This window comes from Musa acuminata, chromosome BXJ3-1 (genome assembly GCF_036884655.1).
Source record: "Musa acuminata AAA Group cultivar baxijiao chromosome BXJ3-1, Cavendish_Baxijiao_AAA, whole genome shotgun sequence".
Classification (NCBI taxonomy): domain Eukaryota; kingdom Viridiplantae; phylum Streptophyta; class Magnoliopsida; order Zingiberales; family Musaceae; genus Musa; species Musa acuminata.
Window position 1 is genome coordinate 33,721,451 of NC_088349.1, and position 72,089 is coordinate 33,793,539.

The 72,089-nt window shown below is 38.2% G+C and overlaps 1 protein-coding gene across 1 annotated transcript; it reads right to left on the bottom strand.

Annotated features, from left to right (window-relative positions):
- Window positions 1-20,033: 20,033 nt before the first annotated feature.
- On the bottom strand, window positions 20,034-53,350 carry LOC135629540 (putative MO25-like protein At5g47540). The gene is made up of 11 exons (XM_065137051.1): window positions 53,029-53,350; window positions 50,462-50,623; window positions 50,174-50,292; window positions 49,065-49,139; window positions 37,819-37,912; window positions 35,330-35,389; window positions 29,416-29,484; window positions 29,108-29,206; window positions 20,699-20,743; window positions 20,506-20,608; window positions 20,034-20,248 (listed from the first exon to the last, which is right to left on the bottom strand). Exons 1-11 carry the CDS (start codon window positions 53,146-53,148, stop codon window positions 20,172-20,174), a joined length of 1,023 nt encoding a protein of 340 aa, XP_064993123.1. The 5' UTR covers window positions 53,149-53,350; the 3' UTR covers window positions 20,034-20,171.
- Window positions 53,351-72,089: the final 18,739 nt, after the last annotated feature.

The window sequence follows — 72,089 nt, forward strand, 5'->3', positions numbered from 1 at the left end:
AAAGTTTAGAATCTATAAGGGTTCTAACACCTGGTATCAGAGCAGCGTTCTTGGTGTCTCACTGCCCTTCCACTGCCATCCATCAACCCTCCACAACCGCTCAAAGCAATTCCCACAATTGCTTAAAAGATCATCACCAAATTCCACCATCATCTCCACCACCGCAGATCATCCTTTGATCTCCCCGTGAATTGCAACAGGTTCTGGTTTCCTTATTACTGTTGCTGCAATTTAGTTATCCCTATTCGAAAATCCAAAAAAAAAAAAAAAATCGTTCCTATATTGCTGCAAATTTTCATCGTAAGTTGCTGAAATTTTTTGACGAGAATTCTGCTATCGCAACTTACACCAATTTTCTTGCTATTACTGCTGAAATTTTCTTAATTAAATTGGACATCCTTGCTGTCATATAAACTGAGATATTACTGTCAATTCCCTCCTCAAATCTCTCAAATTTTTGTGGAGATTTCATCGAGAAACCGCTATTTCTTCGACGATAATTCTGCTCTTACAAGACAACACAATTCTGCAGCAAACTTTCACGGATTTCTATCAAACCTATACATGCCTTTAACCCGTCAACAAAAGAGAGATCTTAATATCACAGATTTGGAGTCATATACTATGGCATCTGAGGAGGCAATCAATGCAAAATTTGAAGCCTTTGAGGCACGAATGGAGGATAAGATTCGGACTCTCCTTACCGAATTCAGTTTGGGCCGACCACCAAGCCCGAAGAAATCACATCAAGGAGAGAGCTCTAACCAATCACATCATGCCCAAAGAGATGACTTCCAAGATAGGGGAGGCTCTATGACCGACCCCAACTATTCGCGCATGAGAGTGGACTTCCCTAGATGGGAAGAAGGAGACCCAATTGGTTGGATCTCGCGCGCGGAGCGATATTTTCGGTACCATAAAACTGCGGATGCATCCATGGTGGAAATTGCAGCTATACATCTTAAAGGGGATGTCATACAATGGTTTGACTGGTTTGAAGGCTGCTCAGATGACACTGCATATTGAAGGTTGCAGCAAGTTCGATATAAAGGTTGCCGATGGCAGAATCCTAAAGTGCGACCAAAGATACCCGCAGGTGAAACTATTACTGCAAGACCAACAAATTATCACCGATTTCTTCCTCCTACCAATCGATGACTATGAGGCAGTGCTTGGTATAGAATGGCTGACTACACTAGGTGATGTCTCTTGGAACTTTTCTAAATTAATTATGAAATTCTACTGTAAGGGCAAACAGATCATCCTACGCGGGAAGCGCGGAAGCAACGTTACCACTATTTCGACCCAACGAATGGAGAAAGTTTTGCACAAGGTAAATAGTGGCTTTTTGATGCATCTCCAGCCACAACAAGAAGAGAAGTAAATAGAAATTGAAGATCAAAATCTTGCCCAATTGCTTACTGAATTTGCCGACATATTTGCTGAACCGCGCGGTCTTCCTCCTTCTTGGCAACATGACCATCGAATTCCAATCCTTCCGGGCAAGCCACCAGCGAACACTCGACCGTACCGATATCCTCACCTCCAGAAAGATGAAATTGAAAAGATCGTAAAGGAGATGCTTGAAACAGGCATGATTCGGCCAAGTTGCAGCCCCTATTCCTCACCGGTGCTACTTGTACGCAAGAAGGACGGAACTTGGCGGATGTGCATCGACTACCGAGCTTTAAATGGCATCACCGTCAAGGACAAGTACCCAATACTAGTGGTGGATGAACTTCTTGATGAATTAAAAGGAGCTCGAGTCTTCACGAAGTTGGACCTCCGATCCGGTTACCACCAAATTCGGGTATGTGACGATGACATTCCAAAAACTGCATTTCGCACACATAATGGCCATTATGAATTCTTGGTAATGCCTTTTGGACTCACTAATGCTCCTTCAACCTTTCAAAGTCTCATGAACGATATTTTTCGAAGCTTTCTTCGTAAATTTGTGCTGGTATTTTTCAATGATATTCTCGTTTACAGCCCTTCTCTTGAGACTCACTTTCAGTATTTATGGATTGTTTTGACGATCCTTCGGGAGAATACTCTTTTTGTAAAGCAACCAAAGTGCAGCTTTCTCCAACAAAAAGTAGAGTACCTTGGGCATATAATATCAGAAGAAGGAGTGGCGGTAGACCCAACAAAAATTGAGGCAATGCAAGGCTGGCCGAAACCTACAAACGTGAAATTACTACGGGGGTTCCTTGGACTAACGGGCTACTACCAAAAATTTGTTAAGGACTATGGGAAGATTAGTGCACCACTCACTTCTTTACTGAAAAAAGATGCTTTCCAATGGTCGGACAATGCCTCTGCTGCCTTCGACAAACTTAAAGCAGCCATGACAACGACGCCGGTGCTTGCGCTACAAGATTTCAATAGACCCTTCATCATTGAGGTCGACGCATCTGGAGTCGGAATTGGAGCCATTCTCATGCAAAATGGTTGACCACTTGCATACACTAGCAAGGCATTATCTCCCTCCTATCAAAACATGTCAGTATATGATAAGGAGATGCTTGCCATTGTACACGCAGTAACGAGGTGGAGACCCTACCTGATCGGCCGACGATTTCAAATTAAAAGTGACCATAAAAGCCTCAAGTACTTTTTGGAGCAAAAGATATCATCCCCTAAGCAGCAAAAATGGGTAACCAAACTTCTTGGATTTGATTATGAAATTAGTTACAAAAAGGGGAAAGAAAACATTGTTGCAGATGCACTCTCACGGCTACCTGAACAAGCTAAGGTTTCAGCCATCTCCCTTCCTACCACCGATCTCCTCGAGGATATTAGGGAAGAATGGAAGAAGGATCCAGAGATCAGCAACATCATAAAAAAAATTGGAGGAGGATCCAAGTACAATAGCCCACTACACCTGGGATTCGAGGGATCTACGCTACAAAGGTCACATTGTGCTTATACCTGACTCCCCTTGCATCACAATCATTTTGCATGAAATGCACTCCATACCTTCCGCAGGGCACTTTGGATTCCTAAGAACCTACGAAAGAGTGAAGCAAAATTTTTATTGGAGAGGGATGAAAAAAATTATTGCTGAATATGTGGCACAATGTGATGTACGTCAACAGCACAAGGGTGAAACTGTGGCAAATCCAGGGAAGCTACAACCACTGCCCATACCAGGCTCAGTGTGGACTGACATCTCCATGGACTTCATTGAAGGGCTGCCATCTTCCAAAGGTAAAAGCACGATTCTCGTGGTGGTTGATCGACTTACGAAATATGCTCATTTTTGTGCTGTGAGAAATCCCTACACTACTGCTAGTATTACCTAGATTTTCATAGAAATTATTGTTAAACTACATGGGATGCCAAGGTCCATCATAAGTGATCATGACAGGATCTTCACTAGTAAATTTTGGACCGAGTTATTTCAGTTATAAGGCACCAAACTCAAGATGAGCACAGCGTATCATCTACAAACTAACGGCCAAACAGAGGTGGTAAATAGGTGCTTAGAGACGTACCTCCGGTGTTTCGCTAGCGACCGACCAAAAGAGTGGGCGAAATGGCTTCCCTGGGCTGAATGGTGGTATAATACTACATATCATTCATCTACAAAATGTGCCCCTTATGAAGCATTGTATGGTCGACCAGCCCCTGTGATTCCAAAGTATGTAATTGGCTCAGCCAAGGTAGATCAGGTTGACCAAGAATTGATTGATAGGGACAAACTCTTACAACTGTTAAAAGATATCTACCGTTCAAGCCAAAATGAAGCAGCAAGCCGACACACGACGAAGTGAAAGAGAATTTTTAGTAGGAGATTGGGTTTATCTTCGCTTACAACCATACAAGTAACTCTCTATCAACACTCAAGCCTCCATGAAGCTATCCCCACATTTTTATGGGCCCTATCATATCACAGAGCGTATTGGAGCCGTGGCGTACAGACTTAAATTACTTGAGGATGCCAAAATTCACCCTGTCTTCCACGTATCATGCCTAAAGCCCAAGTTGGGAGAACACGAGTCACCCCAGATCCAATTGCCCAACACAATTGAGGATGGAGTTATTCAAGCCCAACCACAAGCCATCCTCGATCGCAGGATCGTGATGCGTCGCCGACATCCCTCTACTGAAGTACTAGTACATTGGAATAATCTACCACTTGGAGACGCCACATGGGGACCATATGAGGAACTGAAGACCCGGTTCCCTGAGTTCATGGAATCTCAGCCTTGAGGACAAGGCTGATTTGAAGAGGGCGGGTCTGTTAGGACTCTAGCTAGGAGAGTCCTAATTGAGAGGGACATTATGTTAAGACTCTATTAGAACTCTAGCTAAGAGAGTCCTAATTGAGAGGGACATTCTGTTAGGCGATTTTTTCTTAGAGAAGAATTAGGAGTTATAAGGGAATAGGAGTCTTGAGTAGGAGTCCTATTAGGAGTTAGGGTTTAGAAGCCCTATAAATAGCCATGTATTCCTTCTCTTTCATAGGCAATAGATGAATCTTTTCTACAGCCTTTGAGCAGCAACTTGGAGGGAGGAACCCCTATAGAGTTCCAAGGAGGCCGATCTCCTAAAGAGATCAACCCAAAGTTTAGAATCTGTAAGGGTTCTAACACAAGGCCGATGAAGAAAAGCAAGACCGGCGATGAAGGAAGAGGAGTGGATGAGTAGAGCCAAGACGGTGCTCGTTAGCACTGGCTCTGAATCCGTGTCTTGGTGCTTCTTCAATGACTCCGCTTGAGGCAACGTGTTACTGTGGCCACAAGGCTAACACACGACGATACTGCTGTCGCCAAGGAGGAACTGCTCTGATACCATGTTAGAAAATAAATAGATAAACAAGTTGTAGAAGAAGTTGATTGTTATTAACATATCCCCTTCCTTTTATACAAGTTAGAAGGGAGATTTTTCCTCAACAGGTTAGAGGATTTCCCTCAATAGAGTAGAGAGATTTCCTCAAACAGTTAGGGAAATCTCATCTACTATCACCAATGACCTCGACGGAGGAGGAATCGAAATTGGATATAGATCACAATGACCGAACCACTATAAATTCTTATGTGCTTATTTTCATTCTACTTTCATTACTGTCATTACTTTCTTAGATAACTGCTAGTTCCTTCATTCTAAAATCAAGCACTTTCCGAAATCGATTTTCGACGAATTTTGTATCACTTTTTTTTCCCTAATTTTAGATTTATTAATTATCAAAATAGGAGATTTTTTATGTTGAATTTGTGATCGAACATAATCTAAATGTAACTCAAGTGTAAATAAGAGAATTATCTCTAAACCTATCCAAACGTTTATAAGACTATCATGTTGGGAAGAAACCTGTTAATGCAGAATAATTCTTTTCCCTCTTTGTGTATCAAAATAGGTTCCTCATCAAAATACTAACTTGATATCAAAATGCTAATATCAATCAGCACAACATAAACAATAGAGCAATAAATCAATCACACAGTGAGACCAAATCTTTTTAACGTGGAAAACCCAATGTGGGAAAAACCACGGGACCGCAGTCTACCTCAAACTTCCACTATCAATAATAATGATAACAGGTTTACAGTAGGTCTTCTCTAGAATAACTAGAGGATCAGAATAACATCAAGATCATAGATCTTGGCTCAAGAATAGCATATCTTCATCACATAGGATGGATCTCCTCAAAAGAGAATTCTAGGTCTCACGGAGTGGATATCGTAGGAAAGTACCTTAGAGAGGGTAAACTGTAGATCAACACCATTAGGATTGTAGAGTTTGCTGCAAGGATTCTCCACATAAAATTTGGGCTGAAACTGACAACGTTTGGCCACCGATCGTCAAGCAGAAAACTCAGAAACCTAATCTTTCTCTCTCTATTTCTCTCTCCTCTTTTCTCTGCACGCCGCACGCTGCACGCTGCAGACTGCACGCTGCACGCTCACTGTGCACGCTGCATGCTGCACTATGCACACTGCCCTCTCACTCAATTTTGCCCTTTCTCTCTTGATTTCTTTGATTTGGGTTGATGGCCCAAATTTGTCCAAGCCCACATATGGGCTGGACCCAACAATTTTCCCCCTTCAGCTCATATGGTGGGCTGTACCAAGCCCGCTCTTCGCCTACATGCTTCAAGCTTCTCCTTAGGCAAAGACTTTGTCAACATATCTGAACCATTCTCATTGGTATGCACCTTTTCCAACTGTAATTCTTTCATCTCAAGCACATCACAAATCCAATGATATCTCACATCAATATGCTTGGATCTAGAATGATATGTTGAATTCTTGGAGAGGTGAATGGCGCTCTGACTATCACAGTAAACAGTATATACTTTCTGTTTCAAGCCCAATTCCTATAGAAACTTTTTCATCCATAAAGTTTCCTTACAAGCTTCAGTAACTGCTATGTATTCTGCTTCTGTGGTTGATAGAGCAACACACTTCTGTAACTTAGACTGCCAAGAGACTGCTACTCCTGCAAATGTCATCAAGAATCCTGAAGTGGACTTCTTGGAATCAGTATCACTTGCCATGTCTGCATCTTTGTAGCCTTCTAACACAGGTTCATCACTGCCAAAACATAAACACAACCTGGAAGTACCTCTTAGATATCTTAATATCCATTTCACTGCTGCCCAATGTTCCTTTCCAGGATTAGAGAGAAATCGGCTGACAACTCCAACTGCATGAGCTATATCTGGCCTAGTACAAACCATAGCATACATCAAACTGCCTACTGTAGATGAGTAAGGCACTTTGGACATTTCTTCTTTTTCTTTCTCACTTGTAGGACATTGTTTCGAACTCAGTTTGAAATGACCTGCAAGTGGAGAACAAACTGCTTTGGCTTTACTCATATTGAATCTTTCAAGAACCTTTTCAATGTAAGTCTCCTGAGATAGCCAAATCTTCATTTTCTTCCTATCACGAAGAATCTTCATGCCAAGTATTTGTTTCACCGATCCTAAGTCTTTCATGGAAAAAGACTTACTTAGCTCTCTTTTAAGCTTTCTAATTTCTCCAACATCATGGCCAACAATCAGCATATCATCAACATATAGCAGTAAAATAATAAAATCATCATCTGAAAATTTCTTCATAAACACACAATGATCAGATGTGGTTCTATCATACCCTTGGCTCATCATAAAGGAATCAAACTTCTTGTACCACTGTCTAGGTGCCTGTTTGAGTCCATATAAGCTTTTCCTAAGCTTACATACCAGATTTTCTTTTCCCTTGACTTTGAAACCTTCTGGTTGCTCCATGTAAATTTCTTCTTCTAAGTCACCATGAAGAAATGCTGTTTTTACGTCAAGTTGCTCAACTTCTAAATTTAAGCGGGCAACCAAACCAAGAACAACTCGGATAGAGGACATTTTTACAACCGGAGAAAATATTTCTTCAAAGTCAATACCTTTCTTCTGACTGAATCCTTTCACAACTAGTCGTGCCTTGTATCTTTGTTGTGAGCTATTATTTTCAGTCTTCAATTTATAAACCCACTTATTCTTGAGAGCTTTCTTCTCTTTCGGCAGCTTTACCAAGTCATAGGTGTGGTTCTCAAGCAAGGATCTCATCTCTTCTTGCATGGCTTTAACCCACTCACTCTTATTCTCATGTAGAATAGCTTCTTGGTAAGTTTCTGGCTCTCCCCCGTCAGTAAGCATAACATACTCATGTGGAGGATATCTGGTAGAGGGTTGTCGCTCTCTAGTGGATCTTCTCAATGAAATCTCAACTGGTGGTGGAGGTAGCTGTTCAGTTGGTTCAGAATCATCAACTGTAGGTGTATCATTACTGGTATTCTCACCACAATCTTCTTGTTCATCTCCCCCATGATCATCATGAACTACAGGTGAAGGAACTGGACCCAAACTCTAAGGAATATAAACAGAGGTTTCTGGCTTCTCAACATTATCACCATCATCAAACAATTGGTCTTCAAGAAACACAACATCTCTGCTTCTAATAATCTTCTTGTTCACTGGATCCCATAATCTGTACCCAAACTCTTCATGACCATATCCCAAGAAGATACATACTTTTGCCTTATTATCAAGCTTGGACCTCTCATCTTTGGGAATATGAACAAATGCTTTACACCCAAAGACTCTCAAATGATTATAAGATATATCTTTTCCTCTCCATACTCTCTTTGGAACATCACCTTATAGAGGAACTGATGGAGAAAGATTTATCAGGTCAATTGTAGTTCTCATAGCCTCCCCCCAAAATGACTTTGGTAACTTGGCGTGAGAAAGCATACACCTAATCCTTTCTTCAATGGTTCTGTTCATCCTTTCTGCCACACTGTTCTGCTGAGGAGTTTTAGGAACTGTTTTCTCAAGCCTGATACCATGGAACCTGCAATAATTCTCAAAATGACCCTTGTATTCGCCACCATTATCTGATCGAACACACTTTAGCTTTCTACCAGTTTCTCTTTCAACATTGACATGAAACTCCTTAAAAGCATCGAATACCTGGTCTTTAGATTTCAAAGCAAAAGCCCACACTTTTCTAGAATGGTCATCAATAAAAGTAACAAAATAAAGAGCACCTCCAAGAGTTCTAGTTTGCATAGTACAAACATCAGTATGAACTAAATCAATAACATCAGATCTTCTAGATGATGGATATGTCTGAAATGCAACTCTATGTGTTTTTCCAGCTAAGCAATGATCACAAGATTTAAGAGATGTACCTTGCAACTTTGGTAAGAACTGCTTTCTAGCAAGAGTTTGAAGTCCCTTCTCGCTGATATGTCCAAGCCTCTTATGCCAAAGATCTATACTTTCACCTTTTCGAATTGCATTAATCTCTCCTTTGTGTAGCTTAGCTTCCATGATATAAAAAGAGTTAATCTTCTTTCTTTTTGCCACAATTAGAGAACCTTTAGTGAGTTTCCATTTACTTTCACCAAAATAATGTGCAAAGCCCTCATCATCAAGTCTACCTATAGATATCAAGTTAAGACGAATATCTGGAACATGCCTTACATCTTTGAGTATTAATTTGCTTCCAATACTGGTCTCCAAGCAAATATCTCCAATACCCACAATCTTAGATGTACCATTGTTTCCCATTCTAACATTACCAAAATCACCATGAGAAGTAACATGAAATGAAGCACCAGAGTCAATTACCCAATTACTGTCCTGAGCTACAAGGCTAACACAACCTTCATCACAGACAATAGTGATATTACCTTCAGCAGCAATTGTATTGGTCTCTTTCTCATTTTTCTTCATTTCATTCTGTTCTCGCTTCTAAAACCTACACTCTTTCTTCATGTGACCTGGCATATTACAGTGAAAACATTTGATATCTCTTCTAGACTTGGATCTTCCTCTATAACCATGTGGATTTCTGCTATGACTTCTTCCACGTCTTTCTTGTTTTTCAGTAACAAATGCACCAGAAGAAGATTCACCCTGTTCTTTCCTTCTGGCATCTTCATTTAGCAAACTGTCTTTAACCATATCTATGGTTAGAGTCCCCTCTAGCGTGGAGTTACAAATAGTCACAACATACGTTTCCCAACTTTCTGGTAAAGAGCTGAGAAGTAATAATCCTTGCATCTCATCATCTATATTCATTTTCATAGCAACCAACTTGTTTGCAAGACTCTGAAATAGGCTTATGTGCTCAACAATGTTACCACCATCTTTATACTTCAAATTTACAAGCCTTCTGAGGAGAGAAATTCTATTTCCCACTATCTTTTTCGTAAAGAGATTTTCTAACCTTTGCCAAACAACATCAGCTCTGATTTTATCTGAAATATGCTCATGCAAGTTTATATTCATCCATCTTCTAATATAGGCAATAGCTTTTCTATGTTGAACTTCCCATTCTTCATCGTCTATAGTAGAAGGTTTATCTTTAACCTTGATAGGCTTATATAAATCTTTGCAATAGAGCAAATCTTCCATCAAACGCCTTCAAGTGGAATAATTTGATGAGTTCAATTTAATCATACCATCTGACTCCATTTCAATTACACAAGAAAACTAGCACCAAACAACCTGATGCTCTAATACCACTTATTGGGAAGAAACCTGTTAATGCGGAATAATTCTTTTCCCTCTTTGTATATCAAAATAGGTTCCTCATCAAAATACCAAGTTGATATCAAAATGCTAATATCAATCAGCACAGCATAAACAATAGAGCAATAAATCAATCACATAGTGAGACCAAATCTTTTTAACGTGAAAAACCCAATGTGGAAAAAACCACGGGACCGCAGTCCACCTCAAACTTCCACTATCAATAATAATGATAACAGGTTTACAGTAGGTCTTCTCTAGAATAACTAGAGGATCAGAATAACATCAAGATCATAGATCTTGGCTCAAGAATAGCATATCTTCATCAGGATGGATCTCCTTAAAAGAGAATTCTAGGTCTTACGGAGTGGATATCGTAGGAAAGTACTTTAGAGAGGGTAAACTGTAGATCAACACCGTTAGGATTGTAGAGTTTGCTGCAAGGATTCTCCACATAAAATTTGGGCCGAAACTGACAACGTTTGGCCACCGATTGTCAAGCAGAAAACTCAGAAACCTAATCTTTCTCTCTTTATTTCTCTCTCCTCTTTTCTCACGTCGCACACTGCACGCTGCACGCTCACTGTGCACGCTGCCGTCTCACTCAATTTTATCCTTTCTCTCTTGATTTCTTTGATTTGAGCTGATGGCCCAAATTTATCCAAGCCCACATATGGGCTGGACCAATATATCAGATCCTAACAAATTTAGTATCATTATTTTTATTTTTTTCTAATTTTAGGGTCATTAATGGTTAAAATAAGGGATTTCTATATTGAATCTATGATGAGTATAACACAAGTGTAACCCAAGCATAACTCATGTAAATCATTGAATTATCCCAAACTTATATGTTGATATGATAAAATAATTCTAACGTGTAGTATCACTTTTTTTGTTTGATTTTAGGGTGTTTAATTGTCCAAACAAGGGATGTGTGGCATTGAATTTGTGATTGAGTGTAACGTATATAATTCTAGTAATTTTTTCTAAACCTATCAAAAATTTTCTATAACAATCATAGCATAATTCTAATATATTTAGTATCATTTTTCATAATTTATTTTAAATTTTATTTATTTTTAAAAATTATTTTTTGGAAAAGGGCAATATAGTTTTAGATAGTACTATTGCTTGATCTAGGGTGGTCCCACCACCCCAGGTTAGTAGAGCATTGGTTATAAGTATTACCATCATCACTTATTATTTTCACACTAGCGTCTAGACTGAAATTATGATCAAGTACAACTTAAGTTATAATGAATATAACTAATCGAAATTTTTTTGAAAATTATTATGACATCATTCTAATCAATATAGTCGAGCAGTAGCATTTATAAGAGATATAATCTTTCATATAAATCACTTAATATAGAGTTAGCAAGCAACAAGAGGGAAAAGAAAAAGAAATTAATGACTATAGATCAGCTCAAACTTTCCATGCAAAGAATAATGTAATATTTTGTGTTTGCATGGTGAAAATGGACAATATCCGGTTTAATGTTGAGTGATCGGTCGACGCTTTGACTTGTACCGAGCAGTATATTTTTGCATTTGAAGTATATTCCTCTCACCACGAACACAAATAGATACCCCACATGATGTCACCGGTTGGGATAGGAAGGAAGATAGTATAACTTCTAATCATATGTAGGTTTGAGCCTATTGAGCTCAAATCACTAATTAAAGGCAGAAATTAAAGAGAGAGAGAGAGATAAGGTTTGGTGCAGTGAGCACGTACGGGGGCAATGAACGTGTGCCGCGGTGTGCAGAGAAAAGAGGAGAGAAAGAGAAAATAAGGTTTTTGAGATTTCTACTTGACGATCGGTGACCAAACGTTGTCAGTTTTGGTCCAAATTTTATATGGAGAATTCTTACAATAAATTCTACAATCCTAATGATGTTGATTTATAGTTTAACCTCTCTAAGATACTTTTTTGCTATATCTACTTTGTGAGACCTAGAATTCTCTTATGAGGAGATCCACCGATGAAGATATGTTATTCTTTAGCCAAGATCTATGATCTTGATGTTATTGTAATCCTCTAGTTATTTTAGAGAAGATCGATTGTAAACCTGTTATCATTACTATTGATAGTGGAAGTTTGAGGTGGACTACGGTCCCGTAGTTTTTTCCCACATTGGGTTTTCCATATTAAAAAGATTTAGTCTCACTGTGTGATTAATTATTTGCTCTATTGTTTATGATGTGCTGGTTGATATTTTCATTTGGATATCAAGTTGGTATTTTGATAAGGAACTCATTTTGATACATAAAGAGGGAAAAGAATATTCTACTTTTAATAGGTTTTTTTTCCCAACAAGTGGTATCAGAGCAACAGATTATTTAGTGCTAGTTTTTCTTATGTGATTGAAATTGAACAGTCAGATGGTATGATTAAATTGAACTCATTAAATTATTCCACTTGGAGGTGTCTGATGGAAGATTTACTCTATTGCAAAGATTTGTATAAGCCTATCAAGGTTAAAGATAAACCTTCTACTATGGACGATGAAGAATGAGAAGTTCAACATAGAAAAGTCATTACCTATATTAGAAGATGGATGGATATAAACTTACATGAGCATATTTCAGATGAAACCAGAGCTGATGTTGTTTGGCAAAGGTTAGAAAACCTCTTTGCGAAAAAGATAGTGGGAAATAGAATTTTTCTCCTCAGAAGGCTTATAAATTTGAAGTATAAAGATGGTGGTAACATTATTGAGTATATAAGCCTATTTCAAAGTCTTGCAAATAAGTTGGCTGCTATAAAAATGAATATAGATGATGAGATGCAAGGATTATTACTTCTGAGCTCTTTACCAGAAAGTTAGGAAACGTATGTGGTGACTATTTGTAACTCCACGCCAAAGGAAACTCTAACTATAGATATGGTTAAAGATAGTTTGCTAAATGAAGATGCCAGAAGGAAAGAACAGGGTGAATATTCTTCTGGAGCATTTGTTACTGAAAAACAAGAAAGACGTGGAAGAAGTCATAGCAGAAATCCACATGGATATAGAGGAAATCTAAGTCTAGAAGAAATATCAAATGTTTTCACTGTAACAAGTCAGGTCACATAAAGAAAGAGTGTAGGTTTTGAAAGCGAGAACATAATGAAATGAAGAAAAATGAGAAAGAGACCAATATAGTTGCTGCTGAAGGTAATATCACTATTGTTTGTGATGAAGGTTGTGTTAGTCTTGTAGCTCAGGACAATAATTGAGTAATTGACTCTGGTGCTTCATTTCATGTTACTTCTCATGGTGATTTCTTTAGATCTTACACTATTGGTGATTTTGGTAATGTCAGAATGGGAAACAGTGGTACATCTAAGATTATGGATATTGGAGATATTTGCTTGGAGACCAGTATTGAGAGCAAATTAATACTCAAATATGTAAGACATGTTCCAGATATTTGTCTTAACTTGATATCTACAGGTAGACTTGATGATGAGAGCTTTCCACACTATTTTGGTGAAAGCAAATGGAAACTCACTAAAGGTTCTCTGATTGTGGCAAGAGGAAAGAAACTTAACTCTTTTTATGTCATGGAAGCTAAGCTACACAAAGGAGAGATTAATGCAATTCAAAAAGGTGAAAATATATATCTTTGGCATAAGAGGCTTGGACATATCAGCGAGAAGGGACTTCAAACTCTTGCTAGAAAGCAGTTCTTACCAAAGTTGCAAGGTACATCTCTTAAATCTTGTGATCATTGCTTAGCTGAAAAAACACATAGAGTTGCATTTCATATATATCCATCATCTAGAATATCAAATATTATTGATTTAGTTCATATTGATGTTTGTACTATGCAAACTAGAACTCTTGGAGGTGCTCTTTATTTCATTACTTTTATTGATAGCTATTCTAGAAAAGTGTGGGCTTTTGCTTTGAAATCTAAAGACCAGGTACTCGATGTTTTCAAAGAGTTTCATGTCAGTGTTGAAAGAGAGACTAGCAGAAAACTAAAGTGTATTCGATCAGATAATTGTGGCAAGTACATGGGTCCTTTTGAGAATTATTGTAGGTTCCATGATATCAGGCTTGAGAAAAAAGTTCCTAAAACTCCTCAACAAAACGGTGTGGCAGAAAGGATGAACAGAACAATTGAAGAAAGGATTAGGTGTATGCTTTCCCACGCCAAGTTACCAAAGTCATTTTGGGGGGAGGCTATAAGAACTATAGTTGATCCGATAAATCTTTCTCCATCAATTCCTTTGAAATGTGATGTTCTAGAGAGAGTATGGAGAGAAAAAAATATATCTTATAATTACTTAAGAGTCTTTGGGTATAAAAGCATTTGTTTATATTCCCAAAGATAAGAGATCCAAGCTTGATAGTAAATCAAAAGCATGTATCTTCTTGGGATATGGTCATGAAGAGTTTGGGTACAGATTATGGGATCCAGTGAACAAGAAAATTATTAGAAGCAGAGATGTTGTGTTTCTTGAAGACTAATTGTTTGATGATGGTGATAATGTTGAGAAGCCAAAAACCTCTGTTTATATTCCTTGGAGTTTGGGTCCAGTTCATGATGATCATGGGGGATATGAATAAGAAGATTGTGGTGAGAATACCAGTGATGATACACCTATAGTTGATGATGCTGAACCAACTGAACTAGCACCTCCACCACCAGTTGAGATTCCATTAAGAAGATCCACTAGAGAGCGACAACTATCTACCAGATATTCTCCACATGAGTATGTTATGCTTACTGACGGAGGAGAGCCAGAAACTTACCAAGAAGCTATTCTACATGAGCATAAGAATGAGTAGGTTAAAGCCATGCAAGAAGAGATTGAGATCCTTACTTGAGAATCACACCTATGATTTGGTAAAATTGCCTAAAGAGAAGAAAGCTCTCAAGAATAAGTGGGTTTATAAATTGAAGACTGAAAACAATAGCTCACAACAAAGATACAAGGCACGACTAGTTGTGAAAGGATTCAGTCAGAAGAAAGGTATTGACTTTAAAGAAATATTTTCTCCAGTTGTGAAAATGTCCTCTATTCGAGTTATTCTTGTTTTGGTTGCCCGCTTAAATTTAGAAGTTGAGCAACTTGATGTAAAAACAGCATTTCTTCATGGTGACTTAGAAGAAGAAATTTACATGGAACAACCAGAATGTTTCAAAGTCAAGGGAAAAGAAAATATGATGTGTAAGCTTAGGAAAAGCTTATATGGACTCAAACAGACACCTAAACAATGATATAAAAAATTTGATTCCTTTATGATGAGCCAAGGGTATGATAGAACCACATCTGATCATTGTGTGTTTATGAAGAAATTTTCAGATGATGATTTTATTATTTTACTGCTATATGTTGATGATATGCTGATTGTTGGCCATGATATTGGAAAAATTGGAAAGCTTAAAAGAGAGCTAAATTAGTCTTTTACCATGAAAGACTTGGGATCGGTGAAACAAATACTTGGCATGAAGATTCTCCGTGATAGGAAGAAAAAGAAGACTTGGCTATCTCAAGAGATTTACATTGAAAAGGTTCTTGAAAGATTCAACATGAGTAAAGCCAAAGCAGTTTGTTCTCCACTTGCAAGTCATTTCAAGCTTAGTTCGAAACAATGTCCTACAAGTGAAAAAGAAAAAGAAGAAATATCCAGAGTACCTTACTCATCTGTAGTAGGTAGTTTGATGCATGTTATGGTTTGTACTAAGCCAGATATAGCTCATGCAGTTAGAGTTGTCAGTCGATTTCTCACAAATCCTGGAGAGGAATATTGGGTAGTAGTGAAATGAATATTAAGATATCTAAGAGGTACTTTCAGGTTGTGTTTATGTTTTGGCAAGGATGAACCTATGTTAGAATGTTACACAGATGCAGACATGACAGGTGATACTGATTCCAGGAAGTCCACTTCAGGATTCTTGATGACATTTGCAAGAGGAACAATCTCTTGGCAGTCTAAGTTACAGAAGTGTGTTACTCTATCAAAACCACAGAAGCAGAATACATAGTAATTACTAAAGCCTGCAAGGAAGCTTTATGGATGAAAAAATTTCTATAGGAATTGGGCTTGAAACGGGAAGGATATACTATTTACTGTGATAGTCAGAGTATCGTTCACCTCTCCAAGAATTCAACATACCATTCTAGATCCAAGCATATTGATGTGATATCACTGGATTCGTGATGTGCTTGAGTTGAAAGAATTACAGTTGGAAAAAGTGCATATCAATGAGAATAGTGCAGATATGTTGACAAAGTCTTTACCTAAAGAGAAGCTTGAAGCATGTAGACAAAGAGCGGGCTTGGTACAGCCCATCATATGAGCTGGAGGGGGAGAATTGTTGGGTCCAGTCCATATGTGGGCTTAGACAATTGGGCCTATTGAGCCCAAATCACTAATTAAAGTCAGAAATTAAAAAGAGAGAGAGAGAGAGATAGGTTTGGTGCAATGAGCGCGTGCGGGGGTAGTGAACGTATGCGGCGGCGTGCAGAGAAAAGAGGAGAGAGAAATAAAAAGAGAAAGTAAGGTTTTTGATATTTCTACTTGACGATTGATGGTCAAACGTTGTTAGTTTTGGTCCAAATTTTATGTAGAGAATTATTGTGGCAAACTCTACAATCCTAATGGTGTTGATCTATAGTTTACTCTCTCTAAGATACTTTCCTGTTATATCCACTTTGTGAGACCTAGAATTCTCTTATGAGGAGATCCACCCTATGTGATGAAGATGTGTTATTCTTGAGCCAATATCTATGATCTTGATGTTATTGTGATCCTCTAGTTATTCTAGAGAAGACCGATTGTAAACATGTTATAATTACTATTGATAGTGGAAGTTTGAGGTGGACTACGGTCTCATAGTTTTTCTCACATTGGGTTTTTTACGTTAGAAAAATTTGGACTCACTGTATGGTTGATTATTTGCTCTATTGTTTATGCTGTGTTGATTGATATTTTCATTTGGATATCAAATTGGTATTTTGATAAGGAACCCATTTTGATACATAAAGAAAAAAGAATATTCCAGTTTTTTTTCAACACTCATCGGTGAAGCTGAAGGCGAGAATTTTACGCTCGATGTCGAGGGATTTGTTGGGTCTGCAGTGGCCCTCCATGCAGGACATGACAACCCATGCGGTTGTCGGACGGGCAGAAGTAGCGGACTACTTTGTGCTGGCTAATCCGTGGATCCAACCCGAATCCTAGGTTGTACTCGACAGCGGGGGGATCACAGCAAAGTCCTCCGGCAGGCAAGGCCATGAGCTTTCCGTTTATTGGGTTGCATAAATATGTGCGAGAGCGTGAAAGGGAGAAGAGAAGTAAACCATCAGAATGTATTGGACGAAGATGAAGACGTTGTGTGATTTGTTGTTGGACGTCCTGGAAACACAGAGTAGCCGCGTATGGGTTACGAGCTTCATCGTATCTATACATTCTGATCGTTGGAGAAAAGATACGGCCGCCGCCGTATGAAAACAAATCTTCGCTGCAGATGTCCCCATCCCGCTGGATAGATATATGGTGAAGGAATGGACTCCTCTTGCCTTGAAGTGATAAAGGGCTTGCTGGAGATGATCCGATGCCAATCCCTGGAGACGAACTGAATCGTGCGATAGATTTCATCGGGAGACATAACAAAATCACCGAGACAAGATCATCCGGGATGGATCTTGGAGCCATAAGAGCTAGCACTTTTAGGACGATCCATTGGGGAAAGAAATATCATTTCGGATGATTATATGATATTTCTTCAAGAACAAAGTAATGAAATAATGGAAGATGATCCAATCAACTTATATCAAGTAATTCTAATTCAAATAAGTGCATTGAAGCAATGAATTAAGAATACAAGTCTATGCAATATAATAAAATATATATATATATATATATATATATATGGCTTGAATGCAAGATAAATAAACCTCTTCACAACCCATGTTTGCCATGGAAAAAATCCATAAGACTCTTCACAAACATTATTTGCCTCTTCATAATGTTCCATTGTTTTGTGTTAAAAAATTTAGAAAAATTGGAATAAGTTTGTGAGAAAAAAAAAAAGGAATGAACAAAAAAACAGAAGATTTTTAATTTATACTCCATATTTACATTTTAAAAATTTTATATTATATTTTTAATTTTTAAATTTTTTAGATATGTCACATTAGTGCAGCGTATGTCAGTCTATGAATAAGCCTCTTGGCAGCTGATTTTTTACATAAAAACATTCAGAAAAATCGAAAGAAAATTGTGAGGAAAACATAGAGGAAGAGAAGAAATAAAAGAAAGGAAGAAGATTTCTAATTTGCAATTGTATGGCTTCGAACACATATTCAATCCCATTTTAAATTTTTTTTAGAAATTTCACTTCACGACGATTATTTTGCATGAAAAAAATTCACAAGCTTCTTCACAACCTGTTTTGCTTGAAAATAATTCAAAACAAAAATCAGAAGAAAATTTTGAGAAAAAAATTAAAGAAAGAGAAGAAGAAGAAGAAGAAGAAGAAGAAGAAGGAAGAAGAGAAAGAGGAAAAAAGATTTCTAATTCGCATGAATACATATTTATTATTTTTCTTATTTTTTTATATATGTCATCCTATATAGAGTATACTAAGTTATAAAAAGCCTCTTCCAAAGTATATGTCATAAGTTAATTAGAAGTGAGAGCATAATCTTTATAAGACTATGTTGGAGGCATATGCCCAACAAAACCTCTTTAAGTTGGTAATAGTTTCAGCTGATTCAGTTTAATATTAAATCTAAAGAGAGTCTAATTATATTGAAAATAATTCACCTCTCTAATGATAGCATACTTGAGTTTTTTATATTAAGTTAAATGACCATGAGAATTGGAAGAGTATCCGTCATAATGGAAATTGAAGACTTAGACTGTGTCCTGAATATTTGGGCATTACTATGTGTTTAATTGTGTGCTGAATTTGGATATCTTGGATTCATTAATAATTTCTACATCAATTCAATAGAATCAACAATATAAAAATGAATAGTAACTACACATTTTGCTTCGAGCTCTTTCCCGTCTTTCGTCACTCATCTCATTTGATTTGTCTTCTCATCCTTTCAATATTCTTGTAAGACTTTATTGAACGAAAAAAAATCCTTTGCCCTTCTCTATCAAAAGGTGAAACTATTTCTTCTATAGAATTTTTCTAATATAAAAGCAACAGAAACAACATCGATATCTTTTGAGTTTCGATACCATTTTATTGGGGTGTGAGAGAAAAGCTCAAAACTAAAAAACAAATCCCAAAGATCAACAACCAAATAACATGTAAAAAAAATTCAATGTAAGATTTAATGTAGTATGACAATAACTTATCCATAAAGAAAATAAAATTCTTCAGTAGATGAAAAAAATCAATACAAGAAATCACTCTCCCTTGAGTTAAATTAAACCCAAGCCCGAAACCCTATATACATCCTTTGATATGAACCCAAAGACGACACATTCTTTTCTACTGCCTACTTGTTTTTCCCCACAGTAAACATCTTCACCTGGTTTCTTCTTCATGTGCCCGTCTCATCTAAGAAGCATTAAAGTCTCGTTTGCCACTCCTTACAACTTTGTGTATACACAAGCTAACTGATCTTACAATTCTCCTTGGTCTCCTGTTTGGTACGTACACTTTACCTTTCTATTTTAATGTGACTCTCACAAACCTAACCATGAGTCCAACAGGAGAAACGTGCACTAAATAAACGTCTGAGCATAAAATACATGGAGGCAAACCATTGATTTAAGACTGCAAAAATTAAGCACAGCAAGGTTGCGCAGAGATATTCTCACACTAGAATGGCCAACACTGATCAAGCATCCACCTTAGTCAAATATCTTTTATAATATTCCCTCACATAATCAAATCCTGATCCCAAAACATATTGGGAACCACCATCAAATTATTTTGATACTTTTGTGAGCCTTGCTTGATGTTTGACCGAATAGAATCATTGAGATCTGCTTAACAATGATGGGCATAGAAGGACAAGGAAAGCAACATAAGACGTTCAAAATGCATGTACTTTAAGGCTAGTGTATATTTTCGGTAAATACACAGTCGGTCCATGCATAACATCCAAGACCCCGGAAACAGTGAAATCCCAGATAGGAATTCTAAATTTACAACAACATATAAAAAAGTCCACTATGATGTGTTCTCTTTTTTAAGTGCTTGTATCTCTTTCACAACTTGAGCTTTGTCTGCTTCAAATTGCTCATCCTCTGTTGAAATTGATATGCACAAGTGAGATATTAAATTAGTGCCAAAACCACTAAATCAATTTGAGCTTGCCTTTAAAAAAAAAGCCATTTGATATGAACCAGAAATTATTTGGACATTTGTCATATATAAAAGTAGTTCCACATAATTTGACAAAGAATTCATAGTAATAAATGTCAGGAGGCATATTTTTGTTGGTGTATATCAGAGCTAGAAAAAGTAAAACATAGAGCAAATGCAAATTCAATGGAGATTTTACCTTTGTCTATCTTGAAGTCCTTTAAAAACCGGAGCAGCTTGTCCTTGTTTGTGACTAATATGCTTGTGATCTCAGGTGGCTTATTTTGATTAGCAGCAAATAACTGACATTTGCAATGAACATGCAGTCAATATTTGAAAAACTAAAAATAGATTGGAAGTCTAAATATGCAGAAAAGAAACCTGATTTGTACCTTAAATACATGGAATGCCTCTATTTGGATATTCTTACTTGATTCCTGGACCAGAACAAATAAGCTGATAATGCATAATAATGATCTAATGTACATAAGCATTTAAGACAAAATAAAACCAGTGTATGATGTATAATTATACATTTCATACCAACGAAGACAGCATTATTTACATGTTTTGGTGTTTTAGCGTCACAAACTCCAATAAATTATGAATGAAGAGTCTTTCCCTTTGAACAAAATTAATAAAAATCTTTATGACATACCTTCGAACTTGATAAATCTACACAACTGATAACGAACACTTGTAGTGACATCAGCCAAGTAATCGAGTCTTACCAAATGTGACAAGTTACTAATGGAATTAGAAATCAATGTACAATCATCAATTTCTACAAACTGTAGTATTTAAGGCTTCTACCAATAGGAGCACAAAGCTAAAAGAAACTCAAGACTGCAGAATGTTAGATAAGTATTTAGGGCATATGAAACAGGCACCAACATAGTTGCGCTATTATAGAAGTTCACAATGGTACTACACATCATGGACATGACAATTTAATATCTCACTTTGTCTTTGAACATTCAGAAGCCTATTATAAATGTATATATGAATTATAAGAGGCTTAACAATTACTTATACAAATAGCATATATTCACAAAGGAAAATCAAATGCATACAGGACTAAATTAAAAAGTCTGAATTACATGTGCTTGCCACTAGTCTACATGGCTTAAAGTCTTATACAGAAGATACAAGATATAAGTTACTTCTACATACATACAGCTAATTAGAATATACAAAAGTAAATTTTTAGTACGTCACTGTAGACAGGATACTTGTTGGGAATATCCATCAAGTGTCAGTACCCACTATGAAGAAAACAAGCATTTTGAAGTGTTTCTGTTTCAAAGCTCAAGGTAGAGATTTCCTTTTCCCTCTTTTCCCTTGTCCTCCTAACGAGGACCAACACCCTGCTGTAGAGGCCTGAAGCAAGCAACAATTAGGAATGCTGCTATCACAAATGCTGGTATTGTTAATGGTGAGGAACTTTATTCTCCTCCAGGAAAGGTAGATAAATAAGACCCAGAAATTAAATGAATCAAACCAGCCCCAAAGTCATTGTTTACATTAAACAAGAAGTTCATGTGGATGTTGGAGCAACTCCAGTATGGTGTCCAAAAAATGAATATTGTAGGTTGCCAACATGGTTGAAAGAGGTGACGAGGAATGAAAGGGGAGAATAAAGTGGAATGTCATATCATTATCTTGCTAAGAAAAAGAAAAGGACAAAGGTTTTTCATTACCTTCTATCTTTTCCACAAAGAATGCCATCTAAAGTAGAATAAATCTCAAAATCATGTATACGACACTGATTACAATATCAACTTTTGTTAGCCAAGGCTTCTAAGATACAGCTGCAGGTGGAGTATTAGCTGGTGTTGGAAATTTATGTGCTACCGGCATGGTACAACAAACTGCCAATGCCATCAGCGAGTAAAAAGATATCACAAAACTAATGAAAAAGTGAAGAAAATTAAACAAAACTCAGAACTCTCCTATGCCTTCTTTCCGGCCTTTCCCTGCAAAGCCAATGAGGCATATCAACAAAATGCAAACATTGCTCACATTCCAGATGACTCCTAGAAAGCCATCATTAAATTCTAGCTCATGTTCAGACAACCAATCCAATTCAGCATCAAAACAGGCCAATTGCATTCAGACTATGTTATATCGGGCTATGACTCCCAACAAAAGACCCAAATTGTTTCTTATATCCTTACCAGAATGGTAAGCACAGGCCATCCCTTTAATCCATGTAACATTTTCATAGAATATAATTATGCTATTAAACTTCAATTCAGCCTCTAAGAACGAACAAGATATATAAAAAAAAGAAGATATTACTACAATTCACCATGATTTAATTGCAAATTAAAAAGATAAAAATCTCAAGCATAGTCTCTGGGGATTAGAATCTCATATATCTATGGTAGTACTAAGTAGGGTTTTAAATACCGGTCCATACCACTGAGCTATGCTCAATACGATGCGTACTGATATGTACTGTTGGTATGCTAGGACATACCGACGGGAAACCCTAAAACCTTAAAAATATCTCCACCTACCACGCCAAGGCATACCGACCGATATGCCTTGGTAACAGTCGAAATCTGGGATGGTACTGGTCGGTATGCCTCGGTACCCATCAAAACACTAGTACCGCCCGGTAGAGAACAATCCGCGTACCAATATCCTCTTGGACCGGTACGTACCACCCATACCGAATGGTACACATTGAAATTGAGAACCCTGGTACTAAGTGGCTTAGTAAGAGAAGATTCCATTCTCAAGGAAATTGTCACTCCATGAAATCTCATCACTTAGAACTTCTATAAAACAATCATTATTGGCTTGAGGACTTATCCAACCTATGTCTGTATCAAAAATGTGAACGGAAATAACTAAAAGGTACAAATATAGCAGGAAAGTTGTTGTCTCTAGATGACTAAGGCAGGGCCATTGCGTGAGGTGGTTTGAAGCATGGTTTGCAATACCGGTCCGACAGGCTTCCGGTACGTGGACCGCCTGTTACCGGTCTGGTACTGTAGCAGTACTGTAGCACTGTAGTACTGCTACAGTGCTCGGCACGCTTGAATATACCACTCTGTCACGGACAAACTTTGAAACAAGATGTTTGATGTAATGCTTATATCTGTCCGTGTCTGTTGGCATGTTCATGCCTTGTACAGCATGTAAAGGGGCGGCCGAAGGCTTAATAGTCCCACTTTAGTTGGGTTGGTAGCCTCTTTAGGCTTGTAAATAAAGGTTGTGTCATGTGGACACGTGCGAGAGCTTTTCGGTCTGTAATGGACCATTTTACCCTTTGTTGTGCCACTGTTCAGAGCTTGTAAAGTCTGTTTGTAATTTGCATTGTCTATGAAGTGTTTTTCGGAGATGTTTGTTTGTGGATCCCGATTGAGGCGTTCTCTCTTGCCCGTTCTCTCTTTTGTTGGTCCTAAGGGACAATGGGAGTCTTCGGAGAGGCTGACCTTTGCGGATGGACACGCAAGGGTGCCGCACGACTTAGGCAAAACCAGCTAAGTCCGTGTCATATGGTATCAGAGCGGGACAAGCACTCGTAGAAACACTTAGCATGCAAACATGGGGGACCTAGCGGGGCTGCGTCGAGGGCAGTCAGCACACGCGCGACCGTTTGAGGGAAAACGGGCATGAAGATGTAGGGAAAAGAGTCGCTCAAAGGAGCGGGCATCTGAGATTGGCATTCAGAGGAATGGCCAACCCTTCGCGCAAGAGGCACCACGAGAACAGGCAAGCTTGGAAAAATTTGGAGCGCACAAAGGTTGGGATGGCTGAGTTTGAGCTACGGCTCAACGTTGACAACTATATTTGATGGTGCTCTAGGCAAGCGAGGCGCTTGGTAAGAATGAGACCATGCAAAGTGGAATTAGTTGCTCAGCGACCGAAAGAGTTGTGCAAAGCTCACAGAGGTGAGGGGAATTGCCAACTCGAAGAATTCGGTACTCATGCATGGGCTTGTATGCGGACGATGGAATGTTCGTGGCCATCCCAAGGCGGTCGAGACTCAGCACCATGGAGCATTGAAACTTTCTCTTCGGCATGTCAAGGATACGTCCGTAGGAGGCTGAAGTGTGCAATGAGTTCAGCATGTTGCTAGGCCTTGAGAGGTGCAGTGGGGGCTGTATTGACGGGGAGTCGCAATCTAGCAAGTGTGTTTGCAAGAGGCAGAACAATGCACAGTTTGTTCAGCAGATCGGAGTAGTCCAAGGGGATAGTGGTCTCCCAAACGAAGAGAGATGTTGCTCCAACGGGATAGTTATCTAGGAGGGATAAGTCCCGGCTCTCCAGAGGGAGAATCATGTGAGACGGACCTCACATGTTGAGGAGGAGTACCTCAACAATCAACAACTCCACGAAGCTCGATGGACTGAGCAAGCGGCGAGGAGTCGTCGCATGATCTCGCTTGAGTGAATGCATTGGTGGATGCATTGCGAGATCAAGTGGGGGAGCGACCTAAAGCAACTTAAATGAAGGCACACTTGGAGTCGATGTGGAGATCGAACTCAAGGGAGGGCTGACCCGTGGAATGGTGGGCGCGAGGGCCACCATCGACTCAATGCAGAAACGAGGAGCGGAGCAACTTGAGTGTAACTTGGTGAAGTTCCCAAGCCACATGAAGGGAGCCAGCAGAGAAGTTGGAACATGGAGTAGAGGCACAGTGCTTTTCTTAGACAGAGGTCAAGGACATGAGCTCTTACAGAGGCAAGAGCAGGATCATGTTGTTCCATGGGTCCATTCTGACGGAGTGGACTCATCTTGCATGGTGCCAAAGACGAAGGGAGCTTCTGGGCACATGCACCTTATCTCGGTGGAGCATTTGATGGAGGAACTAAGGCGACTCAATTTGCGGAGGCGAAGTTGGGTTCAGAAGGCCTTAGCACGGGGCAAGAGGACGTAGAGGCGAGTACTCTTGAAGAATATGCCACAGTGTTGCCATTCGAGTTGCTAGGAAGGAAGCGGTGCGCAGCGGAGATTGTGCTGGTAGGGGCAGAGGCCCAGGATCCAGACAATGATGCACAAATTACAGTGAAGTCGGTGGACTTCGGGAGCTACTAGGCGACGGACTGTCCTAGAGCGGTGCTTCATCTAGGTGTGACCCAAGAGTGGGTGGATGAAGGTCGATTGCCAAAGGAGCGAACAAAATCGAAGGTGGAGTCCCTGCGATGTATTGGCAGAGGCCACACACATGGAGGGTTCACAATTCGAGTTTATTCCACAAGGATCAGAATGCAATGGAGATGTCACCAGGAGGCAACGTGGTGCAGCGGATCATGGTGGAACAGTTCGTGGCAATGCGATACACACAAGTTAGTCCCGTGAGGGATGAGATCATATAGAGGTATGATCGGGAGCTACTGGGAGCTCCGCTTTGGTGAACAACACGACGGCAAGAAAGGCTATGGATTCAAGGAGTGAAGGCCATGGTACCGCAGAGTCGGGTCTTCCGGGCGTGCACCGAATTTTGCATCGGATGAAAACCTTGGTCATCAGCATATGGGGGCTGGGTTCCACCAAGGGAAAAGTTCGAATGCAAGTACTAGTGAGTCCCATGGGAGGGACTTGATCATGCAGTGGTATGATCGAAGCAGCTGGAGAGTTGGACTGCTCCAGAGCTCATATTCGCTTAAGGGAGCCCGACAAGTCAGAGGACAAGGTCGAGTAAGCGAACGTTGCTACCAAGGAAGCTAAGGAGAACAGAATTGGTGCAAACCCTACAACGCGATGGCAGAGGCCATGCATGGGAGTTGCAGTCTGTCTTTCCATCGACCAAACAGACTGCTTGGAGAACACAGAGGTGTTGAAGCAGGGAGTCGAAAGGGGCGAGGAAGCAACGACGAGTCCAGAGGGACTTAGCTACCCAAAGTCAAGCAATCAGTTAGAATGGAGGTGAACTCGAAAGAGTGTCACGGAGACATATCTATTGATTGTGAAGAAAAGGGATGCAGATGCGAGGCGACGGATAGTAGGGCCATGGGCATGGCAGCGCCATGGTACCGCAGAGGCGGGACTTCCGTGAAAGTCATTGATCCCTTGCCCTCATGAGGGAGAGCGCTTGGTCGTGAAAGGGGCCGAGGAGGTGGAGCATGCAGAGGCAATCTCCAAGTACCGAGACAAGGCTGAAGGGCAGAGGCCGAGGAACTTCGTAAGACCGGTGTCAACAAGTTTCTCATCAAGATAGCCGTAAGTGAAGGACTTCGGGTCATGCAAGAGTGCACGACCAAGGAACGAAGCAAGCAGTACACGGTGCTGTACCTTTGCTACTCAGTGGAGTAGGCGGCAGGGTTGATGGAGAAGACGGTACAATCCCAGAGGCGACCTCATCTATCAGAGAATTACTCCAAGTTGGGGTGAAAACTTCCCGCATTCCAGAAGTTCGATGGCATTGAGAAGGTGAATCACAGTAGCTAACTCAACGCAAGGAGTGCAAACACTTCAAGTGCTTCAGAAGTGTGAGCAAAGAGCAGGCGAAGGCCAGTAACCAGCTCGATGCATGAAGTACAACCTCGAGGAGGCGGGCGAAGTCAAGTACCTTTGCCTTCTCAACTCTTAAGAGAATGGGCGAAACCGAGTACCCCAATTCTCTTATCTATCCAGCAGAGGAGCTCTGCACAAGTTCAAAGACCCTTCGAAGATAATGGAAGACAATAGTTGTCAAATCCTCACCAACGGTGATCAGTGCTACTGAGAGTAGATTGTCCGCTTCATTTCCCAACGAAATGCCAATCGAAAGCGGAAGTGATGCGAACCTACTTGGATGTGACAACTAACTGAAAGAAGAGTCAATGAGCAGATTTTGTGGAGGAAGGACCCAAAACTTCAGAAGTTTACGAGGCGATGCTCGTTAAAGCTCCAACAAGCATCCACCCAGTTCAAGCAGCATGTGGAAATTTTGAGAGACTGGCGTAGTAAGGATGGTCTTTTCCTTCATTTGGTGGATCCGCAGGAATCAACGAGGATCAACACAACTCAGCCAACCTCACACCAGAGTCAGAGTACTTGGCGAGTTGAAGCAGCATGGCGGATCAAAGGTTCGACTACTCAAAAACAACAGCGGAGAGCAACTGGGAGCCAGGAGGCGCATTGCAGCTGGAGCGGAAGATTGAAGACTCAGCAAAGGCGAAGAGTTGCAGTGTTCACAAAGGCTTCGACGAGGACGTCGAAGGGATAAGTGGGGGAGAATGTCACGGACAAACTTTGAAACAGGATGTTTGATGTAATGCTTATATCTATCCGTGTCTGTTGGCATGTTCATGCCTTGTACAGCATGTAAAGGGGTGGCCGAAGGCTTAATAGTCCCACTTTAGTTGGGTTGGTGGCCTCTTTAGGCTTGTAAATAAAGGTTGTGTCATGTGGACACGTGCGAGAGCTTTTCGGTCTGTAATGGACCATTTTACCCTTTGTTGTGCCACTGTTCAGAGCTTGTAAAGTCTGTTTGTAATTTGCATTGTCTATGAAGTGTTTTTCGGAGATGTTTGCTTGTGGATCCCGATTGAGGCGTTCTCTCTTGCCCGTTCTCTCTTTTGTTGGTCCTAAGGGACAATGGGAGTCTTCGAGGAGGCTGACCTTTGCGGACGGACACGCAAGGGTGCCGCACGACTTAGGCAAAACCAGCTAAGTCCGTGTCAGCTCGGTACACCTGGGTGTACCGAGCGGTATACCGTACCGTACCGGTACCGAGCCCAGGTCGAAACTCCGGTACGGTACGGCATTGCGAACCTTGGTTTGAAGTTCATATGCTACATAACATGTATAGAACGTTTGGTTGCATCAATAATTTGATGGAAGACTAAAGTTATTTTTTAATGTTTGATTAAAAGAGGTAAAAATCTGGAAATTTCTTTTTGAGATTTCCATGGGAGTTTTTCATCTTCCAGAACATTCTCTGTGGAAAGCCAAAAGCTGCTCCAATTCTCCATATGACTTTCCATCATCCAAACAGAGTATGTTTTACTTTTTGGAACATTCCAAAACAAGAAAAGGAAAAGGAAAGGTGATTTTCAATTCTTTTATGTTCATTCCAATCAACTTGTAAAAAAATTATCAACTTGTATATAGTTTCAAATCCATTTCCATTTTTTTCCTTGCAACTGGATCGACCCTCAGCTAATTCTTGATACCAGATATATCAAACAAAAATGAAAGATCATGATTGACTAACATCAACCTGATTCACTAGACATACTCTCTGGTTCTCAGCTAAATAAAAACAACCAGAAGGAACGTATAAGCCAATATGTTGCAAAGTTTTTAATCTAAGGGAAATATTGATGAATTCACAAAGGCAAAAGAAAACTTTTAGGACCACAAAGGTTGGAAAGAAGCTAAAAACAAAGAATGGAAGAAGCTAAAAACAGTCAGATTGGAAAGGTTGTATTATGTCGACAAAAATCACACCAATAGTGATGTATGAAGACCATTTATCTCCTGCTCAATGTTTACTTTTTTGAAACAGTTTCCTCGAGTTAACAAGGAACAGGAATGGAAAAAACAAGATTTTACAAAAAAGTAAATTAATAAATAGAAGCAAATGGCATCTCTAACTGGGATGATACTCTGTTTAAAATTAAATTTGAGGCATCTCCACTTTCCAGAAGTCATAAAACCATAACCTTCATGGGACAGTAAAATGGTTCTTGGTTATACAGTCACATATTCAAATCATCCATGATAAATTTAGAATAAAAAACAAAAAAATTGCAGAAAAATAACTTCAGTTAAAATTAATTTGAATATTTGAAACCAACAAATGGTAAAATTATAAAGACATTAACTTTTTGAAAAACAGAGGACAAAATTTAACATACCCTGAGAAGATTCATTAGAATCATAAGATTATCCTTTGAGCTAACATAGCGTATCATAACTGCAGAATTTGACCTGTCTAGCAACATATCTCCCAGAAGCTGTGAAAAAGAGAACTTATGTAACAAATATGAAGCTGGAGGATGTTCCAAATTATAGATAAGGAAAAAAAAACCACTACTTCCACAGATGAATCAGATAGCTGTTTCCAGGGCTCTCAAGCTATTAAAGGATTATAACCCTAAAATTCATGAAGTGATCCAGCAGGTTTATTTCTCCAAAATAATCTGTTACATCAAAGTTGCATTACCTTGATAGCTTGCCTTCTTGTGATGTAATTGGGGGATGACAGCAGCCTTGAGTTGAATTCAGTGAAAAACTGTAACCAAAGGTAGTTGCAAGAGTAAGATAAACTCATAAAAGCATATAAAACAAATGTTCAATATTTTTTAAAAGTTGTTTTTCCTCAAATCCTAGGAGTACTTTTCTCGAATTAATTAACAAAATATAGATGTACCACCACCAATCAAAGATTTAAATCTCAGTCCAAAATCAGTTTTGGAAACCTAGTAGACAGATACAATATCAGTATTCCAAGTGGTATTCCAACCTATATCACATAATATTAGTTAATAAGTAATAAACTATAAAATTGAATGGCATTATAACATTATTGAGCTATATGTTTCAATATACACAATTGATCACACTGGTAAATATCAGTCCGTACTGTTCGGTAAGGTCAAGATTTGAAACCTTGGTATCAATGTTGAAATTATGGCCCAACTAGAAGTCAAGGATAGGTTAACAATTGAGCTGCTAATGTAGAGACTAGCAATTAAAAATAAAGCCAAAACTAGCTAGTATGGATGAACAGTTAATGTGCAGGCTACATATTAAGACCAGTGATTTAAAAAGGCGCTCAGGTGCTCGCCTAGGCGCTCGGGCAAGTTGAGGCGAGGGCCGAGCGCCTCGTTTAATGGCCAAGCGGTGCGCTTCAAAGAGGCGCCACCTAGGCGCTCGCCCGAGCCCAAGCGACGGGCGCTTTGGGCGAGCGCCCGATTTAAACCAAGCGGCTGACCGTAGTAGCGACAACGGAGAGAGGCAGCGAGTGCTCGATTAGTTGGTTCGATTGAACCAACTAATGCACACATATTAGCCTCCCCCTCCTCACAACTTCCCCTAACTCTACACCCGATTCCGCTGCCTCTCTCTGCTGTTGCTGCTGCCTCTCTTTGTTACGGCTGCTGCTGTCATTGCCTCTCTCCACTATCGCTGCCTCTCTCCGCTACCGCTGTTGCTGCCACTATCGCTATCGCTGCTCTCCGCTACCGTTGCTGCTGCTCTCCGCTACCACTGTTGCTACCTCTCTCCACTATCGTCCGCTGCCTCTACTCTCCGCTACCATTGCTGCGACTCTCAAATAGTAGCCTCCTGTTCGCGACTCAATTCTCACCTCGGTATCTTTCTCACACTCTACTCTTCTCTACTATTGTTAACAGTAGAGAATATTTTAAAATATCAAAGTATATTTTTTATATTTTAATATTTTAGAGCGCCTCGTTTTGCTCGGGCAAGCGCCTAGCGCCTCGCGCATTTTGGTACCTTGGCGCCTAACGCTTTTTAAATCACTGATTAAGACTAAGGCCCAATACAGTCAGGTTTGTGGTTAGACAAATGACAACATCAGTAAAACAGCATAGGAATTCAGGATCGCAATCCGACAGAAACATTATAATGAGGTTTATGTTACACAACATGTAGACTCTCTTGGGTTAAGAATTATTAAGTGCCTCCACTTCAACTCCTTACTTTTGGATTGAGTGACAAGATAAACAATTGGAACGAGAAATATGACATATTGGCAATTTGTTACTCTCTTTAACCCCTCTCTTTTCGAGAACCTGTAATACTATTTATAATGAACAACCACGATCTACTATTAGCTATAATTCCTATTGTCCTCTGTACATTAGAATAGTCTAAATGGGATAAGAACTTTAAATCTCAATTATATTTGAAAAAAAAATCTCTTTCTACATCAGTGTATTGGTTAAGTCACTTTCCTCGATAAACAATTTTGGGTTTCAAGTATGAATCATTTTTTTAGGACTGAATCAGTTCTTTCAGGAATAAGAGATAACTAAGGTCTAAAATGGATGAACAGGAAGTATTAAATGTAAAAATAGGTGGCTTCAATATTCAATGGTAAGAAGATATTGATAAAAAAAAACTGTTCATTAGAATAAAACCAGGTAACCAAAATGAGGAAAGTGTTGAATTTTTATGTGATCATCAAAAGTTCCATACATCAAAAGGAAAATTGTATAAGATCAAACATGTTTTATGGATATGCACCACAACAACAACAACAACAACAACGAAGCCATTGATCCAACTATGTTTTATGGATATGACTGTTGTATAATTAAGAAAAATGTACATAAGGTGTATATGGTCGAGATAAGAAACTTTAGGTGGTTTTGCAGGGTTGCTCCAAAAAAGGAAAAGAAGAGTCGTTAGCAAACAAGTAAGTGTAATCTGGTAGAGGATAAAATGAGAGACCATTTAAGATGGCAGGGATATGTACAAAATAGACTTATAGATATTGTGATTATACAAGGTAAGTCCATTTAATAATGCAAGAGGAGGCAAAGAAAGGCATACTAAAACCTTTGTAGAACCAATAAAAAAATTTGAATTCTCTTGATTTAACAAGTGATATTACTCTAAATAAACTCAACGGCAGGAAACGATTTGTGATGCCAGTCCCATCTTTTATGACTCAAATGTTTGTCATTGTAGGAATGGAACATCTTTTTTGCAATTGGTTATAATTGTTTCAGTATGGTTTAGGGTTTAATCACAACAAACCAAAAATCACCTCAACAAGTGCATGAGAACTTGGAAGACTAACATGAAGAAATAGAATCAAATGCTGGTAATTGAAGAAACAAGAAAGAAAGTTAAAGGGAAGAACTACCTAAGTCAGACAAGAGGTTTAGAATCTACCATCATACAAAATCCATGATTTAGCCATGAAACTAGCAGCAACAATTATTTATCTGAAAATTTCATATTAAAATATGAGGTCTTAAAATGATTTCAAGAAAGCATTTTCATATAATTACAAAAGGTCCAAAATTTCAACATGTTTGCCCTGCCAGATAGCTAATGATAGCCCAGGCAAAACTGAAAGCAGATATGCCCACAACCATACCCAATTAATTACCCCCCATTCCCCTTTTATCAATCATGTCACACACCAAACATGCTTGTGAAAGCAAATAATGACATACTAGCATGGAACAAACACAGGGCTCTGAGCCTGTAGAGGATCTGCTGACACATAATTTGTCAAACACATAGATTATGCCAGTGAACAAAAGACCGATCTCATACAGTAAACATATATTATGCCCCATGCCAACAAAATTCAAACCCTCACTATCACCAAGGGCAGCACCAAAAGCAAGACAACTTCATAAGATCTACTTATTTTGGTGCAATTCATGCTAACATCACATAATTATGGAATAAATATCCAATTATCAAATAAATGTCAAAAAGAACATCTGATCAAGTCTCATGAAAAAGATAAACTAAATTTAGAACACATTCTGGTGAATTTTAAGAACCATAACCAAAATTATATATGAATTCAGATTAATGGATACTAATGCATATCAAGAATTTACAGGAACTACAAACAAAATATTTACTCTGTATTTACTGCAACAAACAAACAAAAATTATCCAAACTACTCAGTGTCCTATAAAACCATAAAAGAGTATGAACTTCAATAACATGAAAACAAAAGAAATTGGTGCTTTGAACAGAATAATCCTTTACAATGAGACCTAAAGATCTTAATTCAGTCAAATACCATGCAGATGCAATTAGGTTGTAAAAATATAAGTACCCCTTAAGTTACATAGTAAGGTTCTAGTCAAAGAGAAAAGACACATCAAAGCAATAGCATACAGCTTCCTTTAATTTCCCTTATGCAATTTAAAGGTTTCCATACTGGCATCGAGTAGAAACACCTTGCAGTTTACTAGGCATGCGAAGCACAGAAATTACTTGGCCTGCCTTAAACAATTTTCAAAGTTAGATGTTCTTGCATTTGTTCCTAACTATTAATATGTCTATATGTAATTTTTTGATTTCTCCACATTTTATCTAGAGCATCAAGGTTCGCCTTACCAACCCGTACCGATGTACCAACCGACCAATAGTACGATATGTACCACTCCGAACCGACATATCATGTGTCAGTACAACAAGACATACCGATGGTATGAAAAAATGATTGAAAATAACTCTAAAATTTTTGAAAAATAGATAAAAAAATTAGATTAGGGTTTTAAAGTTGAATATATATATAAATTTAGTATAATTTTAGCAAAAAATAATCTAAATTAGGAAAGAATAACGGCTCATATCTTTTTCGAGATTTGAAGAGTAGCTTTATGGTACGTTCTGAATAGTTCTTTCGTTGATATTAAATTATCTTATAAAGAAATGATTCAGATTGTTAGATTATTGTTAAACAACTTAAACTTTAAGATTCAAATGAATCAAGTAATCGATCTATGGATATACTTGGGTCTACCATCAAAAAGAAATTATGGAACTCCAAGGGTGGTGGATCGACGTCCTCGATCCTATGTATCTGTATATCAACTTAGGTGTCAATCCTCTCTAATTAGCCTCCCAAGCTTGATCCAATCCATAAATTATACTTTTGTGGAGTTCAAGAGAGTGCAAGTGAGAGAAATATGCAAGTTATTGAGATAGTTGATGAGTTAAAGACAGTGAAAGGGGAGAGAATGACAAAGTAGAAAGGGTTTAAAAACCCTTAGATCTGGTTTAAATGGTCAAATGGACTATTTGAATTCAACAAATCCCAGCCATTGATCGATATTGATCAAAATCCAATGGTTACTAACCAAAACAAGTTGGTAACAATCAGATTTCGATTGTTTCGATCAATACAAACCATGTATCAGGAGATATAGGGTCCCCTGTTACAGACCATGCGATACAAGGTCGTCTGCATGCTGGTCCCTTATCAGACCAATACATACCGCTCGGTATAAGTCAGCACGACAAACCATGCATAGCATTAATAATATAATTTATTGACAATTGTAACAAAAACTTTATATTCTTTTATTTTATTGGACTTTTTATTGTCTTCCTACATTTCATGTTAAAGTTAAAAGCAATGATCGAAATATCATATCGTACCGAAGTTTTGAGATGCTCGGTACGGTACGATACTGTATATCGGGCGGTATATTTCAGTATACCGTTCGGTATATATATAGTAAAAAAAATCTTATATATATATATATATATATATATATATATATAAGTAAAATAAAAAATCTGCGACGTCGCCTCTCTTCTCCCCAATCGGGGCGACGTCGCCCTTTATATATATATGTATATATATATATATATGTATATATGTATATATGTATATATGTATATATATATATGTATATATGTATATATATATATATATGTATATATGTATATATATATATGTATATATGTGTATATATATACCGCACGATAGTGGGCAGTCCGTGTACCGGTCTACTGGCGGACTAGTACGTACCATCTGGTATGGACGGTATTATTCGAAATTGAAAACCTTGACTAAAAGCACCACATGGTACGCCATGTGAAAGGATTGTATACAACTATACATCCATGATACACTATACCTTTCTACTTCACTGAGAAAAATGTTCTAAAAGCTGGTCCTAGTAGCAAGCACTCTATAAAGATGGATAGTGAAAATGGACAACAAATAATTATCTTATTTATTTAAAAAGCTAAATCGAAGTCTGACAAACTAAAATAACTATGAATTATGATGAATAAGAAGATATCAAAGTCACCAATAGGTAAATAAACAGAACTGGATATCTATTCTAGGCTATATATTAGTATAATATTAAAATTCAACTTATAAATTGACTTCTGCAACAGATTATTCATCAACAAAATTTAATCACCAAGATTATGCCTAGAAGTTCAAGCTGGTTAATAAGAGCCAAGTAAATTTATCAAGGGATCAAATAAGCCCAGCTTTTAGCTATCATGAGTTTCAATTCCTGGATCATATCAAACATCATAGACTCTCTAGTTCATCACTACAAAAGAATAAAGCTGCAGCAATAAACTCATGCAGAAAGTGATCACTTACCCAATCATAATTCTTAGCAAGAAATTCAGCTACAGTTGATTTATGCCGCGTCAAAAGCTCCTGAATTACAATTACAAATTACCTTCACTGCTTATAATAATTAAATATACAAATGTATAAGAAATTTTCAAAAAATCAAATAAAGACATTGAACATCTGCCAGCAAAGTCAAAAGGCTAGGATCAGCATGCAAAGACTATCATAAACAAATTTACTACAAAATGCAGAGTGAGAGTGTGTGAGAGATTTTAGCAGATAAAGCCACACAAACCCAGTAATGATTTCCATAGGTTTTAAACTGAAGCAAATTTAAGGTATAGAAGTGATGGCCCACACAAAATGCATTATGAAGGCGTTAGAAAGATTGGCTCAGACAAGGAGGGGTTTGATTGTTCTGTTGCTAAGACTAGAACCCATTCCTCAAAAGTATTGCACTTAAGATGATGACCGCTAACTAGAAGCCACATCAGTGATGTAGGTCATTAACTTTGATACCAAATCTGATGTAGAACAAGATACTCCATACCAAATCTGATGCACGACATGCATACAGAACAAAGAAAATATTTTTTTAATCCAGGATTTGAGAATGCGATTAGAAAGAGAAGGATGAAAAAATAGCTTCAAAGTTATTCTGATTTTTAATCATCAAACCTAAGGCTCTATTTCTCATGCCAGACATGCCTCATGCAAGGACAATGGAATCATACCATGGAGGGGATTTATACACCAAAATCACTCTGGCTCATTCATACAAATGTAGTCAGTCTCACATAACTTATATATATTAGAAGGTCATGCCCAGTGCACAAGACTTCCACCAATGCGAGGTCCTCAAATGTATGCAACCACAGAGAGGTTATATTTGCAACTCAAACCCTTGTCTATCAAGTTACAAAAAAGACACCTTACCGATGTACCAACTACCAAGGTCTGCCAATATATATGCGTGTATATATACATACAAACATATATACATACATATATATATATATACATACATATATATATATACATACATATATATATATATATATATATATATGTATATGTATATATATTGTGAGAAAAAGAATATATTCTTTCAAACATATGTTTTATACAAATTTTTGAAGAAAATTACATTCACTAAATCAAGACTTATCAATCATTCTATGTTATATTTAATGGTAAATGTACTCCAAGTTTATTTTGGTGGACAATCTACCTTTTTACAGAATAATTTATTGATATTAACTGCTTTCTTTTCATATTCTTTGAGATTATTTATAAGGTCAAGAAACTTAAACAAGCCTCAAAATCTTCAACCAAGACCAAGAATTGTTTCCCAACTTTTTGTTCAGCATCCTTTTTTTTCCTGAGAAATCTAAGTAAATAATATAAAGACATCAAAGATGTTTCCATAAAGGTAGAGCCTTGGTACAACGAAGGTTGCTTCTTTATGAATTAGACAATCTAGGTTCTCCCTACATGTAAGGGTAAGATTTAGTATTGGTGGGAGCCCCAAGCATTGGGTTCATCATGTCAAATATGTTGCAAAGAATCAATTTATAATATTTACATAATTTTCCTAAAAGGGGGTACTCAACGCACAAAGCTCCCTTACCTTTAAATATTTAAAGAGATTATTTCTGTGACTTGAACCCAATGTACTGTGGAGGTTTTATTTACATAATTTTCCGAATATACTAAATTTATTCCATAGACGAAATAGCTTTTTCATCACAAAAGACAACAAAATTAACAAAACATGGCTGCACTCCCACCCAAGAGCAACAGTGCCCATGCCTTTAAAACTCTCTGCTTGAGTATGTGCATGGTTTCTTGGTTCACTTGCCCCAAGCAACGGTGCAGTTCCACCCTAAGAGCAACTACCTACTTTGACAACAATGCTTTTGCAATGCATAAGAAATTTCGCAGCTGCAGCTTTCACATGAAGAACGGATATTGCGCTAGGCATATAGGTTTTATACTTGCTGTGAATCCCTTGCTTATATTTATGTTGTCCATCAAAAATCCACACCAGCTTTAGAGTTGACACCAAGTGGAAAGCATGTAAAATGGCATTATAAGTCTCACAGAAGATTCTTGATTATAGGATTTGACCTATGCTCTATACCATTGACAGCAAAAAGGCCTGGATGGTGACAGTGATGGCAGTCATGGTGATGTAGTGACAAGAAGGATGATGATTTATCAAGTATGACATGTATGCTTAAATGTGCATAGTTATATAGATGCAACCTAATAGAAAGGGCTTTATTGAGTCAGTAGTCTCAAGATCATATCAACTGTGTAAATCTTTCCCCTATCTTGCATCTTTGGTTACATTTATCATATTTAGTAATTTTTGTTGTATCAAACTTCTCCCCTATTATTTTTAGAAGAGAATAGTGCTTAAATCAGATTACTACACTTCCATACTGTGAATAATGCAACAAACAATTAATATTATAACGTAAAACTCACAAATGGAAATAGTAATTCACCTTAAATGTTGCAGAGGCATCCGATGCAATGTCAAAATTTGGAAGTTGAATATAATCAAAGAACTTCTTCATGTGTTCTGACTCTAGAACATACCTGTATATGGAAACTTTGATAATGAAAAAAGTATATCCCAATAACTGGCACTTAATTTGATACTATCTAACAGATCAAAAATAAAAGTAAACCATATGAACTAGAAATAGCATTACAAATATAATACATAAATTCCTCTATCTTTTTCATGATTAAAAGTTAAAACTACTTGGTACTTTACGACATGCAATATTAGCCCCAGAAAAGGTAACATATAAAAGAAGCAGCCTGGATCATTTATGTACAATGCCCACACATGAAATTTATAAGAGATCAGAATCTCTGTTTTCTAGATCACTTGATCTGCTAAAAAATTCCTGCTCTTTAGGAACTTGCAAAGTAGTTCATAAGCACCCTAGATTTTTATGTACTACGCCTAAACATGAAGCCTGTAGTTGTTAGATCAGGATCACTATTTGCTAGACCAGGTGTTCTGATCATAAGCTTCTACTCTATAAGAACATGAGCAGTAGTTCACAGGAAAACAGAAAATAGGGTCCATGAAACTGATACAAATATTTTGAAGGAAAAATCAGTGCTCCTATTGGAAAAATTAAAAGAAAGGCAAAGGTACTCAGAGCATAAGTGCAAAATAAACATGTATATGATTGCAAAAATAGGTCTATTGTTTTTCATGGACTTTACGACGGATGGATTTGCCACATATTCCATCATGCCTTTCCACCTAAGGTCTTCAAAATTGGGCAAAGTAACTTCGCACTCTCCTTACACTTTAGCTCTACAAATTACAAAAGACATATCCAAGACCTCTCCTTCCAGGAGGTACATCCACCTGCTGATCCCTTTTAGTAATTGTTCCATCTTAAATTTAAGCTTTTGATCATACAAGAGAGCAAGAAATCCTTGTACCAAGGTACAATCTTATGAGTATGGTTTTTCATACATCAAATAACTAAGACATCATGCACATCTAACAAATATATTAATGAATTATATTCTATATTACAGGGGAAACTAGATAAATCCAGACATTGGGAAGCAAAAGGCAACCCATCATACATAATAATTTGAAATGATTTGAAGAATACAAACATGGAACACAATCATTGTCAAAATATATCAAATAAAAGAAATTTACTCTCTACTTCTCTCCCTTTGACTGAGGGATCTCAACAAAAACGAGATGGGATCTATTCTTGTCTGACACGCCAGATGAAAATTATGTCAGATGCCTCAATTGAAGAGCCCAAACTCATTCAACCTTTTTAAGTTCAAAAAAAAGAAATGCTTAAGAAAATATATTATAATTTCTAACCTCATCTTTTTCAAATAAAGAACATGATATACTCACTTGACTGGTCTAATTAAAAAACCAGACATGCCTATATCCAAGGCTGATAAAGAACATGTGCTACGTTGGCTTCACATATAAACACTTAACTCAATAGATAAAATGATTCTGTTTAGGAATGTTTCATGAGAGACAATGATCCTTGGGAAAGAAAAGATAGGTTTTTTGGAATAATGGCAATTTATTGAAAGAGGTGCAAAAAAGGTATTATAAAACAGACAATAGTTCAAAACGGTCAATGTTGAAGTTCGATCAAATTTAGAGTTGAATGGAAAGGTAAAGTATTCAAATGCATATGCGAAGATACTGGTTAATATACAAGGAATTCCACAACACAAGATTTCAAAACCTTCAAGAATAACATAACACAAGTCAAAACATTGGTTTCAAACAAGGATTTTAATTTCGAATAATACCGCCCATACCAAGCGGTACGTACCGGTCTATCAGGAGACCAATACGTAGACCGCTCGCTACCGGACGGTACCGTCATTGATTGAGGCTGCTTCCACCCCGTTACCACCCTAAATCGGTCAGTGACGGTCGATTTCAACCATCTGTCACGGCCTTAGCTGGAATTGCCTAAGGCGTGAGGCACCCTTGCGGCCAAAACGCGAACTTAGCTTGCGTTGCCTAAGTCGCGAGGCACCCTTACAGCAAACACGCGAACTTAGCTTGCGTTGCCTAAGTCGCGCTTCGCCCTTGAGATATTGCTCCGCAAAGATCAACCCACTTGCAACCTCTCGCAGGTCCCGAAGGACCTGTAAAAGAGAAAGTTGATTAGTTCGAAAGAACAAGCGACGGACAAGTCCCGACGTCTGGCGAAAAGAGGGGAAGCTTTACAAGCAATTCAGCGAGCACATTGCGTGCACAAGAGAAAAGAGGGAGAGGGGGAAAACAAGGACTTTAGGGGGTTGAACGAACAGCTGCAAGTCCACAAACAGCTGCTCACCGGGTGCCGGGCGCGACAACAAGTTCCCGTCAAGGTAACGTGCGAACTTGCGAAAGGTTGTTCAATGCCCGATACTATACCGAAGCCCCATCCAGCCCTGTGCCACCCGGGGGTTTCAAAGGGGCTGAGATGGCTGACGTTTTGGTGAGCGAAGGCGGGCTGCAGAAAACAGCCCGCAACACATGAAAACGGAGCTGTTTTGGGCTGTTTTGGGGCTGTTTTGCTCGGTTCAGTGAGCGGTCGCTTTGTAGCGCGGCAACTTGTTCGAACTTACATTTCTACAAGCAAAATGACTCAAAACCAAGGCAAAACAAGCTGCCAAGTAGCTATACATGTAGATGAGAGCGACGAACGGTTTGTTGAATGGAGTTGTTGTGGGTGCGCGACGACCGTTCGTGACATTCTCCCCCACTTCAACTGTCGACGCCCTCGTCGACGCTTGTTTGTAGTTGTTGATGATTGCTTCTTTATGTCGTAGGGCGTCTTCAGACTCCCAACTGGCTTCGGTTCGGGGAAGCTTTCGCCACTTCACCAAGTACTCTGTCTGCTCAGCTCTATTGGGCAGCTTTATCTTGCGGTCCGCCAGAATGGTTTCAACTCGCTTCTCGTAGGAGGCTGTGATGGGAGATAGCCGAGTTGGAACACTTCGAGAAGCATCTTGCGGATCCGAATGGTAGGCTTTTAGGTTGCTAGCGTGAAGAACGTTGTGAATTTTAAACCATGCCTGCAGCTGCAACTTGTAAGAGACGTTGCCTACCCTGCTGATAATTGGGAAGGGTCCTTCATACTTGCGCACCAATCCTTTGTGAACTTTGTTCCTAAAGAATTGGAGTGATGCTGGTTGGAGCTTTACCAACACCAAATCGCCAACTTTGAACTCTTGCAGTCGCCTTCCCAAGTCTACCCACTTCTTCATCCTTTTTGCCGCCTCTCCAAGTAAGCCCGCACAATATCTGCATTTCGGTGCCGCTCCTTTGCGAAGTGGTAGGCTGACGGACTACTCCCAGTATACCCAATTGCCATGGTGTACGGAGTCGATGGTTGTTGTCCTGTAATGATCTCGAAGGGGCTCTTGTTGGATACAGAGCTCCGCTGCAAGTTGTAGGAGAATTGGGCAATGTCCAACAGCTTCACCCAATCTCGTTGGTTGGCACTCACGTAGTGCCGAAGATATTGCTCCAGGAGCGAGTTTATCCTTTCAGTCTGGCCATCCGTCTGGGGGTGGAGGCTTGTGGAGAAGTATAACTTTGACCCCAACAATTTGAATAGCTCAGACCAGAATCGTCCCAGGAACCGAGCGTCTCGATCACTAATGATATTATGCGGGACTCCCCAATACTTCACCACATCCTTCATCATCAGCTTGGCCGCCTCTTCTGCTGAGCAGTGTAGGGGAGCAGCAATGAAAGTTGCATATTTTGAAAATCGATCGACCACCACGAGTATCGATCCGAGTCTCCCTACAAGTGGCAAGCTTGATATGAAGTCCAAGGAAATGCTCTCCCACGGCCTTTCTGGTACGGGCAACGGCTCCAAAAGTCCCACCGGCTTCCACTGCTCCACCTTGTCTTGTTGGCAAGTAAGGCATGTTCGAACATATTCCTTCACATAAGTCCCCATCTTCGGCCAGTAGAAGGCCCTTTCCACGAGAGCCAACATTCTGTGAATGCCTGGGTGTCCAGCCCAAAGGGAATCGTGACACTCTCTTAAGAGTTCACACCTCAAATTATCCACTCGGGGAACATAAACCCTATTCCTTTTTGTGTAAACGAGTCCTTCCTGGACCTAAAATCGTCGTGCCTTGCCTTCTTTGATGAGCTGCATCAGGATAACTGCCTGGGGGTCACTATACAGTCCATCCCTGATCCTGGAAAGGAAGTTGGAGTGCAATTGACTTGCTTGGCCTCCGCTCTCCAATTGTGCGACATTCACGCGCTCCACTTTTCGACTCAATGCATCGGCCACGACATTTGCCTTCCCAGGCTTATACTCCATTGTCATATCAAATTCAGCCAAGAAGTCCTACCATCGTGCTTGTTTTGGGGAAAGTTTCTTCTGTGTTTAGAAATAGCTCAGAGCGATATTGTTTGTCCTCAGCACAAATCGTGATCCGAGAAGGTAGTGTCACCAAACTCGTAGACAGTGGATCACCACTGTCATCTCCTTCTCATGCACTGGATACTGCTGCTCGGTCTCATTGAGCTTACGGCTCTCGTAGGCCACCAGATGACCTTCCTGCATGAGTACTCCCCCAATGGTGAAGTCCAAAGCATCTGTATGGACTTCAAAAGGCTCCCCCATAGTCTGGCAATTTGAGCACTAGTTCTTCCATAACAGTAGCCTTCAGATCTTGGAATGTTATTTCACATTTGTCCAACCACTTCCAAGGCTGCTCCTTCAGTAACTCCGTCAGTGGAGTTGCACGCTTCGGATACCCCGCTATGAAGCGTCGATAGTAGTTGACGAAACCAAGGATCTCAACTTTGGCACCTTCTTTGGAGTTCACCATTCCGCAACCGCTTGCACTTTTGATTTGTCCATGCGAATGGAACCATCACCGATTCGATGCCCCAAGAATAAGATCTCCGTTTGGGCGAAGTAGCATTTCTCCTTTTTTACGAACAAAGTGTTCTCCCTGAGAACCTTGAAAATTGTCCGAAGGTGCTGAACATGCTCCTCGAGCGTTTGGCTATATACGACGATATCGTCTAAGTGACCACGAACTTGTCCAAATACTCCTTGAATAGTTGGTTCATGAGAGTGCAGAACGTGGCCAGAGCGTTAGTTAAGCTGAAAGACATCACCAAGAACTCAAACGCTCCATACCTGGTCACACAGGTAGTCTTCGCTTCGTCGCCTTCAGCAATGCGTACCTGTCAATACCCCGACCGAAGGTCGAGTTTCGAGAAATACTTAGCTTTGCCCAACTAGTCGAACAAGTCTGCGATGAGTAGGATGGGATACTTGTTCTTCACTGTCACTTTGTTAAGGGCTCGGTAATTGATGCAAAGTCGGAGGCTCCCATCTTGTTTCTTCTGGAAGAGAACTGGAGCTCCGAAAGGTGCTTTAGAGCTGCGGATGAGACCACCGCTTAGTAGCTCACCTAACTGCTTTCTGAGTTCTGCCAACTCTGGTGGGGGCATGCGGTAGGGTGGTCTCGCTGGAGGCTTCACTCCTGGCTCCGGCTCGATGTTGTGATCCACGCCTCTGCGTGGTGGAAGAGTCTTCGGCAACTCGGGTGGCATAACATCAATGAATTCTTTCAGGACGTTCGCCACCACAGCAGGTTCTTGAATGGCCTTTTCGTCGAGTGGCTCTAGCTTCATAGCAGCCACGAAGGTTAATTCACCTTTTCGCACCCCTTTCTTCAGTTGCAATGCCGATATATGTTAGGGTTCCTTGGTTCCTCTCCGAGAGACGGGAACCACGTAGGGGTCGTCACCTCCCATCATACACAAGGAGTTTAGGAACGACATAGGCACCAACTTCACCGCGTGCATAAACTTCATTCCAAGAATCACTTGGAAGTCATCTAATGACACTGACATCATGTTGGTGTTCCCGCTCCATGTTCCGATCTTGATGGGAACTCCCTTTGCCAACCCGAAGATTCGCCTGGCCTCCGAGTTCACCGCCTTCATTCGACTTGGGCTCTTCTCCAAGATCAACCCAAGTCGCTTTGCTTCTCGATCGACTATGAAGTTGTGGGTAGCACCCGTGTCCACCATTGCACGAGTTGTTTGTCCATTGAGCTTAGTGTCTACATACATCAGCTCGCCACTTCCTGCTTTTTGTTGCCTTGTCTTTGGGTTCTCCCCCACTTGACCCCGCATGGCGTTCAACAAACGCATGGCTCCCATCCGGGATTCTTGCGACTCCTCATCGTCGCTGATGGCTTCAGAACTACTCAAGCTAAGAGCGACAGCCTTGCCCTTGTCCGATTTGGAAGGGTGGATGGAAGCTGTTAAAGCATTGAGTGCCTGTTTTTGTGAGCACTCCCTCACCATGTGCGGGCCCTCCGCACAAGAAGCATCCGCCAGGTTTCGAGGCCTTGCCTTTCGGGCTTGGCCCTTTGTGGGAACTCTTCTTCTTTTGTTTGCCCCCGAGCTCCTTCCCTCGAGAATATTTTGGAGGGCGACTGCCTGAAGATTGTTTCCTTCTTCCCGGGTCTTCAGAGGAAACAAAGTCGGTGAGCCTTTCTGCAGCAGCAATTGCCCCGACCACATCGGTGACATTCCTTCGATTTAGTTCTTGTTGAGCCAATGGCTTCAAACCATCGAGGAAGCTGAACAGCTTGTCCTTCTCGAACATGTCTTGTATGTCCAGCATTAGCGCAGAAAATTGTTTCACGTAGTCTCGGATGGAAGTACTCTGGCGGAGTTGTCTCAACTTCCTTCTTGCGACGAACTCTGTGTTCTCCGGTAGGAACTGAGTTCTCAACTCCCGCTTCAAGTCCTTCCAAGTGTCAACTCGACACCAACCTTGTTGGATCTCCTCCCAACAGGTTCGCCACCAAAGTTTCGCATCTCCATTCAAATACATCGTTGCTATCGAAACTTTGGTATCTTCATAATCGGGCCTCGTAGCTCGAAAGTATTGTTCCATGTCGAACAGAAAATTCTCGAGCTCTTTGGCATCTCTGGCCCCTCCATAACCATGAGGCTCGGGTGCCCTCAAGTTTTGTGGTGGTGCAACGCGAGTGTTGCTTCCTCCCGCATTTAGTGCTCTTGTGAGCATAGCCACCTTTGAAGTGAGTTCCGCCACAACATCCTGTAAGTGTTGCACGGAGTCTTTGGTGTCGTCAGACAGTCGGTCGACTAGGGCCTCGACCTTGTCGATCCTGGACTCCGCTTCCTCTTGCGAGCTCTTTACCCCAACAAGCCTTTGTTGGCCATGGTAGAGTTCCTCCATGCTCGCTTCAAGAACATCCAAGCGGGTTTCCGCCGTTGTGAGTCTCTCCTTGTGACTCTTTTTCCCCGTTGGCGCTCTAGATTGCGCCTCCTCCGCTCGCGAAGAGTAGCAAACTTCTCGCTCGTCATGTTCGCTGCCGCACTCCTCTTGAGCGGCTCCAACAGCATGAGAGCGAGTATGCACATGCAGCCCACCTGCGACTGCTTGGGGCAAGGGTCCGGCTCGCCTCGTCTTGCTTGATTCGCCACGATACTTTGCCATGGCGAAGTTGCGAAGTTCCTTCGCTGCTCGCTCGAAGTGTTTGCCCGCTCTGATACCACAATGTCACGGCCTTAGCTGGAATTGCCTAAGGCGTGAGGCACCCTTGCGGCCAAGACACGAACTTAGCTTGCGTTGCCTAAGTCGCGATGCACCCTTGCGGCAAAGACGCGAACTTAGCTTGCGTTGCCTAAGTCGCGCTTCGCCCTTGAGATATTGCTCCGCAAAGATCAGCCCACTTGCAACCTCTCGCAGGTCACGAAAGACCTGTAAAAGAGAAAGTTGATTAGTTCAAAAAAACGAGCGACGGACAACTCCCGACGTCTCGCGAAAAGAGGGGAAGCTTTACAAGCAATTCAGCGAGCACCTTGCGTGCACAAGAGAAAAGAGGGAGCGGGGGAAAACAAGGACTTTAGAGGGTTGAACGAACAGCTGCAAATCCACAAACAGCTGCTCACCGGGTGCCGGGCGCGATAACAAGTTCCCGTCAAGGTAACGTGTGAACTTACAAAAGGTTGTTCAACGCCCGACACTATATTGAAGCCCCATCCAGCCCTGTGTCACCCAGAGGGTTCAAAGGGGCTGAGATGGCTGACATTTTTGTGAGAGGAGGCGGGCTGCAGAAAACAGCCAGCGGCACACGAAAATAGAGCTGTTTTGGGCTGTTTTGGGGTTGTTTGGCTCGGTTCGATGAGCAGTCGTCAGAGTTGTTGCGGGTACGCGACGACCGTTAGTGACACAAGTCAAAACATTGGTTTCAAACAAGGATTTTAATTTTGAATAATACCACCCGTACCAAGCGGTACGTACCGATCTGTCAGGAGACCAATACGTAGACTGCTCGTTACCGGACAGTACCGTCGTTGATTGGGGCTGCTTCCACCCCGTTACCACCCTAAATCGGTCAGTGACGGTCGATTTCAACCATCGCTGCCTGCTACCGAGTGGTATTAGCCGAGGGAGAAGAAAGAAGAGGGAGAAGAAGAGGGAGAAGAGAAGGGAGAACCTAAAGATCTGGCGTTGCTCTCCCTCGACGATCCCGATCCATCATTGGACGCCACAAATAAGATGTTGCCTCCTCATTTGAGGCAACGAGGCCTCGGTGTCGTTGACGACTTCTCCTCATCCGCGCAGGGAGAAGAAGCCTTGGCGACATCATGGGGAGAAGAAACGTCGCCTCTCCCCACGTGGGCAGAAGAAACGAGGCGACGTCACCTTTTTTTAAACTTATATATATATATATATATATATATATATATATATATATATATATATATATATATATATATACCAAGTGATACACCTTGGTTTATTGCTCAATACTCTATATCGTACCATACCATACCGAGCTACACTTGAAACTCCAGTACGGCAAAATTACGATCCTTGGTTTCAACTAAAAACTAATGTTGTTAAAGCAGCACCAAGGTGCTTCAGCCTTCAGCCACACCAAAGCCTAGGCACCTAGTTCTTTCAGACGAGGCAATCCCCCAAGTGCTTAGGTGAACCTAAGACCTATATTTTAAGGACTACATCCTACTACTAGGAAATGAGAGCGCTTACAATTTTAAATAATGCAACATAAACAAGTAGTTATTTTTACTTTTGAGTTACCACACAAAAATTAATGTTCTACAACCTTGTGCAATAAATAATTTCAACAATGAAATTTGTTAAAACCTCATCATTATGCTTTTTTTAGCCCATGTGTCCTGATTGTTCTAATCAGTATTTAATTAATGCCTCTTAATTTTTTTATTTTAATTTACATTAGTATATTAAAGAGGTATCTTCCAACACAACATACATAAAAAGGACATAAGAGTGGGACATCCTGAAATTAGAATTATTATGGCTGATACCAAATATTGGGTGATAGAATCTCCATCTTATATGATTTACACAGAAAAGGCGAAGGAGGAGTACATAGAGCATATCATCTGTTGTATAATAACTTCATAATTACTAGAATGCTTTTTCTCTTCATGGGTAAAAGTTGTATTCTTACCAAAATCAGAATAAAGAATCCAGTAAAAAATGGAATAACGATGAGATGCCAAGTGGTGAAACAATGCCATGCCCCACCACATTATAAACCTCAACTTAACTAACTACCTAAAAAAACACTTAGTTCTCTAACAACAAGCAAAACACAGGTTACAAGGACAAAAAATTTTAACCATCAAACTCAGAGGCAAGAATGCACTGTCAGAAATTAACAGTAAGCAGCAAAGAAAAGCCAAAAATAATACTAATATAAAGCAGCCATTTTCTGATAGAACTAACAGGCATTTCTGGGAATTTGTTTCTTGTGCCAAACAATATCATCCCTCCTCACAGTGGAGAAGGATTCCTAATAGAACTAACAGGCATTTATTTAGAACTTGGGGGAACACCGGGATAACCAAACAGTAGTTTCATTGATTTCAGTAATTCTTACTTCACGTATCTGATCAGTGGTATCATTGAGCAGATGGAAAACTCATCTGCCATTGATAATGAGTTCTGAAACTTTGATCTGATTACCAGCTTCGGTATACACCCTGTTTCTAAACAGTAAACATCCTCCAGATAGCTATTGTCCAGAAATATAAGGCTTCGCCATCACCCAACTTGTAGCCAGTAGATCTCCTTGCAATCTCCCTAATCTTCAGCAAATTTTGCCAGTACCAACTGTAGTTAAAAAGGATATTTCATATGCAAAATGCTGTGATATTGAAGTTTCATCAAACAAGTTCATTTTGCCCATAAAGAATCAGTTTTGGAATAATAACCATAACTTTTTCATAGTTGTGACTGTGTGCCTAGTTGTTCTATCTAGTGCCAAGGGGTTTCCACACATTACCATGTAGGCATTTGATGACTTTATGATTCTTAAACCTCAACCAATAGTGAAACACAAGAATTCACACAAGCAACTCGAATCAACAGTGAAGAGAGAAGTATGCTCTTTCATATGATGTCTAGGGAAAATTATTCGAAAGGTGCTGGAAGATAAAATGATAGGCCAGGATAAAAGTTGGGATTAATATAACTTGATCAACCAAGTTATAAAGTTAAAGAGTGGGACTCATTTCAATTGCTTGGTGACAATCACTTAAATCAAAATTGAGGTCACAATTGTAGTCCTCATGGCTGAGCTATATGGAAGAATGTCAGAAATTTTATACATCAATGGATCAAAATATTTAACATCTAATCTACACTAGCCAACTCCTTTAATGAAATTTGGGCCTTAAGATGAAATATCAATATACAAACACCAATAAAATGGAAACGAGTCCATTGACTAGCAAAGTTTCAGGGTTGACTGGTGAGAAAAGGCATTCACTACATGAAGAAAGTTTAAAACCATACAAGAAAATATGTAGCAAGATCTTGATAAGAAATTCATCAAAGTATTCTACTATTCTGTAAGGGACACTGATTCCTTATGTTAAACACCCAATTTATATGCATAACATTTATTCATCACTTGCAATATTTTTTCTGTAAGTAATATATAAACTTGAGAAGAGAATATGCCCAGTGGCAAAACAGGAAACTGGAGAATTAGAACATAACTGATAAAGAAATTGATAAATTTTCCCTTGTTTTTCTAGTGGTAGAATCTAAAGGAAAAAAGCCAGACTGATATCAGAACATACAATAAATGGTAGCCACAAAAATTTTGAGAAAAGAAAGAAACCAAATGTCCTAAATAAAACTAAATTAAATACCTAGCTATACATTGATGTCGAATACATTCTCTTAGCATGGCCCCATAATGCAGAGCAATGTCCATATCTTCGTAGCTGCAGAATTTGAGATAATATTTTGCAATCTCATTATAGACAAAAATGAACATAGCCAAACTATCAACAAAGTTTGTATTCTATTTTGTAATAATTCTCATAAGACAAATGATGGAAAATTAATTTACAACTATTAGCTAAGAAATATGAAGCCTTTGCAAATTTAAATGTGCATATCAGCCAAAAGAACTACATTTATGACCTTTTCCTTGGACATCATCATTTCCACTTCCCCTCTTCTGAACTGACTTTCTCCTCTAGATTCATGTGATTAGTACATAACAAACTTGCAATGTTTTTTTTATCAACTATTGTTGTATTCATAGTTAACATCAAGATTTGTGGATGAACATATACGGATTTTATCTATTAATCAAAATCAGTTACCCACCCATTTAATGTCTGGTACATACAATTGTAGTCAAAGAAAAATCATTTCTCATCATAAATTAGTTGAAGAAAAAAGAACAGAACATTATATATCTCCCCAGCCAGTGCCATTACTGTTGTTTTTACTGTTCAGTTACAATATGATATAACAAGTGGATTTGATAGCCAAACATCATGCCATAATGACTACTAAAAGATCCAAAACAGAATGACCAATATATTGAAATATGGATGCTATAAAGATGATGTTGACGAGGCTAAAAAGCAGTAGGTATGCATATCTAGGGTGAGCTCACACCAATATGAAAATGTTCTGCAATAAGAAAAAAAACTAATAACACTACAAATTTATTTATGGTATGCAATCAAGCAAATCCTAAAGGAGCTAGATGATATTAAAACATAATCTAAATAAATAAATGGTACAAATCTCTGCTTATAGAAAAAGAAACATGAGCAACATCATGAACACAATATATATATATATATATATATATATATATATATATATATATATATATATATATATATATATATATATATATATATATATATATATATATATATTTATTTATTTATTTATTTATTTATTTATTTATTTATATGATCTTCTGATCACAAAGCTGTAGAACTTAATGTCTCACCCAGAAATTAAAAGGTCCAGAAGATCTTTGTTAGCTTCCAAGTAATCAGAAGCAATTAACCGCGAATGAACTTGTTGCCTTTGCAAATTTGCGACAACTTGAGTAGCATCTTTTCGGGCCTGCAAAAACACAACAAATTTCAGCAACAAGTTGGCAAACTGAGTGCTCAGTGAGATGATTAATATGTAGTACAGTATAAAAAAAATTAAAAATTATTACACTTGAACCATGGAAAAAAAAAATCTCAGTTCCAACAACAAAATCAAACATCGTAACTAACAAAATTACCTCTAGATTCAGTTTTGGGAGACAAACAATTAATAGACGCAAGGTATTCTCTCTGAAGAACTCTTGAGTCAACTGTGCACAAGCTTCAGCCACTGGCTCTGAGTCACTGTTGCCATAGAGAATAGATTTTAACTCCCGGATATTTTTACATAATTCTGCCATCTGCATAGAGGAGTTGAACATAACAGTCAATAATAAGAGTTCATCTAAGTCTTATCTTTAAGATAAGTAGAGCTTAGATGATTAATAAATAAAAAATATTATTATAAAATTTTAGTCAACAGAATTTTGTCTTTAAGTATATGAGTCTCTGTTCACAACTTCAGTAAGATATAGATGGATGTTTTAAAAAGGGGCTCTTTTACATTGATTTTTGAAGTCATGTAATCACTTAAAAGTTATGAAAGCTGTAAAATATGACAAATATTTTAGGCAGCCTTTGCAAAGTCATGCTCTTTAGCCCAACACCAAACTGAAGAGAAAAGGCTAAGCTGTAACATGTATCAGGATATGATGTTGGCTTAAGTGTAGCCGTAGGGATTTGGGGAGCATTTCTTTTATGCAGCATACATAAATCTGGATGGTGCTTATCAGCCAAACTGCCAAACCCGTATGAAGAGAAATGGCTTGGGTGTGAATGATGATATATCAGGGTAGCCGGTTGTGTTGGGGGTTTGGAGGGGAAAACCAATGCCCAAGGTTAATACCTTGGTGACATTCCTATTTTTGTACCCTTTCTTTTATATGACTGTTTTTCTTTACTTATATCTGACACCTTTATTTTGTTGTTCTCTTTAAAATCTCTTTCTCTTCCTCATCTCATTCTTTTTCTCTCTCGTCCTCTCTATCCAGCTAGACTCTGGTATTTTATGCCCTGGTTCCCTCTGTCAATTAATGCCTAACACTACATATTGTTTTGTCATTTTTCTTGTGAAATATGTGCCTTGGCATTATACTTTAAAACAAAGAATAATTGACCTACACTAAGTAGGTAATACCTTCCCTTGTAAACTTGGAGTCAAAATCCTTCACTGCACCTATAACTCAAATGAGATAGCAAAACTCTCAAGAGCTTGAAAGCATGATGCAGAACTGCTTTTTAGATGTATATATGTTATAAACCAAAGATATAGCCCAACTCACATTCTTTTTCTCCTCATATAATATTACCTAAATCCAAAACTTCATGTCCTTAAACAAACTCGAAATACTTTTAAACTCAAAAGGCTTCATAAAGAGTCCAACTCACAACAATAAGGAACAACCACCCATAAGGCTTACCGAAACTTCTTAAGAAACAAGGACTAAACGAATTAGAGGGGATTCAAATTCTGATTAAAAATGTAACAAAGTCCACAAAAGTTATCTAGCATTTTTTTCATAAAATTTGGCCAATTGATTTATTCTGCATGAAACAGCATACATAACCCTCCCCACCTTTAGAACAGTACTAACTCCTTTTCTAAGTGAAGAGGAAGCATTAAAAGGGTAAATGCCCTTCCATGGAGAAGAGCTTGCCCCTTAAGCAAAAATCTAGATACTAGGTAAGTAGTAAACCTTGTTTTAAAACATAAAAATTGGAACTTCAGACTATAATTGGTTCTGGCCACCCTCCATCAAAATGAAGTTCAACTGATTAGCTCACTTCTACTTGACCGACTACAAAAGCCCTCTTCAGTTTCAGTTTTTTAAATTGGAAAAGTCCAAAGAGTGCATGTTGTCTTGTGGTCAGACCATGTTTCTAGTCTAAATATCAGATCATGCAATTGTAGTTATCAAGAACCTAAAATTACAACTATTTTCATGCATCAAAAGAACAATGTTGGAAGATGGATAGGCCAAGCTCACTCCAAAAAGGACTAATGAGACCAAACGAACAAAGTTCTCCTAAGACACGTTTAACTTTTTTCCTCTGGGTCTCGACTCTAGCTGCCAACTTTTTTAAGATCTATGTCAACATTGTTTTTATGTGATCATTGCAGTCGCTTGTTTCAGGTTTTGCATTGCTTTTTAAGCAAGAAAAGAAAATTTAGTTTATTGAGCCACAAAAGATACTCTAAAGAACAATCCACGGGGCAAGCTCTTCTCCGAAGAACCACCATAGTTCTTAAATCCACTCAATCAACTTGTTGCTAATAAAATCTAGTCTAATTAATAAAACGTTCGACTGTGAGACCACAACGTGGCAGCAATAAACAATTGATTATTTTCTACGTTCACGCAGCGGTATCCACAAATATTCCAGCTTTCCTAAGTAGACAACACAAGAATAATTAAGTCTCAAAAGAAAAGCAGGAATCAGCTTTACGAAAAGCAACGAAAAGTCATCACTTCATTTTACCCCCATGCACATTATGCAGTAAAACTTTATCACAGTGCAACCCCAATGAACAGAAATAAATCAGACGTGAGCACAAGCAAAATCGTTTTTTTTTAATCAATAATAGTCAATTATTAGGCAACAGACCATCAAACAAAAGGCCAAATAAATTAAAAACGAAAACGAAAAGATGCCGCAGAAAGCACAAGGAAGGATAAGAGCACGGTATCGCGATGGGATCGTTCACCTTCTCCTCCCGCTTGGTGTCTCGGGAGTTCGAGTTGAGGTCGACGTAGATGAGGAGCTCCCGCGTGTGACGCACGATCTCGGCGGGAGTCCGCGGCTTCGACTTGAAGAGGCCCTTCATTGCGTTCCCCGGTGTAGATCGCCAGGCAGTCCCGCGACAAGGCGACGCTGGGATTACGGATGGGGGTGACCCTCGAGATAGAGAGACCAAGATCGAAAACCCTCGGGCTCCGATTTCTCGAGGCGGATCGAAATCGAAGGAAGTGTCGCGAGCAGCCGATCCCAGGCACCACCTATTCTGCGTCGGAGGTCTCGTCGTTTTCCTAAAAAGAAAAAAGAAAAAAGAAAAACAAACGAGCGGTGGATATTTAAAGATATTTAAAGATAAAAAGAAAATGAATCGAAATAAAATTAGAGTGGGCTAAGAATAACAAAGAACCCACTTTGGCCTTTTCCTACAGCACCTCGTTTCCTACCCCAGCTCACCTCCATTGTTCCAATTCGCCGAAAGCACAGGGCCCACCACGAAGCCCATCAGTCGACAACTCACAGGGCACTTCCAAAGTTCTTTCTTTCCTTTATAATTTTATATAATAAAGTATAATATTTTATCTATAATAATATATAAATTCTATCTTCCATCCTTTCCCTTGGTTTGTGCCGTCGTTGTCCTAACCATGCATTAGGAAATGGCAGCATTAATTGGTGAGGCGTAAAGCTGCCAAATCCAAATCGAGTAAGAAAAATAGATCTGACAGGATAAAATAACATTTTAGCTCATTAATAATTTTTCTCTTTTAACTCTGGGACATTCTGTTCCCAATGTTCATGATCGTTTGACGTCCTTCTCCCCTAAATCAAAAAAGACAAGCAGTGATGACTTTTACTGTTAACACGTGGTAGATTTTTATTTGCCCATTTTCTTCATTCAAATCTTTTGTCTTTTATTTTTAATGATCGTTTTGCCATCTTGATTTGGTCTCATACGCTTGATTAATTATGCATTTATAATACTCTTTAAATATTATTTCTAAGCTAACGAGATTTCAAAACGATATATGATTATAAGTACTTTCCAGCGATACATTCTTTCCTGTTACTATCATGATTTGCATAATAAGTGGTTTAAGAATGTCGTGAGTCTTACTCTTTTTATTCTAATCATCTAATTACCTCGTGTGATAATTATGAAGTAATTATTATAAAATCTCTAAAAAGACAGTTCTATTACACCACTAACAAATAACCTAAAATATTTTCTGTTAAAAAATTAAGTAAAATAATTAGATAAATAAACTTGAGTAAAAATATTATCATGTATTGAAAAATTCGTTCACAATAACTTTTAAGACAAACACCATACTATAAAAATGGATGGATTATGAATATATGACACATTTGTATGAAATAAATGAAAAAAAGTTCATATCCAATTAAGGATGAATGGGATGCTTCCCTTCTTCTAACTTTGATATACTACATCACAAATATTATTATTATTCGAGAAACACATAAACAGAAAATATCTTTGAAGCCAAATATTATGTGTCATCTAAGACAGGATTTACAAAACAATGGATGATTATCATAATATCTTGATTAAAATCGACTCCCGAAATCATTCCAATGCTTCTTGATGGATATAAAATCTCTATAAAGATATCTATCATCTTGTCAATCTTACTGGGATGGTTAATTGACTCAACATTATCGAGAAACGATGACTTTCTGATCTATCCATTACTCCTTTTCCTAGAATGATAATTCTGAAGCTTTGGTGCTATCTTAATTGATGAATAATAATTATTTTTTATAAAAAAAATATCATATCTTATCTCTTGAATCTCGAATTTTGATGATGAAATCAATTGGTAAATTATTTAATCCAATCTATATATTAAGAAAAATGTGTAGGATTAACTACAATAGTGTTCAAGGCATAAAGCAAAATAAAGTATCGGAGTCGAGATCGAGAATTCGTTGGGAGTTCGAGAGTTCATTGGAAGCTCAAAGGTTCATCGGAAGTGCCATCGGAATTGGCCGAGAAGTCTAGAAGCTTGCCAAAAAAGCTCATCGGAACTCGATAAGATGATCATCGTGAAATCTAGGAGCTTGCTAAGAGTCCGCTGAAAAATTACCGAGAGATCGACGAAAATCCGTTGAAAAAAACTTAGACTTATCGGACTTGTCTTGTTTAGTATATATCTTAAAAATTAAAGTTAGTACATAATTAGGGTTAGGCTTGGGAGATAATTCCATTAACTCAATTTGGGGTCAATTGCGCTCAAAATAGGGCCAAGTTGGGCTGGATGGAAGGCTCACTCGACCACTTGGAGTCTTGCTAAGCGGTGGCACTACCCAAAGTGGGCGGTGGTATAGGAAAATCTTGGGACGACATCACATGCGTAGCGAAAGAACATTAAAAATAAAACCCCTAATTTTCCAAAGATATATGTTCGTCGTCATACGAAGATTGGTGCTCAAAATCTGCGAAACAAAAATAGTTTGATTTGTAGGGAAAGATTGAAATCGATTTCGTAAATATGTAGAGATTTCGATTCGACGAAAGATGACTTAACTAAAATAGTAAAGGTAGCTAAGAGTGGGGAGATAAAAACCGAACAATTTGTAGCTAAGTAGAGAAATAGTTCAAAAAATTAAATACTTACATATTCAAAGAATACCACGATGTATAGTGGTTCGGTCAAATGACTTACATCCATTTTCGAAGCCTTCTTCGATGAGGCTCCCAACTTCCACTAGCAAATCACTTTATAGGAGAAGGACCAAATACCCCTCTTACAACCTTCTTACAAGTGGTTCACACTCTTATAGATTTTTCCAAAGAGAAAGAGGGGAGGTGAACACTTAAGCTATTAAAAATAAGACTTTGCTAGGGTTTTTTCTCACTTTCTAACTTCTCAAAAAGGTGTAATCTCTGTTGAGAATTGAGAGGTATTTATAGGCTCCAAGAGAATCTAAATTTGGGCTCCAAATTTAACACTAACAGTGTACTAGCGATGCCACCGCCGGACCTCTCAGGTTTTGGGTGGTGCTACCACCTAGTCTGGCGGTGCCACCGCCTGGACTATTCCAGCTCACTGGTTGGGCTCCAAACTTGGCCCAAACCAGTCCAAACTCGGGCCTAATTGGCTCCTAACCGAGTTATAGGATTAACCCTTAATCCTAACCCAAATTATATGCAAACTATGAAATTAAGACATAGCCCTAAGCAAATTTTTAACTGGCAATGTCGAGTTTCCTTCCAGTGAGCTTTCTGGCGAACTTTCGACGGACTTCTGATATACCCTCGGATTTCTTCCGACGGACTCCCAACAAGCTCCCGGTCTTGTGGCAAGTTCAACGAGTCTTTTGCAAGTATCTGAACCTTTTCAGTGATCTCCATGAACCTCTGATGATCTTTTCGGCGGACTTTCGAAAACTTCGGCAAGTCCCCGATTCTTTCTCGGTTGGTTCCGGTAGCACTTCTGACAATTCTTCGGACTTTCGGCGGACTCTCGAACACCCATCGAACTTGACTCCGGTAAACTTGCTTTATGTCTTCAAGCTATCGTAATTAATCCTGCACATGTAAAACAAACTTCGATCTAGACAATTAATACTAAGCATTAATCAAGTTGTCCGGCATATCATTGGTCTCTCGACGCTTCATCCAATTCTTTGGCACATCGTCCTCTCTTGCGGCCTATTGCCCAATCGGCCAATTGACTCCGTAACTCTGATATCCTTGGCGCAATATCTGCTCTTCTTGGCTCGATGCCCGAATCCACGGCCCGAAGCCTTCTGTCGATACATCGACCGATCCACGGGCCCGATATCTAATCTTCTGACATGTTTCTCCAGCCCAACATGATTTTTTCTGCTTTAATTGTCTTATCCTGATTGAAGCATCTTATGTCACTCAAAACACAGATTACAATATAAACACATATTGATTGGTTTTATCATCAAAATCCGAGATTCAACAATCTTCCCATTTTTTATGATGACAACCAATCGACGACGGAGTTAACCTTAACTCCCGGAGTTTAAACAAACTCCCCCTATCAATATGCCATATTGATAGAACCTTGAATTCAAACTAAATTTAAGTCATTGCAATTATTCATCATGAATATTTGCAACACGTCATCATGCATAATATGATCATACTTCTCCCCCTTTGTCATCAACAAAAAGGAGAAGTTCCACTATCATGTGTATGGAAATACAAGTTCAACTCATTGCATGAAAAACATAATATCCATTTTTATCATCATGTAAGTTTGCTATCATCATAGATATACATGGTAGTACGATAACAAGTTTACAATATACATGCTAGCAAAATTTTTTCAATATTTTAAGACACGCAAGCTAGCAATTTTGAGATATTCAAGAAAGCAACTCTTACTTCTTGAAATATAAGATTTGCTAGATGTGCAAGTTAACTTTTTGCTTCTTGAGATAGGCAAGATAGCACTCCTTGGTGATGTTCAAGATAGCAATTTCTATTGAATCTCGAATTTTGATGATAAAATCAATTGATGGGTTAATTGATCTAATCTATATTATTAAGTTAAGTGTGTAGGATTAACTACGATAACCAGAAAATACAAAGCAAGAATACCGGAGTCAAGTTCGATGGACGTTTAAGAGTCCGAAGAATCGTCAGAGATGCTGCTGGAACCAATCGAGAAGAAATCGGGAACTTGTCGGAATTTTCAGAAGTTCGCCGAAGAGATCGTCGGAGGTTCACGGAGATCATCGAGAAGGCTCGGCTACTCGTTAGAGTCATCACAAGTTCGGGAGCTTGCTGGGAGTCCGTCGGAAGAAGTTCGTCGGAAAGCTCGCCGGAACAAGACTCGACGTTCGCGGTTGAAAACTTGCTTAGGATGTTTTTTTGTTATGTAGTTCACTTGTAATTAGGATTAGGATTAAGAGATAATCCTATATCCTGGTTAGGGGCCAACTGGGCCCAAAATTAGACTTGGTTTGGGCTAAATTTGAAGCCCAACCAGTGAACCGAAGGGTCTGGCAGTGGCACCGCCATACTGGGCGGTTGCACTGCCCAGCACCCGAGAGCTGGGCGGTGGCACCGTCTGGGCTGGGCGGTGGCACCGCCAGTCCATGTTAGTGTCTGACACTGACAGGCGGTAGCACCGCCACTGACAAGCGGTGGCACCGCCAGCATCGGGAATCCAAAGAGAATTCAAATTTTGGAGCCCAAATTTGAATCCTCTTGAGGCCTATAAATACCCCTCAAATCTCAGCTGAGATTACAACTTTTTGAGAAGCAATTGATTGAGAGAAAGGTCTTAGAAAAGTCTTTGCTAGTCTTGTTTTCAATTTGCTAGTGTTCACCTCCTTCTTTCTTGCTGAAAATATGTAAGAGAGTGAACCGCTTGTAAAAAGTTGTAAGAGGGGTATTTACCCTTCCCCTTCAAGAGATTTGCTAGTGGAAGGTGGGAGCCTCATCGAAGAGGGGCCTCACAAGTGGATGTAGGTCATTTGACCGAACTACTGTAAAATCGGCGTGATCCCTGGTTTGTATTTACTTATTGTCATTTATATTACTGCAAACCATTTACACTTTAATGCTCTACTTCTTTGTCTCCGTCTTACTTATCCCTTCAAGTTAAAACGCAATCGAAATGGTTTCAAACGAAAACGTTGCTTTTATCGTATGAAGTTTCCGAAAGTGTTTAAATCGTCAAAAGTTTATCGCACTTTACCGCTGCACTAATTCACCCCCCCCCCCCCTCTTAGTGCCGCTCCGATCCTAACAATTGGTATCAGAGCTAGGCTCACTCTCATATTTGGTTTGATACCCAAGAGAGATGACTTACTCCGGCATACATGAGGGTCATTCTATCACACGTCCACCCTTGTTTAATGGGTCGGATTATACTTATTGGAAGACTCGTATGAGGATCTTCCTCATTTCTATGGATTTCGAGCTTTGGACTATTGTTGAAAACGGATTTAAAAAATCTTTTCTTCCGATGAGTGAATTGAATGAATCGGAGAAGAAGGTTTTTGCTTTAAACGCAAAAGCTATGAATGCCTTGTTTTGTGCACTAGACAAAAATGAATTTAATCATGTTTCAATTTGTGATTCGGCTTTTGATATTTGGAGAACTCTTGAGGTCACTCATGAAGGCACTAGCCGAGTGAAAGAGTCCAAAATCAACATCCTTGTGCACTCTTACGAACTTTTCCGAATGAAACCAAGTGAGTCCATCGGAGACATGTACACCCGGTTCACGGATGTCATCAATGGACTCAAAGCTCTTGGTAAAGATTTTACTAACTTTGAACTAGTAACTAAAATCTTAAGATCCCTCCCTAAAAGTTGGGATCCAAAAGTTACGACAATTTAAGAGGCTAAAGACCTTAAAACATTCCCTCTTGAAGAACTTATTGGGTCTCTAATGACCTACAAAATGACATGTCAAGCTCATGACGAGCTCGAGAACCCCCTTCCAAAGAACAGGAAGGATATGGCACTCACATCACAAAAAGACCACTTGAAAGGAACATCAAGTGATGAGGACAATGACAATGACATTGTACTTTTGACTCAAAAATTTAAAAAATATTTAAGAAAGAACAAATTTAAAAATAATATAAAAAATAAATTCGAACACAAGAAGGACAAAGTGATTTGCTATGAGTGCAAAAAACTGGGACACTACAAGAACGATTGTCCTCAAGCCAAAAAGAGAATATTAAAGAAGAAGGCGCTCAAGGCAACGTGGGATGATTCAAGCGTATCCGAAGAAGAGGAGTCCAACACCGAGCAAGTTGTTCATTACGCCCTAATGGCCATCGGAGAAGAGGTAACGGATTTAATTGATGCAGATTTACCTTATCATGAATTATTAAATGCTTTCCATAAGTAATTTGATGATTGTAAGATAATTAGTAGAAAATACAAATTGCTAAAAAAGGAGCATGATGGTCTCACTTGTGATATCGATAAATTAAAAACTGAATATCATGATAGTTTAGCTCCATGTATAAAATGCCATGATCTAGAATCTCTCCAAAAGGAGAACTTGCTACTTAAGGACACTTTGAAGAAATTCGAGGTTGGTAGCAAATCTTTGAACATGATCCTTACAAATAAGGGTCACGTTCCTAAAAGAAGTGGAATCGGATTTGTGAGAAGTCCTCACCAAAATCCAATCACCTTCATTAAAGGCCTCATCTTACATGTTCGGCACCAAAGCAATTGCAACTTTTGTTGTAAATATGGACATAAAACTTATAAATGTCCATTCAAGAAAATTAGTCCGAACAAACTAATTTGGGTTCCTAAAGGAATCATGATCAATTCTATGCAATATGATGAACAAGTTTTTAAGGCACCCAAAAGAAAATGGGTACCTAAAAATAATCCTTTCTTGTAGAAACATACACCATCACAAGCTAGGAGCAAGAGATGGTATCTAGATAGTGGATGCTCAAGACATATGACTGGAGATCCATCTCATTTCTCTATGCTCACTAGCAAAGAAGAAGGGTACGTCACCTTCGGAGACAACAACCAAGGCAAAATCATTGGCAAGGGAACCATAGGTAACAAATTAAAATTTTCTATTGATGATGTCTTACTAGTTGATGGATTGAAACATAATCTCTTGAGTGTTAGTCAATTATGCGATAAAGGTTATATCGTTAGATTTGAATCAAATGTGTGTATTATTGAAAAACCAAACCATAACATAATTATGATTGCATTAAAACAAAATAATGTCTACACCATCAACCTTGATGAACTAAGTAATGAAATGTGCTTCTCCGCTTTAAATGATGATGCTTGGCTTTGGCATAGGAGACTAGGCCATGCAAGCATGAAACAAATATCTAAGATCTCATCTAGAGAATTAGTGCGAGGAATTCCAAATATAAAGTTTATTAAGGACAAAGTATGCGATGCATGTCAACTAGGTAAACAAATAAAAACTAGTTTCAAACCAAAAACTCAAATTAGCACCACTAGACCATTACAATTGATTCATTTGGACTTATTTGGACCAATTGACACGACAAGTCTAGGAGGAAGCAAATATGCGTTTGTAATTGTGGATGACTATACTAGATACACTTGGACCTATTTCTTAGCTCACAAAAGTGATTGCTTCAAGTATTTCTTTAAATTTTGTAAACTCACTCAAAACGAAAAATGTTTAATGATTTCATCAATTCGGAGTGATCACGGTGGCAAATTTCAAAACCGTGACTTTCAAATTTTTTGTGAAGTTAATGGATACAATCACAACTTCTCCACTTCGAGGAATCCCCAATAAAATGGAGTAGTTGAAAGAAAAAATAGAAACCTACAAGAAATGGCAAGAACGATGTTAAATGAACATAGTTTACCCAAGTATTTTTGGGCCGAAGCCGTAAATATGGCTTGTTATATCATGAATAGGGTTCTAATAAGACCATCCCTATCAAAAACTCCCTATGAATTATGGAATAATAAAAAACCAAATATTTCCTATTTTAAAGTTTTCGGTTGTAAATGCTTTATTTTGAATGAAAGGGATGCCTTAGAAAAATTTGATGCTAAATCCGATGAAGGCATCTTTCTTGGTTACTCTTCCGTTTCTAAGGCTTTTCGGGTTTTTAACAAAAGAACCTTAGTAATAGAAGAGTCTATTCATGTAGTTTTTAATGAATTTTCTAATTTAAAGAAAAATAATTTCGATGATGATCTTGGTTTTGATAATTTGAATTTAAATGAACCCCTTCCTCAAAATAGCAACTTGGATGCACCTTCTTCCGAAATTTCTTTACCCAAGGAATGGAAGTATATAGATGCTCATCCAAAGGAGCTAATTATAGGAGATACATCAAAAGGGGTTCAAACTCGTTCCTCTTTCAAGAATTTTTGTGCTAACGCTGCCTTCCTTTCTCAAATCGAACCTAAATGCATTGACGAGGCCATAAAAGATGATTTTTGGGTTATTGCAATGCAAGAGGAATTGAATCAATTTGAGAGGAATAAGGTATGGAAGCTTGTTAGATTAGCTTGTAAGACGAAAATGATATCGTGGTTAGAAACAAGGTTAGATTAGTGGCCAAAGGTTTCGACCAAGAAGAAGGTATCGATTATGAAGAAACCTTCGCTCTCGTGGCTCAATTAGAAGCCATAAGGATGCTCCTTGCCTATGCTAGTAGTAATAATTTTAAACTATTTCAAATGGATGTCAAAAGTGCCTTCTTGAATGGTTTTATTTCCGAAGAAGTATATGTCGAACAACCTCCCAGATTTAAAAATTCTCTTCTTCCTAATCATGTATTCAAATTGACTAAGGCTCTCTATGGCTTGAAACAAGCTCCTAGAGCTTGGTATGAAAGGCTTAGTTCCTTTCTTATTTTAAATAATTTTACCAAAGGCAAGGTTGATACTACATTGTTTATTAAATATTTTAAAAATAATTTTCTTATTGTGCAAATTTATGTTCATGATATTATTTTTGGCTCTTCGGATGAATCACTATGTGAATCATTTGCCAAATGTATGAGTCATAAATTTGAAATGAGTTTAATGGGTGAATTAACTTTCTTTTTAGGATTACAAATCAAACAACTTAGGGATGATATATTTCTTAACCAATCTAAATATACATTAGAATTATTAAAACGATTTAACATGGATAATTCAAAAGCAATAAACACCCCTATGAGTACTGCGACTAAGTTAGATATGGATGAAAATAGTGAAAATTTTAATCAAAAAACATATAGGGGAATGATAGGTAGTCTACTCTACCTCACCGCGACTAGACCGGATATTATGTTTAGTGTAGGGCTTTGCGCTAGGTTTCAATCAAATCCTAAATTATCTCATCTTAAAAGTGTTAAAAGAATATTTAGGTATCTTAAAGGAACTCCAAATCTAGGACTGTGGTATCCAAAATCTAAAAAATTCGATTTAATAGCTTATGTAGATGCCGATTTTGGCGGATGCAGGATAGATAGAAAAAGTACATCCGGAACATGCCAATTTTTAGGACATGCACTTGTTTCTTGGACTTCCAAGAAATAAAATTCAATTGCACTATCTACGGCGGAAGACGAATACATTGCTGCAAGTGCATGCTGTGCACAAGTTGTTTGGATGAAAAATACATTAGAAGACTATGGAATTCACTTTAAAAACATTTCCATAAAATGTGATAATACTAGTGCCATATGTCTTGCTAAAAATCCAATTTAGCACTCTAGAACTAAGCACATCGATGTTAGGCATCATTTCATACGCGATCATGTCCTTAACAATGATATAGTTCTAGAATTCATTGACACAAAGCATCAATTAGCAGATATATTTACAAAAGCTTTGAATGAAGACCAATTTGAATTCATTATAAGGGAATTAGGTATGTTAAATTGTCCCTAAGAATAAACTTGTTTGAATGGATTTTCCGTAAAGTTTTTCATCCTCTCTCCGTTCCTCGGTTAATCTGATCCTTCTCTTTCGATTCTAAATGACATGTTAATTTATCTTATCCTATCTTGAGTCAAACACCGCTCCCATCTGATCAAGATTAATGATTTTATGATATTTTGTGAATCTTGAAATTGATTTTGATGGTTTGATAATGAGTTTCAAGTTGACGAATTGAATTTGAATGGATTTGTATTCGAATTATGATCTTGACTCATTGGAGTTACTACTTAAAATTTTTTTATCACTATCTCTTCCTTGTACATCTATAATTTTTGTTATTTATAGAAAGAAGAGATTTGATAAAATGGATGAATGCTGAATTTTCCTTTAAGATGAACTCTGCGTAAATATTTTAGCATACTTAATTTTGAATGATAAAATTTTTGTATGATCAATGCTGAATTCCTGATGTTATAATCACAAATTATGTGCTTCAAGTCTCATTCCCTTTTTGTTGATGATAAAGGGGGAGAAAAGTGATGACTTGTACCATTTTAATAGCATGACTTACATGAATTGCAAAAGCTTGTGTGATATGAATGTCTTATATACCTTGCAAAATCTTTGAGAATATCGCAAGATTGATTGATCTGAAAGCATGTCTAACATGTATATCATGAAATTCATGTTGAAAATCTTTATCACCTGTCGTAGTAAAAATTGTCTCTTATCATTCGACTTGAAAATGATTTTTATCGAAGTTTCGCATTTACTTATGCTTAATGAGAATAATGATAAGTTCTACGGTTAGAACTTATCGGTTTATGCTTGAATTCAATGAGATGGAATTTAAGTATTTTTATCTTCTCATAATATGACATATAGATAGGGGGAGTTATGTTTAACTCCGTCATCAATTGATTGTCATCATAAAAAAGGGGGAGATTGTTGAATCTCGGATTTTGATGATAAAATCAATTGATGGGTTAATTGATCTAATCCATATTATTGAGTTAAGTGTGCAGGATTAACTACGATAACCAGAAAACACAAAGCAAGAATACCGGAGTCAAGTTCGATGGACTTTTAAGAGTCCGAAGAATCGTCGGAGATGCTGCCGGAACCAACCGAGAAGAAATCGGGAACCTATCAGAATTTTCGGAAGTTCGCCGAAGAGATCGTCGGAGGTTCACGGAGATCACCGAGAAGGCTCGGCTACTCGTTAAAGTCATCACAAGTTCGGGAGCTTGCTGGGAGTCCGTCGGAAGAAGTTCGTCGGAAAGCTCGCCGGAACAAGACTCGATGTTCGCGGTTGAAAACTTGCTTAGGATGTTTTTTTGTTATGTAGTTCACTTGTAATTAGGATTAGGATTAAGAGATAATCCTATATCCTGGTTAGGGGCCAACTGGGCCCAAAATTAGACTTGGTTTGGGCTAAATTTAAAGCCCAACTAGTGAACCGAAGGGTCTGGTAGTAGCACCGCTAGACTGAGCGGTTGCACCGCCCAGCACCCGAGAGCTGGGCGGTGGCACCGCTAGTCCACTGTTAGTGTCTGACACTGACAAGCGGTGGCACCGCCACTGACAGGCGGTGGCATCGCCAGCATCGGGAACCCAAAGAGAATTCAAATTTTGGAGCCCAAATTTGAATCCTCTTGAGGCCTATAAATACCCCTCAAATCTCAGCTGAGATTACAACTTTTTGAGAAGCAATTGATTGAGAGAAAGGTCTTAGAAAAGTCTTTGCTAGTCTTATTTTCAATTTGCTAGTGTTCACTTCCTTCTTTCTTGCTGAAAATCTGTAAGAGAGTGAATTGCTTGTAAAAAGTTGTAAGAGTGGTATTTACCCTTCCCCTTCAAGAGATTTGCTAGTGGAATGTGGGAGCCTCATCGAAGAGGGGCCTCGCAAGTGGATGTAGGTCATTTGACCGAACCACTGTAAAATCAGCGTAATCTCTGGTTTGCATTTACTTATTGTCATTTATATTACTGCAAACCATTTGCACTTTAATGCTCTACTTCTTTGTCTCCGTCTTACTTATCCCTTCAAGTTAAAACGTAATAGAAACAGTTTCAAATGAAAACATTGCTTTTATCGTACGAAGTTTCCGAAAGTGTTTAAATCGTCAAAAGTTTATCGCACTTTACCGCTGCACTAATTCACCCCCCCTCTTAGTGCCGCTCCGATCCTAACAATTTCTTCTTTTTTGAGAAGTGCAATTTTTGTTTTTTTCTTGAATTGTGCAAGCTAGCAAATTAGCTTTCTAGCATGTTTTGCTCCCCCTTTGTTATTGTCAAAAAGGAGGGAAGACCCTTTACGTTAATTTCTAAATAATGACAAAGGTAAATAGCATAGATGACATTCAAGTCTTGAATGTCAAAGCAATTATTTTATCATGAATATTTCATCATTGCGTGCATCATTATCATACGTTACAGTATTGCATGCATAATACAAAATCATCATATATATTTTCAAAACATATAAACTCATCATTATATGCATGATTCCAAATCATCATTCATATTATTTCAATCATTGTTTCAATCATCACTATAACTCATCATGCACAAAATGTAAAATCATCTAACATGATACAAACATTTATTTTCAAAATATTTATCACTATTTTCATGTATGATAATAAAGTATTCATGATACCGAACATTAAATCAATATTTTTAAGTATTTATCACTTCATGATTATTGGTACTAAGTATTTATCATTTTAAGCATTCATGATACACATCATATGCAATACATCACATACATCATCATAATAAAAAACATATGCATTACTCTAAATCATAAATATTTCAAATCATCATGGTATTAATCTGTCAAATTGCATCCTACCATGCATGATCATAACTTTTTCCCATTTTATCATTGTAAACAAGAAAGAATAAGGGAAGAACAAAATAGTGTAAAATATTTTAATTATTTCAAGGCATACAAGCCATAAAGTCAACAACATCATGTGATGAAAGATAAGACCTCTTGAATTACAAAAGATATGATTCATTTTATCAAATTTCTTTTTTTATAAATAACAAAAATTATAGGTATAAAAAGAAGAGATCGTGATAAAAAAAAATCTCAATTAGTAAATCCAAGAAATCAAGATCATGATTTGAATACAAACTCATTCAAATTCAAATCATCAAATTCATCAAAATCTCAACATTACTTTCAAGAGATTCAAAATGGTATACATAGATTTATCATAATAATCATCAAGATCAATAAGATAGAGAAAAATAATTTTCAAAAAAAATATTTTCCTCTTTTTAGTTGTTTCGATTCATATGATTTTATTTCATTTATGCCAAATAAAAACATGTATCATATTTAAAACCGAAATTGTAAGATTTATTATGACAAAGATCAATAAGGCATTTTCATTATGGTAAAAATCAATAATCTATAAATTACAAGATTCATCATGCATAATTTTAAATTATAAAACCATTAAACATGATTTCAAATCAATATGCTTAAGTTGTTTGTATAAAAACATACATCATACTTAAAACAAAAAATGTAACATTTCATCATGATAAAATCGATAATCCATAAATTACTTAAAAATCATCATGTATAATTTTAAAATTTATTAAGCATGATCATTATGCATGACATTAAAACATGGTTTCAAAATATTTAATATTTTCATTACATAATTTCATCATTATGCATCATTATATTTTAAAATTCGAACATGCACAATTTCAAAACCATATATTTCATTTTTCATGCATGATACAAATAAATCAATTATCATTATGAGCATTATCATATATGATATATTCAAGCATTCGTGATACATCATTTTGGCAACATGATCATAGCTTTTCAATTGATGGTATCTAAATGTCAAAGTTCATTACATCCTATCATGCATGATCATTAACTTCTCATTTGTATTTCATGCATAATTTCATTTCATCACATTAGGAATATCAAGAAGAATTAATTAGGTGATAAGATAAATATTTCATGAATACACGGAATTGTATAAAAATCATATCATGAGTGTTTCATGCATTCGTATCATCACATGAAGAATATCAAAAAAAATTTTGGTGATGAGATGCATAAATAGTGAACATAAATTTTGAATATCAAGAGACATTATGATTCTTTTTAATAACTCAAATAGTGAAAAGAAAGAATCATAATAGACAATCTTGATTTATAAAATAAATTTTTAAGTTATAATTTTCAGAAATCAAGATAAAAATCGTGGTTAGATGAAACTCATTCAAATCATCAAAATCACTTTTAAGATAATCAAATAGATTCATTAAAGTCAATAAGATAGAGAAAAAGAGTTTTTAAGAAAAATACTTTTCTCTTTTTAGTTGTTTCAATTTATGTGATTGATTTTATATTAGCATGCTCAAATATTTGTTCTTATGTTAAAACCATGCATCAACGTTTATGATCGAAAAATTAATTTCGTCATGAAAACCATCAAGATCAATAAACCACAAAAATCATCATGTATAACTTTAAAATCTCATGCATAAAATCATCAAATCATAGTATCAAAATTTTAATATTTTTATTACAACTTTATGCATCATTAAGTATATAATCATCAAGCATGACACTTACACTATTTCATATAAGCATACCTATTTCATTTATGTCAAATCAAAACATGCATCATTTTTTAAATCGAAAAAGCCACTTTTATTATCGTGAAAATGGATAATCCATAAATCATAAAAGTCATTATGCATTATTTCGAAAGAAAACTCATTAAGTATGATCATTATACATTACTTCAAATCGAACATGATTTCATTTAATCAAAATCGAGAAATAACAATGAAAATCAACATGATACACATCATTACTTCTTAGCCATATATAACATGATTTCATAAGGCATTTTTAATCAAAATTATTTTGTTTATCATAAACATGTAATTTTCATGATTATTTTTAAAATTACTAGAATGATAAGCATGATTCCTAATTTTTGTATTTTCAATATTAAATTATTAAAAATGTAATTTTCAAGAAAATTAATTCTAAACTAAATAAAAAAGGAAAATGCATCAGGAAAAGCATCATGTAATTTTGAAGTAAATTAAAGGTATTTTGATTACCTCAACATCGAAAGATGTTAAGGCGTATTTTGTCATCTCACCTTTGTTGATTTTCTCCTCATCTTTGGAGGAGCTCGATTCATCCCAATTTTTGTTCTTCTTCTTGCATTCAAAGCAAGTAATTTCGTTCTTTTTGTTCTTTAATTTTTGTTTCATTAATGTTTTAAATTTCTTAGTGAGTTCGAGTTCACCATCACTTAAGCTTATGCTCGAGTGGTCTTCAAATATTCTCAATTCAAAAACCTTCCTGTTCTTTGGAAGGTGGTTCTTAAGTTCTTACGTGTATTGCACGTCATTTCATAGGCCATCAATGACCCTATGAGTTCTTCGATCAAAAAGATATTCAAATTTTTTGATTCTTATGTAGTAGTTACTTTCGATTCCCAAGTTTTAGAAAGTGATCTTAATATCTTGTTAATGAGTTCAAAGTTCGAAAAACTTTTACCAAGTGCTTTTAGACTATTGACGACATCCGTAAAACGGGTGTACATAGTCTCTCTTGGTTTCATACAAAACATCTCAAAATCATGTATCAAAAATTTACTTTAGAATCTTTTATACTACTTGTGCTTTCGTGTGTAATTTCAAGAGTATGCCAAATATCAAAAGCCGTTTCGTACAAAGAAACCCGATTAAACTCCGTTTTATCCAAGGCGCAAAATAGAGCATTCATAGCTCTAGCATTTAAAGAAAAAGTCTTCTTCTCCAAATCATTCCAATCTTTCATTAGAAGAGAAGACCTTTTAAAGCCGGATTCGACAATATGTCATAAATTTAAATCCAAAGAAAGTAAGAAAACTCTCATTCGAATTTTTCAGTAAGTGTAGTCCGTCCCATTGAAAAAGAGAGGATGAATGAGAGAGTGACCCTCTTGAAAGCTGAAAAGAGTCATTTCTATTTGGGCATTAAACCAAAGTAGAAAACCATGGCTCTGATACCAATTGTTAGAATCGGAGCGGCACTAAGAGGGGAGGGGGGGGGGAGGGGGGGAGGGGATGAATTAGTGCAGCGGATTAAAACTCGTAAGTTTGAAATCGATTTCATAAATATGTAGAGATTTCGATTCAACGAAGGATGACTTAGCTAAAATAACTCGAGTAAAGGTGGTCAAGAGTAGGGAGATGAAAACCAAACAATTTGTAGCTAAGTAGAGAAATGGTTTAAAAAATTAAACACTCACACATTCAAGGAACACCATGATGTATAGTGGTTCGGTCAAATGACCTACATCCACTTTCGAAGCTTTCTTTCATGAGGCTCCCAACTTCCACTAGTAAATCACTTTATAGGGAAAGGACCAAATACCCCTCTTACAACCTTTTTACAAGTGGTTCACACTCTTACAGATTTTTCCAAAGAGAAAGAGGGAGGTGAACATTTAAGCTATTGAAAACAAGACTTTGCTAGAGTTTTTTCTCACTTTCTAACTTCTCAAAAAAGTGTAATCTCTTCTAAGAATTGAGGGGTATTTATAGGACCCATGAGGATTTAAATTTAGGCTCCAAATTTGAATTACTTTTGGGTTTCCTAGTGCTGGCGGTGCCACCGCCTATCAGTGGAGGTGCCACCGCTTGTCAGTGTCTGACACTGATAGTGTATTAGCGGTGCTACCGCTAGACCTCTTGGGTTTTGGGTAGTGCCACCACCCAGTCCGATGGTGCCACTGCCCAGTCTGGCGGTGCCACCGTTTGGACTATTCCAGCTCACTGGTTGGGCTCCAAACTTGGCCCAAACCAGTCCAAATTCGGGCCCAATTGGCCCCTAATCGGGTTATAGGATTAACCCTTAATCCTAACCCAAATTATATGCAAACTATGAAATTAAGACATAGCCCTAAGAAAATTTTTAATCAGCAATGTCAAGTTTCCTTCCGGCGAGCTTTCCGGTGAACTTCCGGCGAACTTCTGATACACCCTCGGATTTCTTCCGATGGACTCCCAGTAGTTTCCCGGTCTTATGGCGTGTTCAACGAGTCTTTTGCAAGTATCCAAACCTTCTTGGTGATCTCTGTGAACCTCCGATGATCTTTCCGGCGGACTTTTGAAAACTTCGGTAAGTCCCTGATTCTTTCTCGGTTGGTTCCGGCAGCACTTCCGACGATTCTTCGAACTTTCGACGGACTCTCAAACACCAATCGAACTTGACTCCGGTAAACTTACTTTATATCTTCAAGCTATCGTAATTAATCCTGAACATGTAAAATAAACTTCGATCTAGACAATTAATACTAAGCATTAATCAAGTTGTCTGGCATGTCATTGGTCTCTCGACGCTTCGTCCAATTCTTTGGCACATCGTCCTTTCTTGCGGCCTATTGCCCAATCAGCTAGTTGACTCTGTAACTCCGATATTCTTAGCGTAATACCCACTCTTCTTGGCCCGATGCTCGAATCCATGGCCCAAAGCCTTCTGTCGATACATCGACCGATCCATCGACCCGACGTCCAATCTTCTAACATATTTCTCTAGCCCAACATGATTTTTCCTGCTTTAATTGTCTCATTCTGATCGAAGCATCCCGCGTCACTCAAAATGTAGATTATAACATAAACACATATTTATTGGTTTCATCACCAAAATCTGAGATTCAACAAAGATTATATTACCTAGGGAGATCGTATATCCCCGAATCCCTACAGATCTCTAGGAGAGGGTGAAGGAAGTCAAGCACCCTCCTCTCTAGCGGTGATCCACACAATAGGGCTGCGACGATACTCCTCAAAACTCCAGGCTTGCTCTAAGGTGGAGAGAGGGAGAAGAATAGGAGAGGCAACCAAAAAGCTCTAGCCTATGAATCATTGAATCCCTCCTATTTATAGAGGTCCCCTATCAACTTAACTCTAATGGATCCTGTCCTATTGGGTATTGGATCTCTATCCAACTACCCAAGCCTCTTAGATTAGTGGATCTCTATCCAATAGTCTCTCATTGGCTCTTATTGGATCTCATCCGTAGGATCCAATAATTCAGGGGCTTATTGGATATTCAATAAGATAAGGGCTCCGACGAATATCTCATATCTGAACCTCTACTCATCGTAATGCCTACCATATGTGTGTGACCCTCTAGGCCCAATATCGAGCTGGTCATGAGTCATATCTGTCAAAACTCCTTTCGACTTAGTGAATTATTATCTCCATAATAATTTATTGAATCTCGGATTTTGATGATGAAACCAATTAATAGTATTTATGTTTTAATCTGCATTTTGAGTGACGTAGAATGCTTCGAATATGATGAGACAATTTGTTAGGACTCTAGCTAGGAGAGTCCTAATTGAGAGGGACATTCATGTAAAACCTACCTAAGCCGACCCCTATTAAAAAGGTGAAGTGGCCGGCCAGGGTTAGGAGGTTATTTCTTAGAGAAGAATAAGGAGTTGTAAAGGAATATGAGTCTTGAGTAGGAGTCTTATTAGGAGTTAGTTATAAGTAGGAGTCTTGAGTAGGAGTCCAATTAGGAGTAGGTTAGAAGTAGGAGTCTTAAGTAAGAGTCCTATTAGGAGTTAGGGTTTAGAAGCCCTATAAATAGTA

What these genes read in the sequence shown, in the direction of transcription:
- LOC135629540 (XM_065137051.1), bottom strand. Translation starts at nt 53,148, where the DNA reads ATGAAGGGCCTCTTCAAGTCGAAGCCGCGGACTCCCGCCGAGATCGTG. An exon ending in TTGCTAAGAATTATGATTGG is followed by an intron (nt 29,485 to 35,329) that starts GTAAGTGATCAC and finishes CTTTGGTTACAG; the next exon opens with TTTTTCACTGAATTCAACTC. An exon ending in AGGCATTCCATGTATTTAAG is followed by an intron (nt 20,609 to 20,698) that starts GTACAAATCAGG and finishes TGCAAATGTCAG; the next exon opens with TTATTTGCTGCTAATCAAAA.